Below are 70,997 nucleotides of genomic sequence, written 5' to 3' on the forward strand. Positions count from 1 at the left end.
TGGCTTCCATCTCCACCTTGCCACATACAATAGCAACTTTCCTAGTTCTGACACCACTGTGCCCCTCCCAACTGAACTACTTACTAGTTGGGTGACTGGGTTCAAATCACTTTACACTTACAAAATGAACAACTCAATTCAACTCAATTCCATCAATCCAACACATGTTAGGCAGCCTCCTATGTTTCATCACCTTACCAGGGGGTGGGGATGGGGAGTCTTCTGTGGAGAAGGTCCTAAAGTATGTCATTCTTTTTTTAATTTGTAAACAATAAAGCTGTGCATTTCTTGTGTGGCCACAATGTCGATGGCCCATGATGTGTTATGAAATGTGGGAATGAAGGGAATCTCCCAGAATGGGAGGTGGGGCTCATGGTATTATAAGAACATGGATGGGAAGGACCCTGGGGGCCCCATGCCCTCATTTTATAGATGAGGAGCAGAGGTCCAATGGCATAAAGTGACTGGCCCAAGGTCACCCAACTAGGTTGTATCTGAGGCCAGATTTGAACCCAGGACTTCCTGGGTTCTCTATTCACTGAGTCATGTAGATACCCTTCAGGTTTGGTGATCCTTGGGAGCAGGGTCTGACAGCCTTAGTCTTCTAGCAGTATAGATCCGATTCTCTCCTCCTGAGCATCATCTTCCGTAAGTGAACACATATTGCCTCTGTTCAAGCCACAGCCCCCCCTCCCTATTTCCCCCTACCTTTCCACTGCAAGCCCTCCCCAAACTGGCTGTCCTCCAGTCTGGGCCCATTCTCCTTTCTTGTCTCTGCCTCCTGGCTCCTGGAGCCAAGAAGCCTTTTCCAGTCCCGAGTATTGTCCTTCTTCGGTGCTCTCTATTTTATCCTGTCTAGGTCTTATTTGAACATCATTCTTTGGCCTGTTGTCTCCCCTATTAGACAAGTTGCTCCTTGAGGGCAGGGGCTTTCTCTTGCCTTTCTTGGCAAACTCAGTGCTTATCTCAGTGCCTGACCCACAGAAGGCATTTAACAAGTGCTTGCTAATGTGAATTGACACCATGTGGCCAACTCCCAAATCCATCCTTTCCTTTGGGAAGTTCCCTTGACTGGAATTCCCTTCTACAGGCTCAGAGCCCCTCCCAGGTCTCCCATCCCCCCATTGCCTAGCCCTTACCACTCTTCTGCCATGGAACTGATACCCACTAGCAATTCTATTTCTTAGACCCTTACCTGCCACCTTAGAATCTCCCCACTCCAATTCACCCCAGCCTCCATCCAGCCACAAAAGAGACTTTCCTAACTCTCAGGTGAGGTCACATCTGGAAGGAAAAACTCTTAATCCAGCTTGGGCTGATCACCCTGGCTTTGGGTGCCTCTTTCCTTGGAACTGTAAGCCCCCCTTCCTCTCTCCTTCCCCCCCTTCCCACTCTGGAACCCTATTTCCTTCTGATCAAATGGGAATAACTAGCATGTGAAATCCAAATGCAGAGGTACAAGTCTTTTTCCTTATGATCTCTTTGGGGTACAAACCAAGCAGTGCTATGGCTGCGTCAAAGTGTAGGTGGTCTTTTAGCACCCTTTGGGCATAGTTTCAAATTTAGGCAGGATTTCTGCAACCAGTCAATCGGAGGGATCAGCAAACTTGGGACTTTTCCTCCTCTGGAGTCTGTGCAGAATCAGTCAAAAGTAACCTGAAGTTGCCCCAGGGTATTTAGCATCTTTATCACCCATTTGCATTGTAGTTTTCTCTCCCTGAGTGGGGAAACAAGGTGAATCATGGGTAAGGCTACACAGATCAAGGTGAATTATGGGAAAGATGACCCCAGTTCCTTGGGAACAACCACCCAAACAAATAACCCCTTCTTTACTAACTAATCAAGAGAAAAGGCATCTCTGAAAGCTTCTCCGAGCCTTTCGATCACTACATCATTCTGTCACAACATCCTTCCATCACCATGGCCACTTCATGACCAGGGTCATTCTACCATCTTCCTTCCTCGCTCAAAAAAGCTTGTTCTCTCACCAGAGAAATGGCTTGAGTTGTCAGTTCTTTGGACAAGACCTTGGCCTCACTGCCCGCACCAAGCTCCTTACTCCATTTTTACATCCAACGGCTCTTCTCTAGGGGAGAAAATGGGTGGGGGGGAGGAAAAAGACCTCCTTGGTCTGAGCCTGGGCTCTCCTACGACTTGAAGTAAGTTATTTGTACCCCAAGACCCCAAATGAGTTTGAATTCCGGCTCACTTACCTCTTGGGTTGACCTAGGAAGTCTCTTCCAAGCTCTGGTACTTGCTTCTCACCACTGTAGCTTAATTGTATAATTATTCATTAAATATCAAAAAGTAGCCAGAGAAAGAGAACGATATGACTCTGAGCCAGATCATGGGCCCTCCTGAGTCCTAGTTTCCAGGAAAAAAAGGAGCTGACTTCCTGTCCCTCCTTCAATTTATGTTCTTTGTGATGTCCCTTTTCCGAGCTTCTCTGATTGGAGGATTCAGACCCCAATCAGGACAAGAGGAGGATGCATAAAGTTTAGAATGGCTGCACAAAGCGGTGGTGTTTCCCAACATGGCAGCGTGTGACTGACTTCATGGCCTCATCTCCAGGTAAAACAAAGAACTTGCCTCCAGGCTGCCTGTCCTTACCAAAGGGAAAGGGGACCGAAAAGGGGTACAAATGGCTGTTAACTTCTCAATCACAAGGCTGGAGCTGGAGATTCTTGTCTATGTACTAATACGGCCATCTTCCTCTGGACATTTTCTAGCTTATCAAAGTTCTGCCTAGACTATGAGAGGTCCACAGGCCTCTCCCCATCAGTTCCTCTGTTTTCACTGGGAGGCTTTTTGGGGGATGTGTGGGGGGACGTTTGGGAGTCCTGAGCTGAGGGCTGTGAGCAGGCAGAGAGCAGAGCACCAAACAGTAAAGTTATCAGTTAAGGTGAGAACTGTCTCTAGGGAGTTTGGTCCTCTCTATGCTTTCAGGCATCTGCTGGGGGTCTGGGAAGGTAGCCTTTGGTTGTAGAGGTGGGGGACTGCTGTAATAATCTTAATGTTTACTCAATAGAAGGAAAAAGCAAGAATAGTCAAAACAGGCAGCAGTTAGGTGGTTTGGTGGATAGAAATGGAGACCTAGAGAGAAGAGGTCCTGGGTTCAAATTTGGTCTCAGACACTTCCTAGTTGTATGACCCTGGGCAAGTCACTTTAACCTCAGTTGTTTAGCCTTTATTGCTTTTCTGTCTTGGGACCTCTACTTAGTATTGGTTATTAAAAAAGAATAATCAGAACCCAACCATCCACCCATAAACCTGAGTCATACTTTGCCATCAGTGAATACGATATAAGTGAGGTGGGAGGAGGCGTCCATTTCTATAATTGGGTCTATTACTGAGGCACCATTGTGGACCAGGACACCAAGTGCCTGATGGCATGTGCTCATAAAGCCAGGATTCCAAGGAAAGAGGCACCCAAAGCCAGAGTGATCAGCCCAAGCTGGATTAAGAGTTTTCCTTCCAGGATGTGACCTCACCTGAGATTTAGGAACATCCTTTTGTGTCTGGATGGAGTCTGGGGTGAATTGGAGTGGGGGAAGCCTGGAGGCAGGCAGACCCACCAGCAGCTTCTGTACTAGTCCAGGTGGGAGGTGATGAGAGATGCACCAGGGAGGAGGCAGTGTCAGAGGAGAGGAAGGGCTGCATTCAAGAGATACTGCAAAGGTGAAATCAGCAGCCCCTCTGTGTCATCTTCACAAGCAGCCTCCAGCCTCTGCAGAAGATCCCAAGGGAAGGGGGTCCCATCACCCCCTGAGGCAGTCCATCTCCCTCCTGGACATTTCTAATTGCTAGCACATTTGTCCTGACACAAAGCCTAAACGTCCCTGTCTGCAGCTTTCCCTCATTGCTACACGTTCTACCAAGCAGGTGAAGTCTGATCCCTTTTCCCCAGGCATGGCGTCTCCCCTGAATCTTCTCCCCGCCCAGTTCATTCAATTGATCATCACGTTGTGATTAAAATTCTCTGGAGACAGTTTCTTAATTTTAGAATTCTTTATGAAATAGCAAAAAGCAGGCCAGAGAAAGAGAGAGAGAAAAGCACGAGCTGTGAGGCTGGCAGCCTCTTCTGCAAGCAGACTGAGCCCGTCCTGTGCCAGGTCCTATGCCCTCCTGGGCACATGTGCCCCTGACTCCAGGAGAAAAAGGTGGCTGACGTCCTGCCACTCCATGCATTTATTTGCTCCCTGATGCCCCTTTCCCAAGGCTTTCTGACCGGAGGGCTCAGCCCCTCAATCAGGACAAGAGGTGACTGCTAGGAGCAACCGTGCATTGTTTATCATCGTCTTCTGGACCTTCTCTAGCTTATCAGAGTTCTTCCTAAACTATGCTATAAGATGGGGGCTGGAATAAGCTTCCTGCTCTAGTATTGGCCCACCCATGGCCTCCCCACCTGTAGCTTCTCCTCCAGGACTCTGTTTCCCCCTGTAGATGTTTGAACAATTCCTGGAAGGTGCCCAGGTATGACCAAAGCAGACTCAGACAAACCGTAGGTGACTACAGTTAGTTGCTTTCTAAAGGGTGATGGAAGAACAAAGGGTCAGAGCTAGGAGGAGCCTTAGAACAGAGAGCATTAGAGCTGGGGAATTCTTGTCCAAGAAAGACCCCGCTGGAGGGAGTGCCCACCACTCCTTATCCTGGACCCACATCCCGAATCAGATTTGTGGCTGAAGGCAGCTTCCTCTGGTTGGGAGGATTAATATTTTCTTATACTTACTGGATCATTAAACCCCCAACTGCAGACCCCCAGAGACAATGTGACTTTAGGGCCCTTGTTGAGGGCCTCTAAGAAAGGGGGAATTGACAAAGAGGCCCTGAACATAGAATGTCATCCATGTCCACGTAACTTACTCCTGTACAGAAAGCAGTGGAAAGTAGAAAAAGCAGCCCAGAGTGCATCCATCCACACACCCATCAGTGCAGGATTCAGTACAACTGATAGGCAGAGAGAGAGGCCAATAGGGAAGCCCTGTGGGGGACAAGAAACCATTTCTAGGACTGCTAATGAGCCATTTTTACATTTCACTGTACTATATTGGTGAAAATTTGCTGGCCAAGTTGACAAACGGGATCAGTTTCTTCTTTCTGGTGGCTGTTCCCCCTCATCTAGGGATTCTCTGCCACTTCAAATCCCTTCTAGATGAACCTGCAACCAATCAAGGAGAGAGTGGGGAGAGGCAGGTCAAGCCTTTTGTGTATCTTCTCAGCAGTCAGTCCTGGGAGTCTTCATCATCACACAGTGCAGACTCTCATTGATGAATCCAGCCTCCCCAGAAGCTGGTCCTGCCATGTTTCCTCAAGGTTGGCAGGAGGCAGGCAGGGAATATATTTTGATCCTCCTATATTCCTCTTAGAACATGGAACACTGGATGTGGGAGAAGCTTCTTGCAGAAGATCTAGTACCACTCCCTTATTGGACAGAGATCCCAGAGAGAGAGGAAAGCACTTGGCCAAGGTCAATACTGATGACTGGCTAGATTTTGTGCCAGCATCAATTTCTCTGTGAACTCAACCTAATCTAATCTTAAGTAAAATCAGTATTATGCCTTTATGACACAAAAGCATCTAGTCTTTTCCCTTATGTCCATCTTTCATCTTATTCCATGCACCAGGCTCTATTTATCTTTACTCCCTAGAAACAACCCTGCAATTTCTCCATTTCACTTCCCCAGGAGCATTCATTGAGCACCACTCTGTGCTAAGCACTGTGCTAGGCACTGGAGCTTACAAGGAGAAAAGAGGCTATTCACTGCCCTTGAGGGGCTTACAGTCCATTGGGATGCTTCTTTCCCTTCCTCTCTCCTTCCCCCCACCCTTCCCACTTGGGAACCCTATTTCCTTCTGATCGAATGAGAATAACTATCATGTGAAATCCAAATGCAGAGGTATATTTGAGGAGCCCCCTTCCCTGTTGGGTTCCTCAGGTTAACTGATGGATGGTCTGGACTGACCTGATGGGTTTGTGCCTGTCTAGAGTGGGGCACTGGATAGAACAGTGAACCTGGAGTTGGGCAGCTCTGAGTTCACATCTTTCTAAGATACTTCCTGGGGGCAGCTGGGTAGCTCAGTGGATTGAGAGCTAGCCCTAGAGACGGGAGGTCCTAGGTTCAAATCTGGCCTCAGACACTTCCCAGCTGTGTGACCCTGGGCAAGTCACTTGACCCCCATTGCCTACCCTTACCACTCTTCTGCCTTGGAGCCAATACACGGTATTGACTCCAAGACGGAAGGTAAGGGTTTAAAAAAAAAAAAAGATACTTCCTACCTCTGTGACCCTGGGCAGGTCACTTCACTTCTATCTGCTTTAGTTTTCCAAAATGTAAAATGGAGATCCTAAAAGCACTTCCCTCCTAGGGTTGTTGTGAGGATCAAATGAGATAATTTATGAAGTGCATATCACAGCGCCTGGCACACAGTAGGTGCATAATAAATGCTGTCTCCCTTCTCCTTCCCTGGGTTATGAAACAATCTCTCCAGACTTCCCCTCTTCTCCAGGGGAAGACTTTTTTTGGGAACACAGGCTTCTTGATTTTGATGTTGAGCAAGTCTTTTTCTTTATCTGATCCTTTATCTTATCATCAGTTTGTTATCTGTAAAATGGGAATGTTCATGCTTTCACCCTCTCAGTCATAAGGGATGGCAGCTGTTGTGGACCTCTCTAATCCTCTGCTTTTCCATCTATAAAATGGGAGAGAAGAAACTCAGGCTTTCTGTTGGTAAGCATGACTACTGAGAATATTCCTTGGTAGAAGGGATATGGGGATTCCAGGATGAGTCTAGAAGCCTGGAAGACCAAAAGGCACTTGTGCCAGGGCTGAGATAATAAGGACAAGGGCTGCTGCTGAGCTGGCATTCTCAGTCTCAGCTAAGTGACAATCATCCCCTCCTCTTTACCTGTTCTTGCCTGGCACTGGGATCAATCAATCTGATGGTTGTAGAGTTTGGTGAGAAACCATGAGAGGTCCCAGGTCCTGGGGAGAGAATGTTTGTAAGGGCCACAGCTCAGCCACTCTTTCTGGGACTTTGGGGTTGCCCCAACCCATTGGTATCTGGAGACTTAAGAGAGGAAGAACTCTGGGCAGCTCAGGGCCACCATTGCCCTTCATGGCTCCCTTCTTTCTTTTCAGAGGAAGGTTCTGAGCAGGGAATGAAGACATCTCTCAGGGCTCATCAGAAGCAGGATGAATGAACACATGAAGCTTCCTTTTGGAGACTTCCAGAGGAATGGGCCCTGGCCAGGGCACCTGCTCACAGGTGAGAGAAATCAAGGACATGGAAGGCTGGAGGGCAGGTCTGGAAAATGGGTCATTCATTGCTAGCAGCCATCCAGGTTCTGTGCAGTCTTTTTAAAAATCCTTATTTCATATCTTAATAAGAACTCTAAGATAGAAGTTCAAGGGCTAGACAAATATGGTGAAGGGACTTGTTGATCCCTCTGCCTCACCTCAGTTGTCAGGGATGAGAGTGAGATAAGGGTCAGTCCTCTGTGGTAGGCTGCTGGGAAGAAGGGGGCATCTGAGCATAGCCCCGATTCCCTGAAACCTCCTCCTAGGGGGGAAGGGGGAAGTTCCTATCAAGGTCTGGGGCACAGGAGAGCTTGTGTATGGTTGCAGTTGAATGTGATGGAGGCTCAAAGGAAGGCGAGGAGCCCTGGGAGCTCCTGAGACAGTATCCTAGAGGACACCCAATGAGAGAAGTATGAAGGATCATAAACCCACAACTGGAAGGAACTTAATCTTGTAGATGGAGAAAGTAAGATCCATAGGGGTGGAATGACATGCATATGGCCACATAAGTATTAAGCATAAGCAGCAGATTTTGAATCCAGTCCTCTGTATTGTAAGAATTAAATTTTAATGGTTGACTAAAATATATGAACATTATAAATAATATGGTAGCTGCCAATTCAAAGTATTATTGCTCAAAGTTGAAATGATCTTTAATAGCTCTTATTTACAAAAGAGGTGGAAAGAGTGAAAGTAGAGAGATACAAATGGGTAGAGAAGACATTAGCCTATCTAACTAAATATTGCTCCGGTGCTGACTCAGCCAGGACTTGTTGACCTTCAACCAGAATTAAGCTCTTTCCAGAAGACAGGAAGGGAAAACCAGCTATCCATTCATCCAAGTTCCCTCCAAGAGGCTAGTCAAGAGATGACTGGAGCTGAAGGTGACTCCTGAGATCAACTTTCTTTCTTGAGCCAATCTTCTTCTTGAAGCTGACTTCCTTCTCGGAGTCGACTTTTTTAGCCCCAGAAATTCAGGGTCTTTTATAGTGGCTTCTTGTCTCTGCCCCTCTTCACAGGGGCCAATCACAGCTTCCAAATTGTCTAGCACTGAACCTACAGAATATCACTTTCTTTTCCTTTTTTTAAAAAAACAAAACTCTTACCTTCCACCTTATAATTAATACTGTGTATTTGTTCCAAGGTAGAAGAGTGGTAAGGTCTAGGCAATTTTGGAGTTAAGTGATTTGCTCAAGGTCACACAGCTAGGAAGTATCTGAGGCTGGATTTGAATCTAGGAATTTCCCTCTCAAGGCTTGACCCTCTATTATAAGAAACTGCTCCTCCTGTTTCCACAGGCTACACTGATCCTTCCTGATCTGACTAACCCAAATTTTTACTATTCTAAATAAACTAACACTATTATCCTAATAATTCTTAACTTTATATCTAAGTTATAAAAATAACAAAGGCTAGCTAGTTGAGTCTAAGCAGGAACCAAGTTAGGACTCTGAGCTTTAGCAGACTCAGAGTCCAAAAGAAAGACCAGTTCTTTCTTTGGTTTTCTCAGAGTGAAAACAATCTATAAAATCAGCAATAGATAGTCACTAGTGTTTCCTAAGTTGCAAAAGGAAAACACTTAGCTCCTTCAGATCTTTCCCCCCTTTCCTTCTACCTCAGACAGGAGAGAGAGAGAAAAGTGTTTCTTCCTCCAAGTTCTCAGAGAGGGAGCATAACTCTGCCAATTGCCAGAGACTAACTCCCACACTCAGAGAGCAACTGTCACAGAAAAAACCCTTAGACTTGAAACTGATACTCAGTTTCAGTTCTGTTTGAAACTCCAATTCTTTCTCAAGCCAGCTTCTCTACTTCTTATCTCTAAACTAATATAACAAGCCTTAATTTCTAAATCATCCTTATAATTTCCACCGAGCCTTCTAGCTATCCAGGAAATCACTTTCTAAATCCAAAAACAGTGTATTCATGTGAATTACTAGTAAAAGAGTTAGGTAGGAATTTGGGAGTTGAGGAAATGGCAGTTGATACAAGCAAAGGCTCAGAGATAAAAAGGAAGAAATGAGGGGAGTCTACCTGAAGCATAGGATGCATGGAAGAGAATCAGTGAGGATAAATTTGGAAAGGTTGTTTTGAGTCAGTACATGGAGGCCTTGAATGTCTGATTAGGGGTTGGGGTTGATTTTAACCTGATGGCAAAAGGTTGCTAAATGGAGATTGTTCCAGCCCATGTCCTAATTCTAACCATGTCCTTCCCTCTCCCTTTCTTACCCTTCACCCTTCTTCCTGACACCCCAGCCTTCCTTCTGTGCTTCCAACTCCAACTGACACCTGCTGAACTAACCATCACTCCAATCCCATCCAGACCAGTAGAAGGGGAAAACATCACCCTCTTCGTCCAGGGCTTTATTGGAGAAGATCTCATGTCCTTCAACTGGTTCCGAGGGAGTACCACAGATCTGGCCCAACAGATCCTCACCTTTGTATCCATGTCTGGCACCCAGTCAATGGGGAAGGCCTACACTGGGAGAGAGAGAGCAGAGGCTGATGGCTCCCTGCATATTTCCAGCTCCCACCTCAATGACTCAGGCATCTATACTATTCGCCAGATCTTCTTTCCAACAGACTCAGGGTCAAATATGGTGTCTACAAATGTCTACTTGCCTGTCTATGGTAGGTGGTCCTGTTCTCTTCCTTTACTCAGGGCCATTCACCCAGCATCTGTCACTATGCCTCTGTCTTATTGGAGGGTTTTCTTTCCTGGGAGGGGGTTTGGGAGAGGGTCCTGGACTCTCTGGATTTGTAATTGATCGAACAGCCACTTAGGAAGACAAATGATGGAGGGTAGGCACAGAGGAACTAATGAGGGATTAGGGGAGAAGCATGATGCCTCAGGTGAGGGTGCTAAGAACTTGTGGGTCCTGAGGGTAAAAAATGGGGGATATGAGCTTTGAGGGCAGCTCATAATGAGTAGGATGGGGAAAGAAAAATCTGGGTTTGAATCTTAGATTTCTTAATCCTAACAGTGAGGTAGTTACCACAGTGGTGAACCTTTTTTGTGTTTGAATGCCCAGAGGACTAATCTGTGAGGCCCTCGATAATCAGAGAGAATTGAGGGAGAAATACTTGCTTTGGGTTACTGGACAGAGGGCTGGAGCATGTAAAAAATGTCCTGAGGTGCTGGGAAGAGGGAGAACAGAGCAGCTCCCTGAATGCCTGCTATACATGTGTGCCATGACTTCACCAATGCTGGTATAGAGAATAGTGGGAAGAGAGAATCTGGGTTCCAATCCTGCCTCTCATACTTATTACTTGTGTGACAGTAGGTAAGTCCCTTCTACTCCGTAGGCTTCAGTTTTTCCATCTGCAAAGAGAGGAATTGGACTAGACTCTCTCTAAAGATTCTCTGAAATTCTGTGTTCTAAGATTTTCTATTTCTAAGGGTAAGACATCCTGTCATCTGTGGTCTAAATTCACTTCCATCCCATGTCTTCTGTGTTCTAAGGGTTCTTCCAGGTCTGACCTTTCATGGCTTACTTTTTAAGTTCCCTTTCAGCTTTGACATTCCATATTCTAAAGGTTTTCCCACTTTTAACTCTCTGTGTTCTCTTTCTAAGTTCTCTTCCAGCATTAACACTCTAAGTTCTAAGGGGCATTCCTTAGTCTGACATTCTATGTTATAATTTTTTCCCCTAGGTTGGACCCCCTCCCCCCATCCTATGTTCTAAGTTCCATTCTAGTTCCAATATTCCATGCTTTAAGGTTTCTGATACCCCATCTTTTTTGTTGTAAGGTTCCTCTGAGTGCTGATGTCCTGTGGTTCTTTGATTATTAATCATTTGTTCTCCTGGATGACCACACGGCTAGTAAAGGTCTAAGGTCAGATTTGAATTCAGGTCTTCCTGACTCTGGGCCCAGAGCTTTATCCATTGGAACACTTAGCTGCCTCCATTGTGGTTGTTGTTCAGTCATTTCTGTCATGTCTATCTCTTTGTGACCCTATTTGGGATCTTCTTAGCAGAGCAGGAAAGGTTTGCCATTTTTTTCCTTGCTCATTTTCCAGATGAGGAAACTGAGGCAAATAGGAGTAAGTGACTTGCCCAGGGTCACAAAACTAGCAAAATGTTGAGGTTGAATTTGAACTCAGGAAGATGAGACTTTCTTAACTTCTGTCTCAGAAGTCAACCCACTGGGCTACGTAGCTGCTTCTAAATACAAGAGAAGGCAGACAAGTAGATGGAAAAGACCTCTTGTAGAAGGTGGACTTGAGTTAAATTTGGAGGGAAACTGAGAATTTTGAAGGAGGGGGAGGACACACAGACAGAAAGAGATGAGGGGTGGGGAGGAGAGAAATACAGAGACAGAGAGACAGAGACAGAGAGACAGAAGAGTCAGATTCAGATGGAGAGACAGAGAGACAGAGACAGAAAGACAGAAAGAGACAGAGAGACAAAGACGGAAACAGATGGAGAGATGGAGAGAGACAACACAGAGAGTCAGACAGAGACGCAGTCACAGAGGGACACACAGAATGTACAGAGAGCCTTAGGGAACCCTGACACCACAGGGGCAGGAGACAGATATTGATCCACCCAAGGAAACTGAGGAGTGACGAGACAGGAAGGAGGAGAACCAAGAAGGAAGAGGATGAAGAATCCCTGGAGAAGAGTGTCCAGGAGGAGGACTCAGGCATGCTGAGGCTTGAGAAAAGAGTGTTGGATCTGGAAGATTGTTGATGCTTTGAAGAGAACCATTTCATTCAAGTGACGAGGTCACAAAGTTATCTTCCTAAAGCTCGCGGCTCATTGTGGCCGTCTGCCTCGACGTCTGGCAGTCTATCCACTGGGCTATCTCGCTGCTCCCTTAGTTCAGTTCCAAAACAGAAGAGTGGCAAGGGCTCCACCATCAAGGTTAAGTGACTTGGCCAGGGTCACGTAGCTAGGAAGTGTCTCAGGCCAGATTTGAATAAATGCTTATTTTCTGATTGACTAATAAAATAGGTGCTTAATAATGATTGGTTGAGGGAAGCTAGATGGTTCCATGGAGAGAGTACCAGGCCTGGAGATGGGAAGTTCTGGGTTCAAATGTGACCTCAGTTCCTAGTGATCCTGGGCAAGTCATATAGCTCTATTTGCATATTCCTTATTACCCTTTTGACTTGGAACCAATACTCAGTATTGATTCTAAGACAGAAGGCAAGATTAAAAAAAACAAAACAACAACTACTGATTGAATTGAATTGGTGAATTGTGAGACTGTATAAATGTTAGTTGGGGACTGCTTTATGGCTCAGTGGATAGAGCACTGGACCTGGACTCAGAATTCAAACTGATATCAGACACTTACTGATTGTGTGACCTTGTTCAAGTCATTTGACCATGATTGAACTTAATCTACTGGAGAAGGAAATTGTAAACCACTCCAGTATTTTTGCCAAAAGAAAAACACCATTTGGCCAGTGCTGGCATGCTATGGGTCCACAGGGTCATGGAGAGCCAGACACAAATGAACAACAACATACCAGGCATTGTCTTTATTTTCACTAATCTCCAACTAAAATTTAGTGTTTCCTTCAATTATGAATGTAGGCGACAAACATTCGTCTAAGAAGGGTCTGTAGGGGTTGCCGGACTGCCAAACATTCCACAACACGTAAAAAGGTTAAGGAACTTTGGTCTAGATTAGTGCTTCACAAGCCTTTGGATCTCAGGTCCTCTTGATTCTCTTGAAAAAAAAAAAAGAGAATCCTGAAGAGCTTTTAATTTTGTAGGTTGTATTTAGGGGTATGTTTGTAAATGTTTAACCACCAGCTCTCTGGAGGAGCAGGTAGGTAACACTGTGGATAGAGATCCAGGCCTGGAGTTGGGAGGACCTGGTGCTTTGTGACCTTGGACGAGTCACTTAATCCAATTGCTTACCCCCTTCCTGCTTTTCTAAGTATCGATTCTAAGATAGAAGGCAGGGGTTAAAAAAACAACCCTAGCCAAGATCCTCTACTAAGTTTAATCTGCATTATTGACATGTCCTCCATCACTTTCTTAAGTCTCAAAATGGACCACAAAACAAATCGAACCCCAATTTGTCGTGTTTGCCTGTTTCTGAGGTGTAGACGATCAGACTGTAAGTGTAACAGTGACTCTTCGTGCCCTCCCCAATGATATCGATGGATCCTCACCCTATCAGGCGTTAAAACCTCTTCGTATGATTATGAAAATAATTTTGACCTTGCGGGACCCCCTGAAAGGGCCTCAGGATCCTCAGAGGTTCCTGGTCCGCAGCTGGAGAACCGCTGGCCCCCCGTGATCCCTTAAGAGCACCCCAGCTCGAAATCCCATGAATCCATTGCCCGTGTCTCTGCATTTCTCCTCTAGAGCAGTTGTTCCCACGGAACGTAACAGCCCAAGACGACAGACCGACGAATACCTGGGCTCAGGGAACCCGTCTTGTAGCCCTCTGAGCAGTGGGGTGACCCTTCGCTGGTTTGTAGACAATGAACTGGTTACAGAGAGTGACAGGCTCCAGCTGTCTGCAGATAGAAGGACGCTGACCATCCCCAGGGTCAGCAGGGATGATTCAGGAATCTACCAGTGTGAGACCCGCAATGAACTCACATTCGGCCCGAGTAGCCCCTTTGTAATCAATGTGACCTGTGAATCCTGGGGGATGAGGGAGGGGGATCCCAGCCAGCCTCCAGAGGTCAGGTGAATTAGGCACCCACCCTACTATGTGACTCCCATAACTGAGCACCTACTATGTGCCCGTACTGTGGTGGGTGCTCGGGATACAAAGACAAAAAAGGACCTGCCCTACCCTTCAGTCTAATGATGGAAACTATTTGTATCCACATAAGCAAATACAGAGTATACAGACACAAAACACAAAGTAATTTAGGTATGGTGGGAGGTAGGCCAGGAAGGGCCTTGGGTAGATGGTAGCATCTGAGCAGAGCTATGAAGGGAGCTAGAGATTCTGGGAACTGGAGGTGAGGATGGAAGGCAATTGTGGGATAGAGCTGGGGAATGGAGTTTTCTGCATGGAGAATAGCAAGCTGGCTACTTTGGAAGGTAGAAGCAGAGATTAGTGATGTGTAATAAACTCTTGAAAAGTAGACCATTGCCAGACAGTGAGGGGTGAGATATTCTCATATCCCAGACCACTCTACTTGGTATAGTCATTGGTTTTTGGAAAATCTCATTTTATGTTCTTTCTTTTCTGGTCTCCTCACCATGCGAAATCTAATTATCCATCTGCCTATTTACCCATCTATGTACCCATCCATCCATGTACTCATCCATCCATCCACTCATCCATTCATCTATCCATACATTCATCCATCCATCCATCCATCCATCCATCCATCCATGTACTCATCCATTCACCCATCCATCCATCCACTTATCTATCCATCCATCCATCATCCATCCATCCATCCATCCATCCATCTATCTACCCACCCATCCATCCATCCAGCTAGCCATCCACTTATCCATCCATCCATCCATCCATCCATCCATCCATCCATCCATCCACTTATCCATCCATCCATCCATCCATCCATCCATCCATCCATCCATCCATCCACTTATCCATCCATCCATCCATCCATCCATTCATCCATCCATCCATCCATCCATCCATCCAGCCAGCCACTTATCCATCCATCCATCCATCCATCCATCCATCCATCCATCCATCCATCCATCCATCCATCCATTCATCCATCCATCCATCTAACCACCCACCCATCCATCCATCCATCCATCCATCCATCCAGCCAGCCAGCCACTTATCCATCCATCCATCCATCCATCCATCCATCCACTTATACATCCATCCATCCATCCACCCACCCATCCATCCATCCATCTGCCCATCTGTGAAGTATTATTATGTGACAGAGGAGAAGAAACATGACATGGTGGATAGAGAACTGGCCTTGGAGCCAGCGAATATCTGAGGCCAAGTCCTAACTTGTGACACACATAAACTGTGTGATTCTGGGGAAATCATTTAGTTTCTTGAGGCTGTCTTTAGGCAAACAATGACCCAAGGGCCAAATCCAGGCCACCATGTTCAAGCTGAGAATGGTAAGGCAAGGGTTGTATAAAACCAGGCAGTTGACTGAATCTGGCCCACAAGTCATGGTTGGCTGATCCCCGTTCTACAATCATAAGATACAGAACTGGCATGGATGCGCTATGGTAGAGGGAGTTTCCTCTTCTAAGGGTTCTCTGTGCCCATGAAGAGTTCTTATTCCTGCCCCCCTGTATCCAGAGCTGTGCTAGTTGCTGAGGATATAAAGAAGAAAAGAGTGATTGTTCCTGTCCTTAAGAAACTTACTTTCTATGTGATGTGGGGCTTAAAGAATAAGTACCGTGACGGGTTAAATTTGGGGGGGGGCAGGAGTTTGATCAAAAGTCAGTAGCTCAGTTTATTAAATGCAAAACACTTAGTTTATTATTATGAAAATACAGAGAGGAAATAGGAAGGAGGAAAGTGAGAGTAATCTTATAATAGCTTGTAACTATACCCAAGAGCTTGATCCTGACTAAATTTATTCTAAAAAACCCTAAATCTATCTGCCTCAGAGGGCAGTACCTTCTGCTAGGCTGCAGCCCTCGCCTATTCTTCTCTACTCTGACTATCTAATAATATATCCACTATCGAACTACCTGTCTACCCAAGTTAGCAATGATCAATAAGGCTGATAAGGCCATAAATTCCATTTCTCTGTGTCCAACTAGAGAGATCCCACAAGTCACACACTCCTCTCCCCAGGAGGCCCGGAGACAAAAGCCCTTTGCAACTGTCTCCCACTGATTAACTTCCATCGGCCATGCCCTTCTAACTGTCACCAACTGCCAGGTGGCACAGCAGGGGATCTCTGACAACCTACTCAGGAGAGGGTCTCTAACTGCCAAGCGGCCTAGCAGGGGGTCTCTGACTGGAAAAAAACTTATTATTCCTTTTCCTCTTAAATATTAAAAGTAGAAATTAATGAAAATTATCTTAACAGCACACACACATACATAAAAGAGTAAATACACAGTAATTTCAAGAAATAAAGAGTTTATAATTGGGAGAAGCTAAAATGTGCTGTGGATAGCCTTGGAAGGAGAGGAAGATAGAAGCAACATTGAGCCCTTGATAGTGGGTAGAAGGGAAGAAGCAGGTCACTGGGGCAGAGTGGAAGGAGCCCAGCTCTTGGCCCCTGTAGACTCTCATGGAAATCTCATCTAACCCCAGCCTTGGGACTCACCTGGAATGTCCCAGTATTTTCTGAGCCTCACGTGACCATTCTCCATTTCTGAGCTCTAAAGATGGGTCTGTCACCGTCTCCTGATTTGTCTTGTGACTTCCTGGCTAGGGTGACTTGGGACAGAGTTGTTCCGGACTCATGAATCCCTGCTTGTGGGCTTTCAGGGTCACCCATTTTCCAAGCTAAAAAATGAACTTTCATGTATTGATTGATTGATTTATCAATTTTATTTATTTATCCATTCATCCATCCATTTATTTATTTATTTGCTCATTTATTTATTTATTCATTCATTTATTGTTTATTTTCAGATATAATTATATATTATTGTATATAATATAGAATATATATTATAGCATTAAATTAGATCAAATATTAAATATTATTAAATTGTAAATATTCATCAATTAATTAATTCTTTATTTACTATTCTATGTGCTAGGGGATTAAAGAACCATAAAGACACAGAATTTTACAATCAGGGAATATTTTCAAAAATAGAACTTAGACTCATAGAATTTAGGAATATAGAATGTTAAAAATTTGATGTACTTCAAGAAGCTAGACGACTAGAGAGCCAGATCTGGAAATGGGCAGTCCTGGGTTCAAATATGACCTCAGACACTTCCCAGTTATGTGACCCTGGGCAAGTCCCTTAACCCCCATTGCCCAGCCCTTACCACTCTTCTGTCTTGGAACTGATACTTAAAATCAATGATAAGACAGAAGTTGAAGGCTAATAAAAACCTGTCATCCTCCTAATTCTAGGAGATTTTTCATGACATGAAGGTAGTAGGACCTCCACCCAGGTATAACATGGGAACAAGTTATAGTCAACTCTGTGTTTCTTCAAGACCTCTAGGGTCTAGAGCAGCTGGGTGGTTCAGTGGTTGGAGAGTCAGACCCAGAGATGGGAGGTCCTGGATTCCAATGTGACCACTTCCCAGCTGTGTGACCCTGGGCAAGTCACTTACCCCCCATTGCCTAGCCCTGATGGCTCTTCTACCTTAGAACCACTACCCAGTACTGATTCTAAGATGGAAGGTCCGAGGGTTTGTTTGTCTGTTTGTTTTTTTAATAAAAAACAAGACTTCTAGGTCACATTATGCACAATAGCTTGGCCTGTTTTGTCAACAATCTCCCGGCAGGCGAGGTTCTCTGCTCTAGCTCTCAGGGAAGACGTCAGTGCTTCCGAGGGGCGGACTTCTGGGGCAGCCTTGCAGCATGTGTAAAAGTTTAGGGTATTAGATCATGAGGACTTTTCAATCCTAGAAGTCAGGTGATGAACCCCTTGAAACCCTTGAATCTTGGGAACGCAGGGCCGTAGAATGTCGCTGTGGGAAGCACTTGCTCCGTGATTGTTCAATGCTTAGAGAGGGGCAAGGACTGGCTGGTGGCCCCCGGCGATCCATCCCTGGAAGGCCCCCCCACAACTAGATGCCCAGTTTTTATGGAAACTTTCCCTTCTCTTATTCAGATGGTCCAGATCCTCCTGTGCTCCGTCCCGAGGGTTCAGACTTTGTCGTGGGTTCCAACCTCACCCTGTCCTGCTTCGCCAGCTCTAATCCGGCAGCTCACTACATTTGGTGGGTCAATGGGACTGCCGGGCCCTCTGGCCAGCAGCTCTTCATCCCAAACATCTCGGGTGGAAAGTCGGAAGTCTATGCTTGCCATGCAACCAATCCCGACTCTGGCCTCCACAGCACAGCAGAAATAGCAGTCAGTATATCAGGCAAGTTGTGGCGTATAAGAAGTGATACCACAAGGATCAGCTAGGTGGGGTCCTGGGTTCCAACCTGGACTCAGAAACTTCCCAGAGGTATGACCCTGGGCAAGTCACTTAACCTCCACTGCCTAGCCTTTACCACTGTCCTACCTTGGGACTAATACACAGTATCGATTCCAAGATGAAGTTGAGGGGTTAAAAAGAAGTTATATCTAAGGAACAAAATATTAAGGTGCTAAGAGGTTCTGGGAGGCATTGGCTTTCAGGATAGTTTGAAATTGGATGTGTGCAAGGTGGGGAGGCTGCCCTTGGTGCCTGTGCTCAGCATGGGGGAGACCCTGAGTTTGGGGAGTGGGTGCCAGGAGACTTTGAGCATTTTATAAACATGGAACTTTTTTGGGGGGTTGTTATTGCTGCTCAGTTGTTTAAGTCACATTTGACTATTTGTGATCTTGGCAAAGGTACTGAAGCAGTCCTCCAGCTCATTTTTATGAGGAAACTGAGACAAACACAGTTAATAAAGTCACACAGTTTATAAGAGTATGAAGCCAGATTTGAACCTAGTAACGTGAGTCATCTTAACTCCAGATCTGGTGCTCTATCCATTGTCAACAGCAGCAACACAGAAATTTTCGTTCATTGATTTTCCCCATTTTTATTTCATTTCCAAATTTTCTCTCCCCCCCTCCAGCCCCTCTCCTTTCCATGGAGAAAGAAAGTAATGTGATACTCATTATGCAGGTGAAGTCATGTAAACATGTAAAACATATTAGTCGGATCACCACAGAAAAGGCAAAGAAAAAAAGGGGAAAAAATCTGCATTGATCTGCATTCAGAGTTCATGGGTTCTCTCTGAAGGCAGATAGCATTTTTCCTCAGAGTTCCTTTGGAATGGTCATGGCTTATTGCATTGATCAGAGTAGGTAAGTTAAAGATAGAATTTTAGAATCAGAGATTCACAGATAGAGAAACTCTAGAGACATAATGTTAGCATTGTGTAAGCTGACATGTTATTAAGATTTTGAGAATGGATTTTTCCTCTGGGGCCCAATCTCCTTAGAGAATCATTATCAGAAGACTATCAGGGGGCATCTGGGTAGCCCAGTGGATTGAGAGCCAGGCCCAGAGATGGGAGTTCCTGGGTTCAAATGTGGCCTCAGACACTTCCCAGCTGGGTGACCCTGGATAAGTCACTTAACCCCCATGGCCTAGCCCTTACTGCTCTTCTGCCTTACAACTAATACTAAGAACTCAATCTAAGACAGAAGATAAGGGTTTAAAAAAAAGAAGACTATCAGACTTATTCTTTTGTAGGGGAGCCACATGCTCCGTTAATGGAGGGGTGAGATGCCCCAGAATAAAATCACAGACTCTTGAAGTTTGGAGGTGAGGAAAAAATTCACTTTTTTCCTTGAACTTTTCTGGGTCTTCCCAGAAATAAATGGAAGCAACAAATAGGCAGGTTTAAGGCCAGAAGAAGGGAAACTTCCCCCAAGTGGGATGGGTGGTCATGAGCTCACCATCCATCACCAGGGGTCTTTAAATAGAGGCAAGGTGAGCATTTGTTGTTAAGGTTGGAAAAGTGATTCCAACTGAGGCACAGGCTGCACTAGATGCTCTCTGAGGTCTTTTCCAGCCCTAAATCTATGATCATCTCTGGTGCCATTGACTTTGAGAGTCAATCATCCCCAAACAGAACAACTGCCTTTTTTTCCTGGGTCCACCAAATTGCTTCCAAGCTAGACTTGGGCTCTTTCTTTTGTTTCAACTCTTTCTCAACTCTTCTGTCCAATCAGTTGACAAGCCACATGGAGGCTATTGCCATAGTCCAACTAATGGGCTGAACTAGGATGGTGACCAAAGTCACTGAGAGGGGGAAGGGGATGATAAAGGAATGGGAGAATCCATAGGACTTGGCAGGTGAGGGAATATGGGAGGGGAAAGGGGGCAATAGTCCAAGTAATGAGAACTTAGGTAGGATGGCAACCACAACAAAAGAGAAAAAGAGAGAGGTAGTAGAGATAATGCAATCCACAGGACTTGGTAGCTGACTAAAGGTGAAAAGGGAGTAGGGGCAAAGAGAGGGAGGAAGAAAAGCCTCGGTGGCCCACAGGTCCTGGATTTAAATCCAATATATTCTACTTCCTGACTTGGTAAAGTCAAGCTAGTTGTTTGGTTAATCTCCTTGGTTTAGGCTAATCTCCTTGGATTTCAGTTTCCTCATTTGTACAATGAAGGCTTCAACCAGATGATCTTGGATTTCCATTATCAATCAATCCATAAGTATTCAATATGTTCCAGGCACTGTGCTAGATCCTGGGGAGTTAAATGCAGTTGGGCCTAACCTTCCTCCCTCCCTTGGTATCCTAAAGGTTCCCTCCAGAAATATCCACTGATATTGAATCCTACTTTTTCATATTCTCACAGAGACACTGACCCAGCCAGGTGTTCTGGTCAATAACTCAGGCCCAGTTGAGAACAAGGACTCAGTCAACCTGACCTGTGTTCCTCCAAAGAGTCTGGTGGCCATCGTCTGGTTCAATGATGGTGAGATCCTCCTCAGTGGTCGCCAGGGGCTAGGCCTGTCTCCAGACAACAGAATCCTTACTCTGGAAGTTGTCACCAGGAACGACAGTGACCTTTACCAGTGTGAAGCCAGGAACCCTGATGTGGCCAGTACCAGAGCCCCAATCACCCTCAAAGTCATCTGTGAGTCACCATGAATATGAAGAGTAATCATCAGAGGGCAGTTGTCCAGACTCTAGAGGCAGAGGGGCAAAGGGGGGCAAAGCTTTGGATTGGGAGTCAGGGTTACTGCCCTGGGACAGTGAGAAGAACACCAATTCTGGAGTTCATAGACCTGTAATGGAGCTGCCTTTGCAGGGATATCTGAGGCCCCTACTAGCTCAAGAGTTAGATTACTCTCTGCAGGACTATTCTGGCTTCTAAGCCTCAGTTTCCTCACCTTCAAAAGAAAGGGGCTGGACTAGATGGTCTCAGATTCCTTCTAGCCCTGGCCATCTGTTACTGTCTGCATGACCCTTCTGGATTCTGAGTCTCAGTTTCTTCAAATGTAAAAGAAGGTCAACTATATGACCTTTGAGGGACTTTGCAGCTTTAAATCTCTAATTTGAAAATCCCACTCTGTCCTCTAGGGATGTTCACATATGTGAACAGATAAGTAAAAGGAAGAGGATCAGGATCTAATTACAGAAAAGGACACCGAGGGGGCATTAAAGGGATTGTAAAAGATGATACCATGCCCAGTTATCTTTTTATGAAATGCACATTGGTCTCTTGAATGAATCAGAAAGGTAACAAGGGAATATGATGAAGGAGAGTAGGAGAAGACTCTGGTTGAACTTTAAAAGTCAGTTCACTGAGTCCAGGAGACAAACTTGAAGAAAAGTATAGCTCTTGGTGGTACATGGGGGCAGAGAGAAGGAAGCTATTTGGAACTATGTTGAGCTGAGAGTGGACGTGAGAGCAGAGGCGACCACTCGTGCTCTCAGCTCCCTAATCTGTTGATTGGATGGGCTGGAAAATGTCTGAAAAGCTTGATAACCTTTTGGAAGTGGAAAATCAATGAGAGTTCCTGATCATAGGAGTGGAAACAAAACTCACGAAAAGGACACAGCAGAGAAATGTCAAAGAACTAGGAAAATGTCTGATGAGGGATGGGAGATCACTTAGCCAGTACTCTAGAAAGAATCTGACTGAACAAATAATTCAAATTCCCAACCAAAAGATAATTGATGGTGATGATGGTGGCAGTGGTGGTGGTGAAGAAAAAGATGGTTAGATGGTAATGATGGTGTCGGTGATGATGGGTACCTTAGGAAGGAGGGAAGGCTGTATGTGACCCACTTTCTCTTGCTTTCTTTCTTTTTTTTTTTAAACCCTTACCTTCCGTCTTGGAGTCAATACTGTGTATTGGCTCCAAGGTAGAAGAGTGGTAAGGGCTAGGCAATTTGGGTCAAGTGACTTGCCCAGGGTCACACAGCTGGGAAGTGTCTGAGGCCAGATTTGAACCTAGGACCTCCCGTCTCTAGGACTGGCTCTTAATCCACTGAGCTACCCAGCTGCCCCCTTTCTCTTGCTTTCTAAGCAGTGAAGTCCAGCAGATATTGTTAAACTCATTTTGAGAGGAAATAAGCACAGAGTAGAAGTGACTTCTTGTTCCTCTCACCCAGTTCAGGTCTCCTAACTGATTACAGTCATCTCTGTTGTTTCTCTCACATAGCCACCAATCCCTGCCTGGCTTCTGAAAGATGTAATTCTTTAGATTCTCCTAGAAATTCTATGTATATCTATCTCCACCCCCTATTTTCTTTTAATAAGTAATCTAAGTTAGAGGTTGGGTTTTCAGAACAGGGCAAAATAGAGAAAATAGTAGGACAGAGAAGTTCAAAACTGGAAGGGAAATCATAGAATTTAGACCTGGAAGGAATGTTAGAACCAAGAATGTCAGATCTGGGAGGGGCCTTTGATCACAGAATGTTAGAACAGAGAATACAAGAACTTGTAGGGCCCTTAGAACAGAGAATGTCAGAGCTTGGAGTGCTCTTAGAACAGAGAATTTCAGAGCTGGGAGGGACTCTAGAACAGTGATGGCAAACCTTTTAGAGATCACATGCTATGCCCCACTCCTGTCCCCCAGAGACCATGTGCCATGCTCTACCTCCCCACAGAGTGCCACAGAGACTACCCCTTTCCTTACCCCACACAGGGGAGGGAGAAAGCACTCGCATTTGACTGCTGGGCAGAGGGATGAGTAAAGTGAAGAAATGTTCTCAGAGCAGGTGAAGAGGGGGAGGGGAATGGCCTCGGTGCTCTGCTCCCATCTAGCTCTACTGCCTGTGAATCACCCACCTAATCCCTCGTGCACTTCTATTGGGCTGCTGGGCAGAGGATCAGATGCTGAGAAAAAATGTTATCAGACATGGTGGAGAAGGGGAAGGGAGTAGCTGTGCCTGAGTCCCTCTACCTTTCTAGTAATGAACTCTTGGGGGAGGGGTTGGCATAGGCTCACAGAGAGTGTTCTGTATGCCATCTTTGGCACATGTGCCATAGGTTTGCCTTCACTATTATATCATCACTGCTCTAGACTATGGAATGCCATAACATAGAGGATCCCTAAATACTATCCAATTTGGCTCCTCATTTTAAAGATTTAGAAACAGAAAAGCCAGAAGCTTTTCATTCTCTGTGCCTAATTGCTATTCCATTTCTTTCTAGATGGTCCAGATATTCCCATTGTTACCCCTCCAAACTCTACCTTTGTGGAGGGTTATGCCCTTACCATCTCCTGCTTCTCTGACTCCAATCCTGCTGCTCAGTACACGTGGGAGATTGATGGGACACCTGAGCCATCAACTCAACATCTCTCCATCCCTGATGTCTCTCTGGATAATTCAGGTGTGTACACCTGTGAGGCCTCCCACATCATCACCCATCAAAGAAGCACAGCACAGGCAAGGATCCAGGTGTCGGGTAAGTGGAATTTGGGGTGGGCTCATTCTGTTTATTAGAAATTCCTTCATCCAGAGACTACCTCCTCCAAATTCCAAAGAACACAGATAATTTCAGCTTTCCCTTGAGGCTAGAGGCTCTACTTGGGGCCTTGTGACTTCTGTGGATTGAGCTTCTTTGACCTGGGATGCAGTAGGCCCTGCAGACAGATATCTGCCCATCCCAGCCAGTGGTTACTCAAGGACAGTGTGGTACAACAGGAAGAGACTCACTAGTGTCATGGTGTCACAAGAACAGAGTTTTAGCACCAGCTCCAGTGTAAAACTAGCTATGTAACTTTTGGCATATCCCTTCACCTTCCTGGGTCCCAGTTTTCTCACTTGTGTATTGGAAAAATAATTTGAGAATCATTTAGTCACTTGACAAACATTTATCAAAAGCCTATTATATGCCAGGTAAGGGCACTGGACCTGGAGTAAGGAAGACTCATCTTCCTGAGTTTAAATCTGGCCTCAAACACTAGCTATGTGACCCTAGTGTAAGGGGCGAAAAGGTGTTATTTTTAAAAGGGTTGGACTTAATTATTTAAGAGTTTGGTTGCCAGGAATTTAATTAATTCCAAAGAGATTTTATTTACAAAATGTAGAAAGAGTGAAGTAAGAAATCAGAGAGAGGATAAGGTAAGATATCTAGCTTGAGCACTAAGTAATTTGCTCCCGGCCCCTCGGGGCAGGGAGAATTAGTTTCATTTGGCCTTGGCAAAGCCGAGGACCTGGGAAGTCTCTTCAGAAAATCCAGCAGTTAAGAGTCAGCTTTTCACTCACCAAGTGTCAGTCCAGTCAGCAGATTCTTCTGCCCCTCTTCACCAGCCTCAACTCAAAAGCATGAAGAACTATCCTCCAACAGAAGTGGAAGTCCAAGTTGAACTCTGCTCCAAGAATTCCCCAACTCTGTGTAGCACTCTCTCTTTTAAAGGCATTTTTTCTTGCATCACTTCCCCTAATTACACATCTACTAATCACAGCTGGCGCTCTGCTCTAGGAGTGCCCAGAAGGCAGTTAGTTGATTCTGATTCATTACCCATTATCAAACATGTGGGTCACAGACCTCCATTTCACAATTAAGTGGGATATTTGCACTTTTTGTGATTGAATCTAAAAATAGACAGGTTTCCATACTTAACTTTTAAGTAGGGTGTTTACACTTATGGGGATTAAAATCTAAAAATACATATGAGTTACAATTTAAATCTTCACAATCAGGGAAGAGCCAAGTATCTTCATTGTTACAATCAGGGGAGAGCCAAATCCAGTCTTCACAATGGCAAGTCATTTTAGCTCTGTTTGTCTCAGTTTCCTTATCTGTAAAATGAGCTAGTCAAACAACTCTAGTATTTTTACAAAGAAAACTCCAAATGGGGCCATAAAATGCTGGACGCACTAAAAAAATTACTGAACAAGAACAACAACATGTCAGGCACTGTGTAAAGGGCATCAGATATAGAGAAAGGCAAGAATGTAGTCCCTGCCTTCAAAGAGCTTACAATCTAATGGGGAAGACAGCCTGCAAAAAACTGTGTGCAAGATATCTATAGTGGAAATATAGAATTTCAAAGTTGGGAGAGACCATCTAGTCTTATTAGAAGCCAGTTAAAGAATCCCCTTTATAAGAAATGGTTCTCTTTTCTGTTCTATTGTTAAAGAATCCATCTCAATATATTATAATCAGTTACACATAGCCAGCCTCAGAAGAATATGACAGTTTCCTGAGAGTGTTGCTAAGGTCTCCGTGAGTTCCTTTTATAACAATCCATGAACTTGAATTAAAAAAAAATGTGGATAACGGCATTTCAATAGAGTTGGTTTCCTTTGTGATCCTATGGATTTTAATTCATCATCAAAGGCATGATTTAGAGTAGTGCATCTGGCTTCACTAGACTGGCTGCCCAGGGATCCAGGACACAGAAAAAGGGAAGAAACCCTGACTCATTGGCATTCCCTGGGACCATGAATTTAGCAAACCTATCAAAAGTGAGATGAAGTTAATCTGGCAATCTACCCTTTGCATTACATATGGATGCCATGGGACACACAGAAATGTTTGAATTCTGATCATCCCTGCCCTGCCCCAAGGAGCTGACAGCTTACTTGGGGAAATAAAACAGGGAACCACAAAAAGGTCCCTGTATCCCATGTGTTTCTCTACCCCACTTCCCAAAGGCTTTCTATGACTGGGTGAAAAAAGGCTCAGCCAGTCTGAGGGCCTGATGGGTGGGGCTAGTTATCAGGGACAGTCTTCTTGGCAGAGGTGGGGAGCTGAGTGCTGAGCCTTGAAGGATAAAGCTATGCAGAAGTGATGAGGAGGGCATTTTAGGCCATGCAGGGCAAGGAAAGATGGTGGAACTGGAGACAAAAGAACTAGATTCAAATTTTGACTGCAACCTACTTTCTGAGTGTTTTGGCACTAGCGGTTTAGCTTCTCTGAACCTTGGTTTCCTCAGCTATAAAATGAAAGGGTTGGACTAGATGGCCTCTAAGGTTCCTTCTAGCTACCTGAGTAGGGGTTTGGGGTAGGATAGAGGAAGAGAAGAAGAGACACTCGCAAGCTGAACCTGAGGGGCAATGAGAGGTGTTTGGAACTGAACTCTGGAAGTCCTGAATGCCAGCCTGAAGAATCAGATGATATTGTATCCTGACAAAGGAGGGATCCATGATAGGCCCCTAAAGAGGAGATGGATGAGGTCTGATCTTGTCTATAGGGAGAATCATTTGGCAGGCTTGGAAGAGGCTGGAGGGTGAAAGCCTGAAGATGAGGCAGAAGTCAGAGTCCAGAATCAGGGAAGGTCTTTTTCCCTGGAAGATTACTGTAAGGATGATTGGAGTTGATAATCAGCTGACAGTGTGAGAGACCAGATTCTCCTGTACCCTGCAGGTATATTGTAAGATTTTCAGTCTGTGCCAGCTGAGAGGCCAATTACCTTGTCTCCTATAAAGAACCTACAGTCATATAGAGACTGCTCTTATTGCCACAGGGACCAAACATTTAGTATATGAAGGGAGCAATTTAGTTTTATTAGAGTCCATAGTCCTTTGTAGTTAAGTTTGGAGAGAAACTGATTCTGCCTCTTGAAATCAATTGGAAGCAGAGAGGCAGCCTACCATGGTCAAGAGAGCATTGGACCTGGAGTCAGACAGACTTGAGTTCACATACTGCCTCAGAGATTTACTAGCTTTGAGACCTTGGGAAAATCAACCCCTCTGAACCTTAGGGAACTCCTTAAAATTATAAGATATAGAAAGATTGTAATCTGTGCCTATGTACAGAGCTCCAAATCACAGATCCGTGGTATATTGACAAAGAACCAGAGAATGTCAAGAGTAGAAAAGTCTTCAGATGTCCAACCCATGATCTTCAGAGATGAAACCAAGGCCCTGAGAGGTCATATGAGAGACAATGTCATGTAACAGATAGCCAATATTCCTCAAGCACAAGCCTAACCATGTCACACCATTTCTCAAGAAACATTTAACCTTCTCACATCTCAGTTTCCCCATTTGTAAAAACAGGCAGGTGAACTCAATGGTCTCTAAGGTCCCCTCTTCCTCTAAATCTATCATCCTATGAAATGAGTTTAAACAGAATGTATATAAGCATGTTTTTTTCCTCACCCTTTTTTTTGGAGGGGTATAGGAGTGGTTTGCACTAATAGCTGGAGGAGATCAGGAAAGGCCTTAAATAGAAGATGATGCTTGAGCCACAGCCTCTAGTTCAGGCCTTCTACCTTGAAGACTGATTTTCAAAGGGTCAATCCAGCCTTAGCCATTACATCTAAAAAATAGAGCCGTCCAGTGGCTAAGGAAGAGATCAGGGACAGGCCCATTCTCTAGAACATGGTTGGGTTGGTCCTTCTCTGTACTATGTGGACATGGGGTTGATGGGTTGTCAGCCACTTGTAAGCATGGGGTGGTATGGAATTGGGGGGACAGTGTCAGACCTTTGATTGCATTGGTGGAAAGATCATTCGCTATGATAGTTTGACACCCACCCTATGTCTGTGCCTTAGCAGTATAGAATGCTGAGAGAATGAGTTACTTGCACAGGGTCCCAGAAACAGTATGGGCCAGAGGCAAGACTCCAGTTCAGGTCATCCTCACTTCCTTACTCATGCTCTATCCACTGTGCCAAGAATGGCATGAAACGAATCCCTATGATTGACCAAAAGTGTTTTTGTGATTAGATCTTTGACAGAACAGTGGTTGTTGATTGACTGAAATCACTACAGTTTTATCTCTTATGATTTTGGGGAAGACATGGTCTTCTGAAGGCCTCATCTGCTCAAGGAAATCCTACTATGTGGTTCCTACAGTTCTCCAATGTGACAGTCTGTTTCTTCATATCTTTCCTAACTCTGATGTTCCATGTCCTAAGGGATCTCCCAACTCTGAAATTTGGTGTCTTAACTGGCTTCCCAGCTCTGATATCCTAGCTAGGGGCAGCTAGGTGGCATGGAGGACAGGATGCTGAGTCCGGAGTTAGAAAGACCTGAGTTCAAATCTGGCCCCAGACATTTACTAGCTGTGTGACCCTGGGCAAGTCACTTAACCTCTGTCTTCTTCAGTTCCCTCAGATGTAACATGGGGATAATAATAGTACCAGGATTATAGTGAAGATTAAATGAGATAATATTTGTAAAGAGTTAAGCATATTGGCACACAGTAGGCACTATATAAATATTAACTATTCTTCTTTTCTGTTCTAAGGCCCTTGCCAGCTCTGATATTTTCTATTCTGAGGGATGATCAGTGAAAAGGATAGTCTATCACAGTCCAGACTTGATCTTTGCCTCTTCCTTCTCTTCTACAGAAGCTTTCAATCAAGGCACCAACCAAGCTCTCTATGGAAAGTCCATCCCCAGTGGGGCCACTGCAGGAATTACAATTGGCATCCTGGTAGGGGTGGTTTTGACAGGAGCATTTGGGTACTTTGTTGGTGTCATGAAGTCCCAGGTATGACTGGCTTACCTGAACAGGTATTCTGTCCATCGTGGCAGTGTGGGTGGTGGTGGTGATGATGGTGGGCGAATATATTGGAGAGGTAATATCAGTAGTGACAGAAGTCAAGGACATGGTCCTGAAGGACTGAAAAAGAGTGCTGGGGACTGTGGATGTAGACTGGGCCCTGTGGCAGGAGACTCAGAGATCACAGTTATAGACTGTCAGAGCTGGATGGCATTTAGGGAGAATGAGCCAAAGGGAAACTGAGGCCTGGGGGGGAAATGAGTTACCTAAGGCTTGGCAGTGTACCATGCCCCAATAATGCTTGCTTCCAAGGGTACCTCGAGGTCCAGAGGAGTGCATTGGCACTGAGGGCTAGAATCAGAATAATGACCACCTCACAATTAGTCCAGTAGGTCAGACAAAGCTTAGAAGATTGGCAAGAACATACAGGGTCCTCCAGCTCCGCCATAACCTATTCTTTTTTTTTTTAACCTTTACCTTCTGTCTTGGAGTCAATACTGTGTATTGGTTCCAAGGCAGAAGAGTGGTAAGGGCTAGGCAATGGGGGTCAAGAGACTTGCCCAGGGTCACACAGCTAGGAAGTGTCTGAGGCTAGATTTGAACCCAGGACCTCCTGTCTCTAGGCCTGGCTCTCAATCCACTGAGCTACGCAGCTGCCCCCTGCCATAACCTATTCTAAGACCTTTCTAGCTCCGACAAACTTTGTCCTTAGCCTTTCCTCTGTTTCTGAGGGAGGGTGTAATGAGGTGAACAACTGGCAGCTCCACCATAGCCATGCTGGTTTTAGTTGCTGATTGGATGTCCAGAGGGAGATGCCCAGGGGGCTCTTGGGGAGAAGGCACCAGAGCTCTGGGCAAGAATCAGGGAAGGCTTTATGGATCTGAGAGTCACAGAATCAGACCACTAGAGAGTTAGAAGAGACTCAGAAGCTATTTAGCTTAATGTGTACATGAAAAGAACACCCACTGTAATATAGTGGTTATGCAGAGATGATTATGAACCCCAAAGTTGTGATGGGAGGCTCACCACCTCCTAAGGCTATTCCTGTTCCTTTTGGATAACCCCAATTATTCGGCCGTGTTTCCTTCTCAAAGCCAGCGAATGGCTCGGTAGTCTGGGGAGTCAGAGAGCAAGGTTCATGGACCTAGGGAATTAAAGATGGGGGCAGTGGGCCCAGGAACACAGGCGAGGAGAGATTAGGGAGCAAAGAGGCCTGGCATCCACAGGGAGGAAGATGCTGGCCCTTCTGCCCTCTGTCTTGCTCAGAAGCCATCCTGGTGTGGACACCATACTTCAGAAAGGAAATTGACCAGCTTGAGAATGTCTAGATTGGGCGACCAAGATGAGGAGGGACTTCATGAGCGGGCCATGGGAGGATCAGCTGAAGATCAGGGCTGGTTGGTCTGGGAAGGAAGGATTCAAGGTGGAGGGAGCCCATGTGTGGGAGCTGTATTAAGTACCTGAAGAATTGTTATGGAGAAGAGAGATTTGTTTGTTCTTGCCTGGCCTTAGAGCACAGAATCAGGAGTCACACAGGGGAGTTACAGGGAGGCAGATTGGAGCTCTGTTGGAGGAGGGACTCCATCGTGATCAGAACCATCTGCAAATGAAATAGATTGTAAGCTCCCCAAGGGCAGGAACGGTCGCCTATTTGTCTCTATCATCGGGATACAGGAATGCTTTGGGAGAGGGAGCTCCCCTTTGTGGCAAAGGCAGACAGACCTGGGGAAGTGGGACTTTCTGCACCAGGAAGGAGGAATGTCTCCTTCGGCATTCGTCCCACTTACCTGACTTTCCTTTTCTCTCTCCCGCCTCAGGTCAGTAATGCTGTGGAAGTCATCGCAGCAAGGTAAGGATGTCCATTCCTCAACTCTAGAGGCCCAGGACTTGGGAGAAGGCCACAGGGATACAGTGGTGGGCTTCTTAGGCCTCCTCCTTCATAGAATGGCTTCATAGAGATTAACTTCCCTAGAATCAGTACTAAGTATTGTTTTCAAGGCAGAAGAATGGTAAGAGCGAGCGATGAGGGTTAAGTGACTTGCCCAGAGTCACACAGCTAGGAAGTTTCTGAGCTCAGATTTGAACCCAGGACCTCCCATCTCTAGGCCACTGAGCCACCCAGCTGCCCCCTGTACACCCATTTTTAAAGATGGAGTGATGAGGAAAGTAATTCTCCCTTTTTTGGGTCTAGACCAATGTTCCAATACACATGGAGAACTCTCACTATGGACATTCTCTTCATAAAGCAGATAGAAACTCATCTGTAGCAATAGCCATAGAGTTATCTAGGGCACTGAACATTTAAGTCACTTGACCGGAGTCACCAGTCTAGTAGTCATAATAAGAATAAGGAATATTTATAAAATGGGTTATGCTTTGCAAAGCACTTCCCATAGAGGATCTCCTTGGATCCTTATAAGAACCCTGGGAGAGAAGTGTTATTATCATTCCCATTTTACAGATGGAATCTGAAGAGGTCAGAGATGGGACTTGAACCCACATCTTTTCTTTTTTTTTTTTAATTCAAAGATATTTTATTTTCCCAATAACATGCAATAATAATTTTCAACATGTTTTCAAAAATTATAAGATCCAACCTGTCTCTCTCTCTCCCTCCCTTCCCAGTCCCCAACTCAGATGGCAAGCAATTTGATCAGGACCACACATACATTATCATGTAAAGCCCACTTCCATATTGGCACACTCATGGAAAACCAAAACTCATCTGAATCCACGCAACTGAACAGGTATTTCCCTGGAGGAGGAGAGCATTCCCCAGCATGCGTGCTTCAGGGTTGTCCCAGATGTTTGCCTTTCTGAGAGGAGCCAAGGTGTCACCATTGATCTTTGTACAATATTGCTGTTACTGTGTACCATGGTCTCCCGGTTCTGCTTATTTCACTCTGCATCAGTTTCTGCAGATCTTTTCATTTTTTTTCTGAAATCCTCCTGCTTATCATTTCTTATAGCATAACAGTCTTCCCTCACCAACACATACCACAATTTGCTTGTCCATTCCCCGATTGATGGACATCCCCTCTGTTTCCAATTCTTTGCATCAATAAAAAGAGCTGCCTTAAATATTTTTGTACAAGTAGGTCCTTTCCCCTTTATTATCTCTTTGGGATACAGACCCAGGAGTGGCATTACAGGATCAAAGGAACCCATATCTTTGTCTTTTTTTTTAAACCCTTATCTTCCATTTTGTAATCAATACTATGCATTGGTTCCTAGGCAATGGGGGTTATGTGACTTGCTCAGAGTCACAAAGCTGGGAAGTGTCTGAGGCCAGATTTGAACCCAGGACCTCCCATTTCTAGGCCTGGCTCTCAATCCACTGAGCCACCCAGTTGCCTCTGGAACCCACATCTTCTTGAGACACTAAGGCTAATGCTCTATTCATGACACTATTCTGCATCTCAGAAAATGAGACTCAGGGAATTGACTTTGCCAGCCTGCTAGGTGGAGCCATAGTGCATAGAGCACTGAATCTGGAGTCAAGAAGACTTCCTTTCCCAAGTTCACAGACTCACAGCCTCAGACCCTAGTTGTATGGCCCTGGGAAAGTCTCTTCACCCTGTTGCCTCAGTTTCCTCATCTGTAAGATGAACTGGGGAAGGAAATGGCCAACCCCTCCAGGATCTTTGCCAAGAAAACCTCAATTGGGGTCACAAAGAATTTGACATTACTGAAAAATGACTGAACAGCAACTATGATGGCCTGGGTAGAGAAAGAAGGGGGCCTGATGTTTAGCTCCATTTGTGCCTCTGACTGTATGTATGACCTTGAGCAAGTCCCTCTCTATGTCTCTGTCTCCCCATCTCTCTTTCTATCTCCATTCTCTCCATCTCATTTTCATCTGTCTCTCCATCTCTCTGATAGAGTTTCATAGTATTGTAGCTCTTGAGCTGAAAGGAACCTTAGAAGCCATCTAGCCTGACATTATTTTACAAATGAGGAAACTGAGACTGGTCACACAGGAAATATGTCAATGGTGGGATTTGAACCTAGGACCTGTGACTCCATGTTTAATGGATAAATCCAGTGGTCCTTTCCTATGTAAAGTGGGAAAATGAAGTGGTTGGGCTGCATGTCCCCTAACATTCCTTCTGCCTTTTATGTTCATTCATTTCAATTCCTGGGTTTATTTTTATTTATTTTTGGAAATTTTTATTTAATGAATTAATTTAGAATATTTTTCCATGGTTCCATGATTCATGTTCTTTCCCTCCTGTAGCCAACGAGTAATTCCACTGCTTTTTATGTGTGTCATTGATCAAGATCTCTTTCCATATTATTGATAATTGTCCCAGGGTGATCGCTTAGAGGCTACACCCCCAATCATATCCCCATCGACCCATGTGATCGAGCAGGCGTTTTTCTTCTGGGTTTCCGCTCCCGCAGTTCTTTCTCTGGATGTGGAAAATGTTCTTCTCAGTCCCTCAGAATTGTCCTGGATCATTGCCTTGCTGCTACATTTCCTGGGGTTTTGAGAATTCTGTTGCTTATTGGAAGTGGAGGTGGTGGGAAGGGAGGGAGGGAGGGGGGAATCCAGACAGCCAAGGGACTCCAAAGTCCAGCAAGGCCTTAAAGGACTGATGGGCGGATCAGCTGCTGGTGATGTAGCATCTCCTGGTGGCAACTTCAGGTAATGAGCTCTCTGCCTCCTCCACATGTAGGATGGGAGGGAAAAGTGAGAAACAGCAGCAGAGAGGGAGATTGGGTGACCTCTTGCTCACATATCTGGGCCCCTCCTGGGGGACCACAGACTCATCTTCTGTCATGTTATCATGGCAATGTGGTGCTCCCCTACATGGAGCTGTCTGAGCCTGGAGTCAGGAAGAGCGGAGTTCAAATCACGAGAGACTCTTGGACACATCTCTTCACCTTTCTGCCTCAGCTCCCTTACCTGTAAAATGGAGATCATACGTACATAGACCTCTCTCCCAGATTATTGTGAAGATAAAAGAAAATGATCTTTTAAAAGCCCTTTGTAAGCCTTAGAGTGTTATAGAAGTACTAAATATGACTATCGTCATTGTTATTATTATTCCTCCTGTTACTACTACTACCCTGGGCTTGGAATCCAGAGGGCCAGGTATAATTCCCCAATAGGCTGCTGACTCTGTGGAGTACTTTGGCCAGATCACTCCCTTTCTGGGGGCTACGGTCCTCGCTCTGGAAATGGAGGCCATTGGGCCAACAGGTCTACCTTGGTCTCCAAGTCGGTGCTCTTTGGAGTGCCCTTCCCAGGCTGTTCCCGTAATAACGATCACTCCTAATAACCACTAGCCTTTCTCTCGCTCCGTCGATGGCCGGGCACGTGGTCAGTACTCCACAGATGTGATCTCATTTGATCCTCCCAGCCTCCCAGGTACAGATGAGGAAACTGGCTTTCTAGCCATGCCCACCCCAGCTTTATTTTCATTTCTTTTCTTTTAGAGAGAGAGTGGCCCCCACTGCCCTGTGACTGCCACAGCTGGGTCGCTGGCCATTGCCCTTTGTCTGAAGCCAGAGAAGAGCCAAGCCCTTGGATTCAAGAAGCGGAGAACGGATGGGTCCAGTTTTTCTAGCCTCCCTGTGACCCTCCAGAGCTATTTCAGTTCACCTCTGGGTGGGCCTCCTTTGTGTCTTCAGTAACATTAATAAAGAAAAGATTAAAAAAAGAATGGGCTTGGGGATCCCCAAGGTTTCTTCCAACTCTACCACTTATGACCTAGCATAAGGTCTTGTCTTACGTGGACCATCTTGAACCCACGTCTTCCCCTACTTCTCAATTCTGCGTTTCAAGATTCCTTCCGGCTCATTCCTCAACCTTTCCTCCACCGACACCTCTGCCCCGCAGCTGACGTTCTCTGATTGGGAATAGAAGGTAGGCCATTTGAACGCAGGGATTTCTGCCTTTTTAGGCAAGATGGGGAAGTAGGGGAACAAGATGGAGTTTGTGAAGGACCCCTGCCCATGTGGAGACGAGTTACAGCACAACATTTTTACCTCTGTGGCCATTGGGACCAGTTCAGATCCATTTGGGAATCCTTCTGGACAGAGTGGAATGCAAACAGCCACTGCCATTGGAGGCCAGTACCTCAGTTTCCTCATCTATAAAATGAGCTGGAGATGGAAATGGCCAACCACTGCAGGGTCTTTGCCCCCAAACCCCCTAAATAAGGTCACAAAAAGTCAGGAAGGAGTAAACAATCTAACGTTAAGAGAGTTGCCTGGGGACACTGAGTGGTTCCATGATTTACCAATAAGAGCACATCCGGTCCATGCCAATGGTGGGTTTTGAACCCAGCTCTTCCTGACCCAAAGACTGGAATGACTTTAATGACTCAAAGATTGTAAAGACTGTAATTCCATTACATGAAGTTGCCTTTCTCTAAGAGGGTATTAATCTTAAATGTGTTTATATATACATGAATACATTATACATTCATACTTACATATGGACCCATACTGAATAATTCTGCAGCAAGATTCCTGAAGGAAATGACTATTCAAGGAGAAATTTTGTTGTTTCAGCAGTGTCCAAGTCCTTGTGATCCTCTTTGGGATTTTCTTGAAAAGGATACCAGAATAGCTTGCCATTTCCATCTCCAGCTCATTTTACAGATGAAGAAACTGAGGCAAACAGGGTGAAGTGACTTGCCCAGGGTCACCCAGCTAGTTTTCCATTTCCTTCTCCAGCTCATTTTATAGATGAGGAAACTGAGGCAAACAGGGTGAAGTGACTTGCCCAGGATCACCCAGTTAGCTTACCATTTCCTTCTCTAGCTCATTTTACAGATGAAGGAACTGAGGCAACCAGGGTGAAGTGACTTTCCCAGGATCACCCAGCTAGCTTGCTATTTCCTTCTCCAGCTCATTTTATAGATGAGGAAACTGAGGCAAACAGGGTGAAGTGACTTTCCCAGGGTCACCCAGCTAGTTTGCCATTTCCTTTTCCAGCTCATTTTATGGATGAGGAAACTGAGGTAAACACAGTTAGGTGACTTTTTCAAATGTCATATAGCTAGGAAGAGAATCAACTTGGATTTGATCTCATGAAGATGAGTCTTCTGGACTCCAAACTCAGCACTCTATCTACTACTACTAGTAGTTCCACCTCACTGAAATAGATAGAACCCTACATCGCAACCTAAACCAATGAATCTATAAGAAACCAATGTATATTAATAAGACTTTCAAAGGAACAACAAGGGACACTAGCAGATGATGTCTAGAGGAGACAATACACACTGTGTATATAAAAATGATCAGGCTTTTTTATAATAGGAGAAAACAAAATAAAGAGAGCCTCATGATATCCACTAGAATGGCCAAAATAGTCCCCCCAAATAAGAAAGATCCCCCTTTTGTTGCTGGCAAAGAAGGAAAAGAGGCAGTCTGAAACATGGTTAGGAGAGCCTCAGCCTCTCTAAAATAAAGTGTGATTTTCTGGTTTTCATGATCTCCCCCCTCTCTCCTCCCCACCTCCAGAATGGCAGGAGGGAAGTCTCTTTCCACATCTGCCCCTTGGAGCCAATTAAGCTCATTGCATCTATGTGGAGATTTGTTGCTTCTGAGTATTAATTTAGGTCCTTGTGAATCTGTTTTTCCTGCTTCTGTTTTCTGTGTTCTACACACACTTAGATGATGATTCTTTGGCTAAATCACATTTCTCCTTCCTTTCTGGGGGCAAGAGGGGTGATCCTATGATTTCAGTAGGGTAGGAAATTCCCTGCACATAAACTCTCTCCACTGATGTAAATGGACTCGCTTACATTCTTGACTTGGCTCTCTGCAATATCGAGTGACACATTGCCCAGGCGGGATCTATCAGAGACAGGACGGAATTCAGATTCAGGGTTAGTGGGGAATCTAGGATGCCTTCCTTTCTTCTTACCACACAACTGTGTTCCGTTACATCTACATAAAAATGGCACCCCAGGATGTGGTAGCTTGATATCTGGCCTCAAATCCGGAAAGACGTGGCTTCAGATACTGTCTCTTGATGCCCATTAGACAAGAGATTCATGGGCAAATCACTGAACTCCAGTGCTCCCTGCGCCTCTCTAAAACTCGCATTACAGAGACGGTGCTAACCTGCACTGGTGAAGGGAGCTTCCTCACCTGGGAGTTCTGAGAGCAACAACCACCTGCTCAAAAGAATCTCGACGTTGGAGGCGTTAATGTGGCAGAGTCTATTTTATTTCATCCTCCCGAGAATGGGTACTCAAAAACCAGTGTTACAACTAGCAAGCAAGCACCTAGAATGGGGGCGCCCAGACTCTTTTTATCCCAGTCCCTCCCCTCGTTCACCATTGGCCAATTACTAAGAGTTACAATCTAGTCCCCAGGACTGCAATTAACAATGCCTCATTACTCTAATTATTCACGAGTTGTAACCAATCAAAGCAAAAGTAACTTTACCTGTTAGCCTCTTAAAGGAAGAACCCATCTTTGTGTTCCTCATCAAATCCTGCTGACATGGATGTGGGGAAATGAGGCTTAAGCTGGGAATATGAAACAACTCAGTTTTTTTTTTTTACTCCATTATACCTGCTTCTGAGAAGAGTCCACCATCTTGTCAGGACCTGTTCCTTACAAGTCCCCTATTACAACTGAATTGGGGTCCAGTCTCTGCCCCTCTCCCCAATATTTGCAAAAAGTCTTGACTTATATTAGGCTTTGGTTTCCCCAACACTAGCTTTATAATGTTGGGTGCCAGGTGACCTCGTCCTTTAGAGATGATTTCCCACCTTCATACCTTGCCCTAGGCTAGTGATGGCAAACCTTTTAGAGACAGAGTGCCATGCCCCAACCCCCACCAAGTGGGAGGGAGAAAATGCTCTCATTGGGCTGCTGGGCAGAGGGGCAGGGAATATGAGAAAATGTCATCAGGTGTGATGGAGAGGGGGAGGGGAGCAGCTCTGCCTGAGGCCCTCTGCCTTTCTAATAACGAACTCTGGAGAGGGAGGTGGAGGTGGAGGGCAGTCACATGCCCACAGAGAGTACTCTGCATGCCATCTTTGGCACTTGTGCCATAGGTTCGCCATTACCACCCCAGGCAGTTTCCCTTTCCTGGAAAACCTCCTTCTCCTCACCTGGAAGTCATCCTGGATTCCTCACTATCTCTCACCCTTAGAGCCAATCTGTTGTCCAGGTGAAACAACAGATTTCACCTTTACAACATCTCTCAAATCCACCTCCTTCTCTCTTGCGAAACTGCCCCCATTCTGGTACAGACCCATATCCCCTCACAGCAGAACTGGTACAGTAATAGCCTACTAAGGGCTCCATCTGCCTCAAGTCTCTCCCCACTCCAGTACAACCTTCATTCAGCCACTAAAGTGATTTTCCTGAAGCAGAGGTCTGACCAAGCCATCTCCTTGTTTAATAAACTCCAATTTCTCCCTGTTAACCCAAGGATCAAATATAAAATCCTGTCTTCTAAAGCTCTTTACAACCTTTCCTTTTTGCATCTTCACCACATTTTCCTTCTTATGTTCTCCATTTTTTTAAACCTTTACCTTCTTAGAATCTATACTAAGTATCAGTTCCAAGGCATAAGAGCAGTAAAGGAATAGGGAATTGAGGTTAAGTGACATCATACAGCTAGGAAGTATCTGAGGCTAGATTTGAACCCATACTTCCTTTCTTTGTCCATGGCTTTCTATCCACTAAGTCAGATAGCTGCCCTTCTCCTCTATTTTCTTATTCTCACACAACATATTCTATGATCCAGTGACGCTGTTCTCCTTGATGTTTCTCACACAGGACTCCCCATCTCTAGATTCTGGGCATTTGCTCTGATCATTTCTCATACTCTCCCTCTCTCTTTCTCTCTCTCTCTCTTCTTCTTTCTTTCTTTCTTTCTTCTTTCTTTCTTTCTTTCTTTCTTCTTTTCTTTCTTTCTTTCTTTCTTTCTTTCTTTCTTCTCTTCTTCTTCTTTCTCTTCTTTCTTTCTTTCTTTCTTCCTCTTCCTTCCTTTCTTCTTCCTTCTTTCTTTCTTCTTCTTTCTTTCTTTCTTTCTTTCTTTCTTCTTTCTTTCTTTCTTTCTTTCTTTCTTTCTTTCTTTCTTTTTTCTTTCTTTCTTTCTTTCTTTCTTTCTTTCTTTCTTTTTCTTTCTTTCTTTCTTTCTTTCTTTCTTTCTTCTTCTTCTTCTTCTTCCTTTCTTCTTCTTCTTTCTTCCTTCCTTTCTTTCTTCTTTCTTTCTTTCTTTCTTTCCTTTCTTTCCTTTCTTTCTTTCTTTCTTTTCTTTCTTTCTTCTTTCTTCTTTCTTTCTTTCTTTCTTTCTTTCTTTTCTTTCTTTCTTCTTTCTTTCTTTCTTTCTTTCTTTCTTTCTTTCTTCTTTCTTTCTTTCTTTCTTCTTCCTTTCTTTCTTTCTTTCTTTCTTCTTCCTTCCTTCCTTCCTTCCTTCTTCTTCTTCTTTTCTTTCTTCTTTTCTTTCTTTCTTTCTTTCTTTCTTTCTTTCTTTCTTTCTTTCTTTCTTCTTTCTTTCTTTCTTTCTTTCTTTCTTTCTTTCTTTCTTCTTTCTTTCTTTCTTTCTTTCTTTCTTTCTTTCTTTCTTTCTTTCTCTTTCTTCTTCTTTCTTTCTTTCTTTCTTTCTTTCTTTCTTTCTTTTCTTTCTTTCTTTCTTTTTTCCTTTCTTTCTTTCTTTCTTTCTTTCTTCTTTCCTTTCTTTCTTCCTTTCTTTCTTCCTTTCTTTCTTCCTTTCTTTCTTCCTTTCTTTCTTCCTTCTTCCTTCCTTTCTTCTTCTTTCTTTCTTTCTTTCTTTCTTCCTTTCTTTCTTTCTTTCTTTCTTTCTTTCTTTCTTTCTTTCTTTCTTTCTTTTCTTCTTTCTTCTTTCTTTCTTTCTTTCTCTTTTCTTTCTTTCTTCTTTCTTTCTTTCTTTCTTTCTTTCTTTCTTTCTTTCTTTCTTTCTTTCTTTCTTTCTTTCTTTCTTTCTTTTCTTTTCTTTCTTTCTTCTTTCTTCTTTCTTTCTTTCTTTCTTTCTTTCTTTCTTTCTTTCTTTCTTTCCTTTCTTTCTTTCCTGTTACCTTCCATCTTGGAATAAATACTGTGTATTGGTTCCAAGGCAGAAGAGTGGTAAGGGCTAGGCACTGGGGGTTAAGTGACTTGCCCAGGGTCACACAGCTGGAAAGTGTCTGAGGACAGATTTGAACCCAGGAACTCCCATCTCTAGGCCTGGCTCTCAATCCAATGAGCTACCCAACTCTCCCCTCCCTCTCCATTTCTACCTCCTGGCTTCCTTAGATTTCTTCAAGTCCCAGTTTAAATTCTGTCTTTTAAATGAAGTCTTTCTTGACCCCCTCACCCTTGTTCTAGTGCCTTCTTTCTGTTAAATATCTCCATTTCCCCCTATTTATAACTTGTTTGTACATAATTGTTTCTAAATTATCCCTCCCATCAGACTGTGAGCTCCTTGAGAGCAGGGACCATCTTTTGCATTTTCTTTGTAGTCCTAGTACTTTTTAATGCCTGGTACATAGTAGACACTTAATAGTAGTAGTCTCTCAGTAACTGAGGATGACAATTGTTTTTGTGCACTTTCATCTGTGATGTAGATGAGTGTGCACAAAGACACTTGTGCGTGAAGGAGATTTAAGTGGAAAAGTCGATGCACAGACACAGTCCCACTCTCTCAGCGTTGGAAGCCTGGGTCCAGTGGCACAAAAAGTCGTCACACCTGGAGACTTCCTCAGCTGCATTGGATGGCCATGTTGTCTTTTGTGCTCCAACACGCCCTGAGCACTCCACAGTGCTTTGCTGCGTCGCCCTCTCAGCCGTTGAACTTTCTTATTGGTTTCTTCCTTCTGTTCAGCTGAAGCAGTCTTCACATGCTGGGTGAGCAAAGCCCTGGTTCACCAGGGGTCGATGACCCGATGGCTACCCTAACAAGGTTTAGCCGGCCTGTCGAAGCCATTGCCTGGGGTGTGGCCGCTGCCGCATGCTAGCAGCTACTGGGAGCCACAAGTGAGAGCTGGGTGTCAGATGAGGGTCAGAGTCTGGAGAGCTGCCCTAAGAGGGCACAACAAGCCCTCCATACCAGAGATACTACCCCTTCCTGAGCACCCCATACACCCCAGACATTTAATAAATGCTTGCTGATTGACAAACTACTAGAAATTAGTTAAAACAATGAATAATTTTAGCAAAGTTAAGACAAACTCGCATAAATCATCAGATTTGAACCCAAGATCTCTAATTTTCTAGGCCTGGCTGTCTATCGACTGAGCCACTCAGTTGCCCTACTGCTTTATGTTTTTAATAAGAACTCAGGAAAAATTATAGAATAAGAAATTGAATCTTATTTTAAGATTTTCTGTCAATGGGAACTTGTGTCTGCGCTTAGTGTTTCTTTTATATATGGAAATAAATACTTGCCCTATCCTTTATGCATAGCGTTCAATGAACATATGTCCATTCTCCTCTTTTGAGAACTCTGGACAGGAGTTAAAACCTGGACTTTAAGTAAATGTTCCCTAGGTGTTAGGGTGGGGATCAAAGAAAGTTGAAGGGTAGAGGAAAGGAAGCCTAACCTTTTCAGTAAGTCAGGCTTCCCTAGGACTGAACTTGGTCTAGAATGCATTGGTAGGTCTAGATCAGATGGACTTCTAAGTGGAAAGGGATTGCGTATAGTATCCCAGACACTTCAGCCCAGTAGAAGTTTCTGATCATAAGAGAGCAATTCTGTAGTTTTGTAGGGGAAATCCAGGAGAGGGAAGATTGCTGGGTGCTTCCATTTAGGACCATAAGCTCTTGTTAGTACAGGGTTTTGCTATCTAGTGCCTCAAAGCAAAGAGGGAATGGTTCATTTGAGGGGAATCCCAGGGGCACAAAACCATTTGTTTTTCTCCAGGAGGAAGTAACATCCAGGTGGCTGGATTACTTGGGGGGTGATTATATCCTAATCAACCAGCATTTGTCTATAATCTGTTGTGAATCACATTCCCAATTTAAGGGATCAGAGAGTACCAGGAACCTGAAGAGAAACTGAATGACCAAGTGATTCTGAGTAATATGATCACTCCAGTCAACCATTATGAAGAAAGATGCTATCCACCTCCAGAGAAAGAAATGATATATAGAAATATGTATTGTGGTTCCACATCTATCTATCTATCTATCTATCTATCTATCTATCTATCTATCTATCTATCTATCTATCTGTCTGTCTGTCTGTCTGTCTAGCTATCTATCTGCCTGCCTGCCTGTCTGTCTGTCTATCTATCTATCCTTATATCTGTCTGACTGTCTATCTCAAATGTTGATCTTCTCTAATGTGAGGGTGGGGGATAGAAGGAGGATGACAATTTGGAACTCAAAATGTAATAACAAATATGACCCCCCCCCATCAAATCCAAATCACCCTCCTTCTCATTTCAGGGTCTTTCCATGCCCTCCACTGAGCCACAAGACTAAGGGAAGTGTCAGAGCTAGGAGGACTGGTATTTGGAAGAGTGGAGAGGAGATTAACCTATGAGACACTTGAGGATATCAGAGAAGGCTGAGCCAAGTCCATAGAAATTTTCAGTGGAGGCTATGGAATCTGAACTTGGACTTCTGGGTCATGGAGAGCCATTGAATGTTCCTTAAATCGAAGAGGACGAGATCATGGTCAGATGTTGGCTTTAGGAAGCTATAAGGGAGCAGCTTCAGGGTCCCTGAAATGGCAATGGGTGAGGGCAAAGGAAGCATCAGCATAGGGAGCAGAGAGACTCAATGAGGACCAACAGAGATATCTTCAGGAAGCATCATGATTTGTCCTGGAAGAGAAGGGTACTAGAGGCATCATGCCCATGGGGATTTGTGTATGGACTCTGAAAAGAGAAAGGACTTCAAGAAGCACTGAGGGTTTTGAACTACTCTTTGCCACACTTATACCCAGGGGTATCCGGGAGTCAGCTTGAATTGGCTTTGGAGAAGTAATTATTAAAATTTTAGCATGAGCATTTATACCTGAAAAACCGGTGAATGCTCTAAATCAGGACTTGCTTTATTATTTCATTGATTGTTTAGACTTCAGAACACAATGAAGAAAGTGTTCATGATACAGATTAAACTTCAGAGTCTACTGTGAATAAATTTTTTCAAAGTTGGTTGCTAAAAGTTGCTCATACTTTACCTGTACGCTCCTGCTTGTATCCCTCAATGTATGTCTCATTACCATCGTAGGCTGAGTTTGTGCCCATTATTCTCATATATTTTGTTTGCATCTGTGGGTACATGAGCACAATTTCTTTGGTTATATACCATCTTAGAACAAGCCTTTGCTAAAAGCTAAGGATAATGTGGCCAATTTGCTAAAAGCCGATTGTTAATGGTAATCATACCAGTAAGAGATCTAGTAGTTTAGTGTTAGTAGCATAGAACCGGAGAGAGTCAATCTTCTGAAGATCTAATGGGTAAGTGGGAGTGCCAGTGAATGGGGGGGGGGAGTGGCCCCAGAGGAGGCATTACATGTACCACAGATGACAAATCTCCCTTCCTTCCTCTCATGTCGGCAGACACCATTCAGGTTGAAATGTCATGAAGGGGCTGAGATGGGCAGACGGAGGGCACGCCCACTATAAATCCATTAAAGAGTTCTCACATTATTTATCATTGTTAGGGGAAGTAAATTATTAACATATCTACTTGGCCCATGACCCAAACTTCTACTTTTCCATCTCAGGGGAAGTTCAGAAGGGAATTCAGTTGGTTTCACCTCTCCAAAACTCTCTACTTCTCCCTGCCCTGGGGTAAGTAAATCCAATGGGATTTGAGAAAGGAAGGCAATGGGAAGAACTTGGTGACTCCAAGGGAGGAAACCACAAGGATTCCAGAAACAAGACCAGAACCAAAGTCCAAGACCATAAAACTCTTAAAGAAGGGAAAGAAATGAACCTAGAGGAAGAGACGAGAAGCTATTTTAGTCCCTCAGAGAAAGAGAAAGAATAAAAGTTGGGAGGTACTTCCTGGTGCATTGGGACAGGGAACTCATTAGGGCTGGTGTTGGGACCAGCCTCCCCATCTTTGTCCATCATTAAACAGATACTCCAAGAGATCCAGGTGGGCCAGAACCTGGTGTTAGAACTCATGGATATTCCCCACAGAGGCTTCAGCTCCTGGAAAAGGTTTCTTCTCACAGGTGAGAGACTGAGCTTGGGAAAATGAGAGTTGGGGGCATCATCGGTCTTAATGAGAAGGAAAGGTCTTGGGTGATGAAGAAAGAAAGAATTAGATTTTGTCTCTTGGTGAATGGTCCTACTATAAGAAAGTTGACTTGGGGGAGAAGTGGAAATGATTGTTTGAAGGGCAAAAGAAAGAGCCCCAATCTGGATCCTACTCCTGACTCTGACATTAAGACAAATAAATGTGTAGCTCTGAGTCAGTTAGGTTCTTCTTTGGGCCCATTTTATTATTATTATTATTTTATTATAATTTAATATCATTATTACTTTATTATTTACTTTGTTATACTATAGTTTCCAAATTCTAAATTATATAATAATTTACTTTATTAGTTTTCAATCATAATATAAATATCACATGCTTTTAATTTAAAGTAATATTTTAATTAATTTATTTAAAATGAAACAATTTAAATTAAATTACTTAAGGAATTTCCACCTCTAAAATTCTGACATTATGATAAAAGATTTCAAGATTCTTTGAATTTAATGTTTAGGATTTTGATTCCATGATTCTATCTACAACATTCCATGATTCTGATCCTGTATCCAGCAAAAGATGAAATGACTGAGGAAACAAAGATTCAATCTTCTGAGTGTATCGATATATCATGCAATGGCTGCCAACTGCCTAACAAATTGAGACCAAGTTGCTTCCTCAGTTTAGGTACCAACCCTGATACGGGAGGAGACAGACTTTTTATACACTAAAAACAATGAAAAATAAGGCTAATTAATTAAAAGTAAATAACACAACATTAGATAATCTGATTTCTAATTGGAGGAGAGATTAGGGACTTTCCAAGTCAGGAGGGTGAAGTGAGAGGGTGACCAGGTTTAATTCCCTAAATTCAGGAAAGAGCCCTCCCCAAGAATCTGTAAATAACCAGGAGATGGAAACAATAATGGATGGATAGATTTTCAGATAACTCATAAAGGTTGCTTGAGATGTACACTCATGAGAAAACTCCTTCCTTACATCATTCTTAGAATCTGACTGTTTCTGGTCAATATAACCCAGGTTCTTGGTTAAGGGGCTCTAAAGAACAGTTGTGGATGGGCGGTCCAACTTCCCAGTGCTGTAGGGTTGGGTTCAAAAAATACGATCAGTTTTTCTCCTAATTCTAATTCCTAATTTCTCCTATGGTTCTGAGAAGAGAGATTTTATGTTCCCAAAGAAACCAAGGAAGCCTCAACATAAAGACCAGGAAACCAAAGGCCAAAGCAATATAATCATTATCACGGATACTAACACACGCCAAGTTGACTTGTTTCCCAGGAGCACATTCCCAACATTTAATCAGCATATTTGGAGTCCCAGATGTCTCGTGGAATTGTCTGATCCCCAGATATCTTCTCTTGGGCATTCTGGACTTGGTTTCAGTCTCTGGACAGCTCTGAAGGGGGTTTTCTTTCTCTGGTTCCAAATCACTTGTACAGGTTCCTGATTATAATCTGCCAAAATCTGTTAGTAACAAGGCAACACAATTTAGCATAAATAATCCCTTAAATTTGGTTTTCCAAACTTAAAAGTTTTGAGAATTTCACTTTTTTATAAACCACTTGCTTGTTCCTACCTTTCCCTAAACTTTATATTTGATATAAAAGTCCTTGAAAAAAATTATGAAGATTTGACTGTAAAATTAACTCTTCTGTCTTTGAAAATGAAGAGAGAAATACTTAAAAATGGGAAATTCCGCCTCTGTTCGAACATATTCTGGAGTTTGTACCTCTTCCTGGGTGAAGGACAGGATGTAGATATGGCAATGGGTGTGTGGAGGCCATGATTAACCTTCCTTCCTGGGGCCCAAGCTTGGGTCTTTCTAGATGGAGGAATGTTTTCAATTCTCTTCCTTTCTCTGAACCAGTCAGGAGAGTCAATCCCGGATATGTAAACTAAATCAAAGGGCCCAGATTACCCTTTTTGTTATTCCGGGTTCTTGAATTGCTTGTTTTTTTCATTTTCCTTTACTCCAAGAGTAGGTCTTGTTGATTGTAGATTTCTTCTCCCAACAGGGCTAAATAGTTCAAATGTTTTTATCCCCCTTTTTATAGAGAGAAAGACTAAGACTGGATAAAGAGTGGCCAAGAAGGGATGGAAATGTGTACACACTACTGCGTAAATGGCTTTTAAGAGCAGGTGTAGCCTAAAGTGTCTTCATTCTGTTGTGATGCTGAACTCTCCCCTCCCTTTTCAATTTGGTTCTCAGAGGATGAGCCACCAGTCCATATGCTGGCAGAACTTGGGCTCCAGTAGCAGATCCTCTGGGATCCATCATTCTCTCTGGGCCCCCTGATGCAGCCCCCAGGAAGGGCAGGATGTGCAGCTGGTTCATTACCAGACGCCTCCTGAGTCCAGGGGATGAGGAAGAATTCCAGAAATGCTGGCTGGATCCCAAGATCAGTCCTTCAGAGCTTCTCCTCACCTTCACTCCTGCTGGGTTCTCTCCTTTCTCTCCAAGAATGTGATGTTGGACAAACTCGTTCCTCTCTCTGTCTCTCCCTGTCTCTCTCTCTGTCTCTCTCTCTCTGTCTCCCTCTCTGTCTGTCTCTCTCTCTTTCTCTGTCTGTCTGTCTGTCTGTCTCTCTCAGTTTCTCCCATTATAAAACAAGGGGCTTGTAAGAAATGGTCTTTGCATTTTTTCCAGAGACCAAAATTCTGTGTTCTGTGCTTGAAGATATCGCCTAGCAACAGCATCCAATATTCTGCTCCCTATTGATTCTGTTTGTGCTTAGAATCAGAGATGCTTGGACCACCAGAGCCAGCATGGGGAGTGGCTTTAGAATGGAAAGTCAGAACTGGGAAGAATCTTGGAATGTGGAATGGCATAGTTGGGAGGTGTTGACTTGGTCCACCAAGTCCACAAAACCCACCCACACTAGGGTCCCCAAATACCTCTAAAGTCCAACGTTCACCCCCATTGCCTAGCCCTTACCACTCCTCTGCCTTGGAACCAATACACAGCATTGATTCTAAGATGGAAGGTAAGGCTTAAAAAAAATAAAGTTCATCGTTCAAACTAAAACAGGTGTGCCTGGTAAGGGGCAACTCAAAGGGCAGGGGTAAACTGAGGCATCCAAATTTCACTTCTACAGAGGGATTTTAGAAAACAGAATGTGAAGGGTCTTAGAAGTGGTAATCTTTGTGTGTGTGTGTGTGTGTGTGTGTACTTTTTCTTGCTAATGATTTCTTTTTTTTAATTTAAAATTAAAATTTTATTTTAAAAATATTTTTCCTGTTTCCATGATTCATTTTCTTTCTCTCCCTCTTCCCTCTCCCTTCCAGAGCTAATCTCATCCTTGGAAGGGGCCCTAGGACATGGAACTTGAGAGCTGGAATCCATTTTATTTTTACTTTTCATTTATTTATTCATTTGTTTGTTTGTTCATTCCTTTGTCTATATACTTATTAATTAATTAGATTATTTTTTTAATGAACCCTTACCTTCCCATCTTGGAGTCAATATTATGTATTGCTTCCAAGGCAGAAGAGTGGTAAAGGCTAGGCAATGGGGGTTAAGTGACTTGCCCAGGGTCACACGACTGGGAAGTGTCTGAGGCCAGATTTGAACCCAGGACATCCTGTCTCTAGGCCTGGCTCTCCATCCGCTGAGCATCCCAGCTGCCCCCTGGAATCTATTTTAAAACAGAGATGTCAGAGTTGAGAGGAGCCTTAGAAGCCGTCTATTTCCCCTCCCACTCCCATCCCCCATCATTTTGTAGTTCAGCAAAATGAGAGTCAATCTAGGAAAAGGACTTGCAGAAGACTGGGATTATGGGAGAATCTCACAGGTACATAGCTAGAGCTAGACAATCTCTTAGAGGTTACCCCCTCCCTTATTTTATAGTTAAGGATCATCGGAGTCCAGAGAAGTGACGAGACTTGTTCGAAGTTACTCAGGAAGCAAATAGCAGAACAGGGATTCGTACTCAGAACCTGAGACTTCAAAGCTATCATTCAGACCCAAGTGGCTGAGCCTGGAGTACGCACATGCAAAATCTCACATAGGCACTCCCTCACAGAGTATCTCCAAAAGGCCACCTCCTCCTCCGCTCCTTTTGGCTGCCCTAGGCACGGTTTTCTGTCTCCAAGGAAGCGGCCAAGGTGGGTGGATGCCCAGACCTCTCCCTGCTCAATGAGTCTCACTGGTGTCCTGGTCTCGTTCCCCTCTCCCAGCCTCTCTCTTTGCCTCGTGGAGCTTTCAAGGGGCCGCGCAGCTCTCCATCGTCTCCCAGCCATCCATTGCTGTTGTGAGTGAGACCGTCCTTCTCTCCCTCCATGGGCTCCAGGAGGGAAGGTATTCGACCCTGACCTGGTATCGAGGGCTGGATTTTATACACGCCATCATGTCCTACGATGCCGACACGGGGGTCCACAACGAGGGCTCCGCGTTTACGGGCCGGGAGAGCCTGCCAGCCAACGGCTCCCTCATCATCAATGAAGTATACTTGAACGACTCTGGGCACTACAGCATCCTCGTGAAGAGCAGAGAGGGCCCGCTGATGTCCGCGAACGGAAGTTTCCAAGTGTTTGGTGAGAGCCGCTCGCTTTGGAGCTGGGGAACTTGGGGGGGGGGCGCCCTTCTTCCTTCACACATATTTCTATCCCTGCTGGCTTTCCTCCGAGGACGATCCGACATTTCCAACACCCTAGTTCCGCCTCAATGAATACAATCCTCCCCTAGAGGGTTTGCACGATTCTAATTGGCCTGAGGACCCAGGAGCAAATTAAACTGCAAACAGAGCAGATTCAAATACAAGGGCCACTTTTAGGGGATTTGTTCTTTGCACCCATAAGAACCCATTTCTTTAAATAATATTCTTGGGAGTAAGTGATCCATTCTAAAGTCACTGGCAGAAGAATTGAGTATTGTCGGGAGTAAAAAAGATAGTTGATGACAAAGTAAAACTATATAGGAATAAAAAACCCTCTATTTAAAAAGAGATGGTGGGGGGCATCTGGGTGGCTCAGTGGATGGAGAGCCAGGCATAGAGATGGGAGGTCCTGGGTTCAAGTGTGACCTCAGGCACTTCCCCGATGTGTGACCCTGGGCAAGTCACTTGAACCCCATTGCCCAGCGCTTACTGCCCTTCTGCCTTGGAGCCAATACACAGTATTGATTCCAAGAGGGAAGGGAAGGGCTTAAAAAAAAAAGAGAGAGATGGTTGGTCCACTATTTTCAGAATTTCCAATCTCTATAAGAAGATATTGAAACATTTTCAGTGGTTATTTAAAAAAAATTATGAATATCTACCAGGAATTATTTGCAGATGCTATGCATGATCTTAGCCATCACCGTCACACACACTCTCTCTGTCTCTGTCTCTCTCTCTGTCTCTGTCTCTGTCTCTCTCTGTCTCTATCTCTCTGTCTGTCTCTATCTCTCTGTCTCTGTCTCTCTGTCTCTCTCACACACACATACACACACACACAAAATATTGTGTGGAAGGGATCTCATCCCCTCCCTCTCCTGAGTAGCTGACAGGTTCACCAACATTCTTCAAGTACCAGAATTACACCCGTGAATGTCAATAAAAGAAAGGGGGCAGAGCCCACCTGAGCATCTTTTGGCATGGATGTGGGGCTGGAGCAGACAGGTGAGAAAGACAGGAAGATTATTTATTGCAGGTTAGGACATGTGGTCAGGATTTAGAGTAAGGAAGAGATTTTAAATCTATGCTTATCTACCTTTTCTATTAATAAGCTTTATGAAAAATAATAACTGGTCAATATATTAATTTTAATTATAACAATATGTATATTATATACACACACATACTTCAGTACAGAAAGAAGACACAAGACAAAGAAATTTCTGTTCATCAGAACCACCCATGTATGTTATTCTTGTTTGTTTTTCTTAAAATATTTTTTCACATCATTTTAAAATTATTTCATGGACTCCAAGTTATGAACATGGATGTTTACTTATTTTTATAATGGAGTCCATGAAATAATTTAAAAATATTTTGAAAACTACACTTTGATAGAATTGGTTTCTTTTACAATCCTATGTATTTCATTTTGTGCATTTAAAAACATGACTCCAAGAAGGAATCGATAGGCTTCAACAGTCTGCCCAAGGGGTCTATTGATGTAAAAAGATGAAGAACCCCTCATTGGAGTCCATATTGATTTTTCCAATGTTCTCTAAAGTTGGTCTCCCTTTATAAATTAACATTTTGTTGTTGCTTAGTCCTTTCAATGATGTCTAATTCTTTGTGACCCATGTGAGGTTTTCTTGGCACAGATACTAGAGTGGTTTGCCATTTTCTTCTCCAGCTCATTTGACAGATGGGGAAATGGAGGCAAACAGGGAAAAGGGACTTGTCCAGGGTAATACAGCTAATAAGTAGCTGAGACCAAAGATACTGGAGTGGTCTGCCATTTTCTTCTTCAGCTCATTTGACAGATGAGGAAGCTGAGGCCAACAGGGTTTAGTGGCTTGCCTAGAATGATACAGCTATTAAGAGTTTGAAGCCAGATTTGAACTCAGGAAGATGAGTCCTCTTGACTCTAGGCCCAGTACTCTATCCACTGCACCATCTTGCTGCCTACATTGGTAATTATTTCTTTCAAAATTAAAAATTGATTTCTCTTCTGACCTGTTTTTGCATTTTTGGCTGTTGGTCGAGGTAATTTCCTGAAGTCCCTTAGAATTCATTTCCTTGCTCTCCATTGAGCAGAATGTGCTTTTCATTTCTTAGAAATATTTATCCCTTTGCTCTAAGACCTTGTCTAGGTCCTTGGTTGAGTTCCTTCCCATTCCCTCTTCTTTATTCTTTTCCTTGACCCTATTTAAGTAAATTTGGACTGGCAGCTCCTGTTCTTGGGGACAAGTGGCACAAGGCTCTCTCGACTCAACGTTTTGGGAGGTGAGAGTAAGGCGAGCCCCAGGGAAGAGCCCTTGGTACAAGGGGAAAAGCACTATGGGAGCTTCCAATTTTAGGCAATCTTCTGGTTTACCCTGTGCTTACTTAGTCCAATGATTTCCAGTAGTGAAAGGTATGGAAATGCCTTTTGCTTTCAGTGCCTGGGAGCAAAGGCCTAGCTGCCTCACTCTCACTCACAGGATTATAGATAAAAACCTAGAAGGGACTTTAGCACTCCTTGTGTCCAACCCCAACATTTTACAGAGGAAGAGATAAGATCCAGTGCTCTGAAGATTTTCCCATGCTTACCCAGGATTTGAACCCACCTTCACCGGGGCTGATTTTCATTTTCTTTGTTTGTTTGTTTGGCTAGCATTGGTTACTTATTTCATTTTAATGTTTATTCAGTATGTGGAGTAACTATGCTACAATTAGATATTATACATAATAAATTAGTAAGTGAATGAAACAAAATTGAAAATAATTGCCATATCATTTTAGGAGAATAGCAATGAATATCATGATTATTTATTCATTGCCCTCTCAGCAGTCCTCAATAAGCATGTATTTATTATTGACTTATTTTTAAACCTATATCTCCCATCTTTTTTTTTTATTTGAAACATTATTTTATTTGGTCATTTCCAAACATTATTCACTGGAAACAAAGATCATTTTCTTTTCCCCACACCCCCCCCACCACCTTTCCCTCTCCCATAGCCTGCGCACAATTCCACTGGTTATCACATGTGTTCTTGACTCAAACCCATTTCCATGTTGTTGGTATTTGCATTAGAGTGTTCATTTAGAGTCTCTCCTCAGTCATATCCCCTCAACCCCTGTAGTCAGGCAGTTGCTTTTCCTCAGTGTTTTTACTCCCACAGTTTATCCTCTGCTTGTGGATAGTGTTTTTTAGATCCCTGCAGATTGTTCAGGGACATTACATTGACACTAATGGAGGAGTCCATTACCTTCGATTGTACCACAGTGTATCAGTCTCTGTGTACAATGTTCTCCTGGTTCTGCTCCTCTCGCTCTGCATCATTTCCTGGAGGTTGTTCCAGTCTCCAAGGAATTCCTCCACTTTATTATTCCTTTTAGCACAATAGTATTCCATCACCAACATATACCACAATTTGCTCAGCCACTCCCCAATTGATGGGCATCCCCTCGTTTTCCAGGTTTTGGCCACCACAAAGAGTGCAGCTATGAATATTCTTGTACAAGTCTTTGTGTCCATTATCTCTTTGGGGTACAGACCCAGCAGTGCTATGGCTGGATCAAAGGGCAGACAGTCTTTTATCGCCCTTTGGGCATAGTTCCAAATTACCCTCCAGAATGGTTGGATCAGTTCACAACTCCACCAGCAATGAATTAATGTCCCTACTTTGCCACATCCCCTCCAGCATTCATTACTTTCCTTTGCTATCATATTAACCAATCTGCTAGGTGTGAGGTGATACCTCAGAGTTGTTTTGATTTGTATCTCTCTGATTATAAGAGATGTAGAGCACTTTTTCATGTGCTTATTAATAGTTTTGATTTATTTATCTGAGAACTGCCTATCCATGTCCCTTGCCCACTTATCAATTGGAGAATGGCTTGATTTTTTGTACAATTGATTTAGCTATTTATAAATTTGAGTAATTAAACCTTTGTCAGAGGTTTCTACAAAGATTTTTTCCCAATTTGTTGTTTCCCTTCTGATTTTGGTTACATTGGTTTTGTTTGTACAAAAACTTTTTAATTTGATGTAATCCAGATTATTTATTTTGCATTTTGTAACTCTTTCTAATTCTTGCTTGGTTTTGAAGTCTTTCCCCTCCCAAAGGTCTGACATGTATGCTATTCTGTGTTTGCCTAATTTTCTTATAGTTTCCTTCTTTATGTTCAAGTCATTCACCCATTTTGAATTTATCTTGGTGTAGGGTGTGAGGTGTTGATCTAAACCTAATCTTTCCCACACTGTCCTCCAATTTTCCCAGCAGTTTTTATGAAATAGTGGATTTTTGTCCCAAAAGCTGGGATCTTTGGGTTTGTCATATACTGTCTTGCTGAGGTCGCTTGCCCCCAGTCTATTCCACTGATCCTCCTTTCTGTCTCTTAGCCAGTACCAAATTGTTTTGATGACTGCTGCTTTATAATATAGTCTGAGATCTGGGACTGCAAGACCCCCTTCCTTTTTTTTTTCATTATTTCCCTGGATATCCTTGATCTTTTGTTCTTCCAAATGAACTTTGTTATGTTTTTTTCTAAATCAGTAAAAATTTTTTTTGGAAGTTCCATGGGTATGGCACTAAATAGATAGATGAGTTTGGGTAGGATGGTCATTTTTATTATATTGGCTCATCCTACCCATGAACAGTTAATGTTCTTCCAATTGCTCAAGTCTAGTTTTAGTTGTGTGGAAAGTGTTTTGTAGTTGTGTTCATATAGTTCCTGTGTTTGTCTCGGGAGATAGATTCCTAAGTATTTTATTTTGTCTAAGGTAATTCTGAATGGGATTTCTCTTTCTAGTTCTTGCTGCTGAGCTGTGTTGGAATTATATAGAAATGCTGATGACTTATGTGGGTTTATTTTGTATCCTGCAACTTTGCTAAAGTTGTTGATTATTTCGATTAGCTTTTTGGTTGAATCTCTAGGATTCTTTAAGTAGACCATCATGTCATCTGCAAAGAGCGATAATTTGGTCTCCTCCTTGCCGATTTTAATGCCTTCAATTTCTTTTTCTTCTCTAATTGCTACTGCTAGTGTTTCTAATACAATGTCAAATAGTAGAGGTGATAATGGGCATCCTTGTTTCACTCCTGATCTTAATGGGAATGGATTTAGTTTATCCCCATTGCAGATGATATTAGTTGATGGTTTTAGATATATACTGTTTATTATTTTTAGGAACGACCCTTCTTTTCCTATGCTTTCTAGTGTTTTTAGTAGGAATGGGTGTTGTATTTTATCAAAGCCTTTTTCTGCATCTATTGAGATAATCATGTGGTTCTTGTTGGTTTGCTTGTTGATGTGGTCAATGATGTGGATTGTTTTCCTAATATTGAACCAGCCCTGCATCCCTCGTATAAATCCTACTTGATCATGGTGGATGACTCTTCTGATCACTTGCTGGAGTCTTTTTGCTAGTATCCTATTTAAGATTTTTGCATCTATATTCATTAGGGAGATTGGTCTATAGTTTTCTTTCTCTGTTTTTGGCCTGCCTGGCTTTGGAATTAATACCATGTTTGTGTCATAAAAGGAGTTTGGTAGAACTCCCTCTTTGCTTATTATGTCAAATAGTTTGTATAGTATTGGAGTTAGCTGTTCTTTGAATGTTTGATAGAATTCACTGGTGAATCCATCAGGCCCTGGGGATTTTTTCTTAGGAAGTTCTTTGATGGCCTGTTGGATTTCTTTTTCTGATATGGGATTACTTAAGAACTCTATTTCTTCTTCTGTTAGTCTAGGCAATTTATATTTTTGTAAATATTCATCCATATCACCTAGGTTGGTATATTTATTGCCATATAGTTGGGAAAAGTAGTTTTTAATGATTGCCTTAATTTCCTCTTCATTGGAGGTGAGATCCCCCTTTTCATCCTTGATGCTGTTAATTTGCCTTTCTTCTTTCCTTTTTTTAATTAGATTGACCAGTACTTTGTCTATTTTGTCTGTTTTTTCAAAGTACCAGCTTCTAGTCTTGTTTATTAGTGCAATAGTTCTATCACTTTTGATTTTATTAATTTCTCCCTTAATTTTTAGGATCTCTAGTTTAGTTTTCTCCTGGGGGTTTTTAATTTGTTTGTTCTCAAGTTTTTTGATTTGCATTTCCAATTCCTTTATCTCTGTCCTCCCTAATTTGTTAATATATGCACTCAGGGATATGAATTTTCCTCTAAGTACTGCCTTGGCTGCATCCCATAAGGTTTGAAAGGATGTCTCGCTGTTGTCATTTTCTTCAATGGAATTATTAATTGTTTCTATGATTTCTTCTCTAACTATTCGATTTTGGAGTATCATATTATTTAATTTCCAATTAATTTTTGATTTGGCTCTCCATGTACCCTTGCCGATCAATATTTTTATTGCCTTATGATCTGAAAAGGCTGCATTTATTATTTCTGCTTTTCTGCATTTGAGTGCCATTTTTCTGTGACCTAGTGTATGATCTATTTTTGTGAATGTGCCATGTGGTGCTGAAAAGAAGGTGCATTCCTTTTTGTCCCTATTTATTTTTCTCCATATGTCTATTAACTCTAATTTTTCTAAGATTTCATTCACCTCTTTTACCTCTTTCTTGTTTATTTTTTGGTTTGATTTATCTAAATTTGATAGTGGTTTGTTCAAGTCTTCCACTAATATAGTTTTACTGTCTATTTCCTCCTTCAATTCTCCTAGTTTTTCTATTAAAAATTTGGATGCTATACCATTTGGTGCATACATGTTGATTAGTGATATTTCCTCATTGTCTATACTCCCTTTTAGCAGAATATATTTACCTTCCCTATCCCTTTTGATCAGGTCTATTTTTGCTTTGGCTTTGTCAGATATCATGATTGCAACTCCTGCCTTCTTTCTATCAGTTGAGGCCCAAAAGGGCTTACTCCAATCTTTAATTCTAACCTTGTGAGTGTCAACCCGCCTCATATGTGTTTCTTGAAGACAACAAATGGTAGGGTTTTGGGTTCTAATCCAATCTGCTATTTGTCTACGTTTTATGGGTGAGTTCATCCCATTCACGTTCAAAGTTATGATTGTCATTTGTGGATTCGCTGGCATTTTGATATCTTCCCCTAATTCTGACCTTTCTTCTTTAGCTATCTCCTTTTGAACCAGTGATTTACTTTAGGTCAGTCCCCCTAGTCCCCTCCCTTGAGATGCTTCCCTTTCTAGCCCCTCCATTTTTATGCTCCCTTCCCCTCCCCCCTCTCCTTCCCTCCCTTTTTATACTCTCCCCCCCCCCCACTCCTTCATTTTCCTTTCTTTCTTACCCTGTTGGATAAGATAGAATTCTGGATCCCTCTGGATCTAGATGTTCTTCCCTCTCAGATTTGATTTCACTGAGAGTAAGGTTTAAGTAATTCCACTTCACGCTCTCTTCCTCTCCTTCTCATATGAGAGTTCTTCCCCTCCCCTTCCCATGTGTATCTTTGTATGGGAAAGATTATTCTGTTAAGTCCCCCCCCCATGTCTTGAAGTAAATCTTAGTGTTATCGATGGTTCCCCCCTCCCTTTTCCTTTCTTTGCCCCCACTTTCCCCAAATCTTCTTAATGCCCCAATCTTTCCCTATGCATGTTTCTTCTAACTACTCTTATGATGATACAATTTATGAGAGTTACACAAAACATTTTCCCCACATATTAATATATATAATTTGATGTAAATGTAGTCCTTATAGAAGAGAGTTTGACTTAAAGAAAAAGATAAGATTTATCTCATTTTTCCTTTCTTTCATATTTACCTTTTCATGTTTCTCTTGCTTTCTGTGCTTGGATATCAAATTTTCCACTAAGTTCTGGTCTTTTCTTAGCAAATGCTTGGAAATCTTCTATTTTGTTGAATGCCCATACTTTCCCCAGGAAGTATATAGTCAGTTTTGCTGGGTAGTTGATTCTTGGTTGGAGACCCAGCTCTCTTGCCTTTCTAAATATCGTGTTCCATGCTTTGTGGTCTCTTAGTGTGTTAGCCGCTAGGTCGTGTGTGATCCTTATGGGAGCCCCCTTATATCTGAAGCTCCTCTTCTTGGCTTCTTATAGGATTTTCTCCTTTTCTTGGAAACTCTTGAATTTGGCAATTACATTCCTAGGGGTTGTCTTTTGGGGATTTAGTATAGAGGGTGTTCTATGAGCCCTTTCTATTTCTATTTTGCCCCCTTGCTCCAGAACGTGGGGGCAATTTTCTTTTATAATCTCCTGTAGAATAATATTGAGTTTATTGTTCATCTCTGGTTTTTCTGGGAGACCGATAATTCAGAGGTTGTCTCTTCTCCCTCTGTTTTCCAAATCTGTGACCTTCTCAGTGAGATATTTTATGTTTTCTTCTAATTCATTAATTTTTTGGGTTTGCTTTATTGATTCTTGCTGTTTTATGATCTCACTTTCTTTGAGTTGCTTAATTCTGGTCGTTAGGGACTGGTTTTGCTTTTCAGCTTTGTCTGCCCTTCTATTGGATGCTTTGAGCTCCTTTTCCAATTGAGCAGTCTTATCTGTCAGACTGCTGATCTCTTTCTCCCATTTTTCTTTCCAGGTTTCCATCTTTTGGATAAGTTCCAGTTTGAGATCTTCCAGAGCTTGTTGATAGTTTCTATTTTGGGAGGCATGTTCTGATTTTTTTTGGATTTCCTCCTCATTCTCTTCTTTTCCTTGGGTACTTCCACCATAAAAGTTTTCAATAGTCACCTTTTCCCCTTTTTCCTGGAGGCTTGATTTTGGGCCATGTGAGCCATCCCTTTGGTGGTTTTATTCCCCTTTCCTTTTTGGTCTGGGGTCTGGGTGATATGGACGGGTTTTCTGTGAATTTAGGTTGCCTCAGACTAGTTCTTCCCAGCCTCCGAGGCTTCTTAGAGTGCTGGGCCCCTGATCACAGCCAATGTGCCCAGGTGTTCAGCTCCGCCCAGATAATCAGCGCATGGTCCACCCCTGGTGTTTAGCTCCGCCCAGATGCTCAGCGCAACCACCCTGAGTAAGGCTCCGTAGCCGGTGCTCAGCGCCGGGGTTCTCTCGTGAAACTTCTCTGAGATGTTGTTTCCTGGCAGTCCCCAGATCCCAAGGACCCTGGAGTCCCCCCCTCCCCAGACAGAGACATTCCCCACTCACTCGGTGTCCCAGTGAGAGCTCCGGTAGCTCGCTCTGGTTTGGTGGGGGAGGTGTGGGGGATGAAGGGCAGCTCAGTTCATGTTTCTGTGCAAGCTTTTCTTCCTTCTTATTATAGTGTGGAAATGTTCAAACCCCACGTACCTTCGCCTCTGTGGGGTACTGGGGAGTACTGGGGAGTCCTGTTCTGCCAAAGGTGATTTTTATGCTCCTTTGATGTAGTCTATTTCGTTTGGTGCCAGGGAGAGGAAGCGTGTGGCGTCTAGATTGCAGCCATGATTACCTGCCCTATATCTCCAATCTTAGAATTAATACTAAGTGTTGGTTCCAAGGCGGAAGAGAAGTCGGGGGTAAGCAGGTCAGGCTAAGTGACTTGACCAAAGTCACACAGCTGAGGCCACTCTCTATATACTGAGCCCCCTAGCTGCCCTTCGAGAAGAATTTATTAAGAGTTTATTATATGAGGGGGCAGCTAGGGGGACTCAGTGGATTGAGTGCCAGGCCTAGAGATGAGAGGTCCTGGGTTCAAATCTGACCTCAGACACTTCTTAGCTGTGTGACTTTGGTCAAGTCACTTAGCCTGACCTGCTTATCCCCTACTACAAGTCACTTTGCCCCCATTGCTTAGTCCTTATTGCTCTTCTGCCTTGGAAACAATTCACAGTATTGATTCTAGGATAGAAAATATGGGTTAATTAAAAAAAAAAAGAATTTATTGTACGCCAGGCGCTAGTCTAAGCCCTAGGAATTAAAAAAGAAGCAAAAGGCACATAAGGCCCTTGGAGAATTTATAATTCTGAAAGCACTTAAAGGATCTTTGCAGCAAACAGGATAAAGAGGAAATAAGAAACAGAAGAAGGCACTAGAACTAGAACTAGAAGATGGATTGGGAGGCACTTCATGGAGGAGAAGGAGGGAAATTAGCTGGAATTTGAAGTCAGAGAGGTCAGGAGTCATAGTGGAGGAGGAAGAGTATTCCAGACACGGGGGACAGAAAGAGAGGATGCCAAGAGACCATCGTTGCTGGACTGAAGAGTACCTGTTAGGGGATGAGGTGTAAGAAGACCAGGAAAGTGGAACAATAGGTTGTGGAAGCCGTTGAAGGCTCAGAAGACTATCTGGAGAAGATGGGAAGGAACTAGAGTTCATTTGGTTTGGGGATGACATGGTTGGATCATGAATGGAGGATGGGTTGGAATGAAGAGGGTCTGCACTAGAGATGGGGCACTAGCACTTCCAAATGTCCAAGAAACAACTGGGATTTGGAACTAAAGGTCAGCAATGAAGTTAGGGCTGAGTCAATAGATTTGACAATCATCTACATGGAGATAACTGAATCCACGAGACTTTAGGAGATCACCAAGGGAAAAGGTACAGAGGGAGAAGAGGTGAGCAGCCAGGAGAGCAGCAATCCTGGGGAATATTCTTGGTCAGCAGTCAGGACCTGGATGAGGATCTAGCAAAGAACATCAAGGAGGAGGAGGAGGAGGAAGAGGACAAGGAGGAGAAGGAGAAAAAGGAGGACAAGGAGGAGGACAAGGAGGAGGAGGAGGACAAGAAGCAGGAGGAGGAGAAGAAGGAGAAGGAGGAGGAGGAGAAGGAGGAAGAGGAGGATGAGGAGGAGGAGAAAAAGGAGAAGGAGGAGGAGAAGGAGAAGGAGGAGGACGAGAGAATAGAGTCTCAGAAATGGAGAAAAGAGAGAATCAAGGAAAAGAAGGCGATGGATAGCAAAGGCTTCAGAGAGCTCCAAGAGAATGATTAGAAAAAGGCCTTTGGGTTTTGTGATTGAGAGATCATTGGAGCTTTTAGGTTAACCCTCTTATTGTGTGTAGGAAGAATTTGGGGCTGAAGAGGAGGAATGATATAGTCAGTGTCAACTAGGTAGTAAGTGGCAAAGCTGGACTTCAAACTCACATCCTGCGACCCCAGATGGAGGGCTTTTCTTATTACGAGATGATGTACTTTATCATTTAAGAAGCAGTGTGGTCAGGGAGGCCCAAGGAGGCCGATATTAATGGGGCCTCTTATTGCTATTTCACAGCTGGAGAAGTGGAGGTTCAGATAGTCAATCAGTCAGTCAATGAGAATTTATTTGGTAAGCTACTCCTATGGACCAGGAACTTTCCTAGGCCCTTGGGAGTGGTTATGAAGCTACCCAGCTCTTCTCGTGTGTGCCGTTGGGCAGGTCACTTATCTACTCTGGCCTCAGTTTCCTCTTCTGTAAAATGATGGAGTTGACCCAGATGCCCTCTGAGGTCCTTCCCATATCTTAGATTTAGGCTTGCAAATCCTTCCAAGAGGTGTCTTCCAAGTCCCAGATAAAATTCAAGCTTCTATAGGAAGCCTTTCCCAACACCCCTTCATTCTAGTGTCTTCCCTCTGTCATTTATCCCATACAAATCAGGTTTCTCCATAGCTGTTAGAGGTCTGTCTTCCCTATGAGACTGAGAGCTCTGCGAAGGGAGGGACTTTCTTTTAGTTCTCTGTGCTTGGCACACAGTAGGAACTTAATAATTTTTTTCAATTTGAAAAATTGCATTTAATGGATTAATTTAGAACATTTTCCCACGGTTCCATGATTCATGCTCTTTTCCTCGCCTCCTCCCGCCCTCCCTCCAGTAGCCAACGAGCCATTCCACTGGGTTTTCCATGGGTCATTGATCAAGACCCATTTCCATAGTATTAATTTAGTAAATGTTTACTGAGTGTCTGGCCATGTGGATTGCATGTGTGCCTTCTCCTCCGGCACCTCGTCTCAGCCTCTCTCCCTCTCTTGTTCCAGTGAAGCCATCGAAGCCCGACATCCTCAGGGAGGGTGGAGACGTCATTGAATTCCAGTCCTCGGTGAAGTTCTCGTGTGTCTCCCAGGATGTGGGTGTCAACATCCAGTGGTTCCTGAACAACACAGATCTGCCACCCAGTCCGCTACTGTCTCTGTCTCCGGATAACAAGACCCTCACCTTTCACAATGTCACCAGGAGGGACAGAGGCTATTACCAGTGTGAAGCCTGGAATCTGGTGGGCGCCCAGAGCAGTGAGAGCATCTTCCTGTTGGTCTACTGTGAGTGCCTCCCCTTCCCTCCTGGGACCCTGGCCTGGACCTCATCCCCTTCCATAGTGGTCTGAGCTGAGTAGGTAGTGAGGTGCCCATCATAAGGCTGGCATGTTAGGTGGGCAATGGCAGGGCTGCGATGGCTTAGATTGCTGAGTCTCAGAGCTGAATTGGACCTGAGGGGGAATGGGGCAAGGCCATGGGCTTTAAAGATGATCTGTTACAGCACTCTCATTAAAACCAACCAACCAACCAACCAACCAACCAACCAACCATGATCTTCTGTCTTAGGATCTAAGTATTGGTTCCAAGGCAGAAGAGTGGGAAGGGTTAGGCACAGGGCTTGCCCAGGGTCGAGATGCTAGGAAGTGTCTGAGACCAGATTTGAACTCAGGAAAATGAGTGTTCCTGACTTCAAGCCTGGTGCTCTATCCCATGACCCACCTAGCTGCCCCCCTACAAAATAAGAGTCTACTTGATGACCTCTGAGGTTCCTTCAAATTTTAAATCTATGACGCTCTTCAAAAATGCTTATGTGTACAGATCTCTCTCAATAGCATGGAAGGAAGCTCCTTGAGGCCAGGAGCCATTTGAGTTTGTCTTCGTATCTGTCCCATGTCAGCCCCTAACACAGTGCCTGGCACTTAATTGGTGCTTTATAGAAGTTTAACGGATTTTCGGAAGCTCTTACTTTCCCAGGTTTGCTATATATTTCTTCCTTCATACATCCCAAGATGACCCTGCTGTTCCCCAAACTTGGCCTTCAGTGTCTGTCTCTGTCTTGTCGGAGTTTTCTCCCCTGCCTGGAATGCTCTCCCTTCTGCCACTTAGAATCCTTCCCACCTCCACTCCCCCAAATGCTGGCGTACTATCGTACCCCTAAAATTCTGCAAGAAGACTTCTTCTGACTTCATTCATGTTAGTGCCTTTCTTCAGAATTATCTCCCGTTTGCCCTGCAAATATCTTCGGTGCATCCAGGTAGTGCAGCAGCTAAAAGTGCTGAGCCTGGAGGCAGGAATACTCACCTTCCTGAGTTCAAATCTAGCTGCAGACACTTCATAGCTGTATGACCAGGGACAACTCACTTATTCCTGTTGATCTCAGTCTCCTAATCTGAAAAAAAATGAGATGGAGAAAGAAATGGCCAATCACTCCAGGATGTTTGTCAAGAAAACCCCAAACAGAGATCACAAAGAGTCAGACACAACTGGTTTACCTCAGTTTCCTCCTCTGTAAAATGAGCCAGAGAAGGAAATGGCCAATCACTCCAGGATGTTTGTCAAGAAAACCCCAAATGGGGTCATGAAGAGTTGGACATGACTGGCACTGAAAAACAACTGAACATGGCTTTAGTCCAGTTATGTAACCCCCATTGCTTAGCCCTTACCACTCTTCTACCTTGGAACCAATATGCAACATTGACTCTAAGACAGAAAGTAAGGGGTTAAAAAAAGAAAAGAAGTGGGGGCAGCTGGGTAGCTCAGTGAATTGAGAGCCAGTCCTAGAGACAGGAGGTCCTAGGTTCAAATCTTGCCTCAGACACTTCCCAGCTGTGTGACCCTGGGCAAGTCACTTGACCCCCATTGCCTAACCCTTACCACTCTTCTGCCTTGGAGTCAATACACAGTATTGACTCCAAGAGGGAAGGTGAGGGTTTAAAAAAAAGAAAAGAAAAGAAAAGAAGAATGGCGGAACAACAACATCAATACCAGCTAGTTGTTTGTGTGTCCCCTTCTGCCCTCACCCCGCCCATTAGACTGTGGATTGTTCTCTTTGTGTTTTTCCTTGTAGACTGTCTCTCTTTCTATCCCCAGCACTTAGCCCAGCATCTAGAACATGGTAGGTGCTTAATAAATCAGTGTTGACTTGACGTAGATTAGATTAGAGTGGGAAGGACTTTAGGGATCAGAGAGTCCAACGATCACATTTTGTGACCTTGAATAAGTCTCCAAATCTCTGTGGGCCTCAGTTTCCTTTTCTCTCAAAGGTGAAGACTCAGGGGACTCTAACCATTCCTCCCACTCTAGACCTATGATGGATGGGAGTGATGGGAGGAAAGAGGCAGGGAGGTAGATTTTTCCTGGAGGTGAAGAAAAACTTCTTAAGAATAAAAGGGTAAAAGGTTGACTCTCTCGTGTTTAAAGTTCTGCCAATGATTGTTGCTTGGATGAACCTTGCTTTGTAATTCCTTCCATGGGAATGTTCTAAGTAACACACAACCTTGGGGATCAATTGCTATTTTATGGAAAAAGAAACTGGGGCCCAAAGTCCATGAGCATGAGATGGTCAAGCCTGGGTTGCCTGGTTCCACATCCAGTGGTTTGATTAAAGGAGCACATTCGTTCTGGCGTCAATGGATCCAAGTTTGAATCCTGCCCTTGTCTGGGTATTTGGAATGAGGGAGATGATAAGCCTCCTGGGATTCTGGGACAGGAATCCCATGCCCTTTGGCATAGGAAACAGCAGATAGTGGACTCAGCTGGGCAAGGTCCCTGTGGGGAGGAAGAAGGTATCTGGACCTGAGCAGGCTCAAAGTAATGGGAAAGAACTATATCCATTTAGCCAAGCAAGCTGAGATGCCAACTGTCCTCTGCTCTGGAAAGTTATCATGGACCAAAGTGTGTGACTGAGGCCAGTAAGGGACAAGCATAATAATAATAATAATAATAATAATAATAATAATAATAATAGCAGTAGTAATAGTAATAAGCTACCTCAATTCATTTTAACAAATTAAATTCTGTTTATTTCTATTAATTCAAATAATTTAAATTTCATTTCATTTCATTTCAATTCAATTCAGTTAATATCAGTCTTCTTTGGTATTCTTTTAATCAGTTAGTTCAATTCAGTTAGATGTATTTCAATTCTCTGATTCCATTCCGTTATTTTCAATGAGAGTCAATTTAATTTCATTTCAAGCTAGTGCAACTCATTTCAGTTCTCTTTACCTAAATAATTCAATTCAATCAGTTCGGTTCAGCTAAATACATTTCGATTTTATTTATTAAATGGTTTTCAATTCAATTCATATCAATATTCAATTCCTTTCTATTTGATAAATTGCTGTTTAATTCGATTTGACATTTCAGCATTGATCAATGAGCATTTACTATCAGTGATGGTGAACCTTTTAGAGACTGCATGCTGTGCCCCACCCAAGTGCCAGGTGCCCCCTGTCCCTCCCTACTGCACACATGGGAGGGAGAAAGCATTCCCATTGGGCTGCTGGGTGGATGGGTGGGTGAAGTGAGGAATGTCCTCAGTGAGTGTAGAAAGGTGGAAGGAGTGGCCCAAATGCTCTTCTCCCCTCCAGCTCTGCCCTCTATGAGCCACTTACCTTACTTACCCCCTATGAGCTCCCATTGGGTTGTTGAGCAGAGGGGCAGGTGATGTGAAAAAAACATCATCAAACATAGTGGAGAGGGGGAGGGGAGAAGCTCTGCCCGAGTCCCTCTGCCTTTCTAGTAACATAATTTGGGAGTGATGTGGGTGGTGCATGTGCCCACAGAGAGCACTTTGCATGTCATTTTTGGTACATGTGCCATAGGTTCGCCATCAGTGTTCTAGGCAGTGTGCTAAGAGCTGGGCGCACCAAGAATGAGTCAATAACCCCTGCTCTCAAAGAGCACATATACTAAGGAAGAAAGGAAACAGGCTTTTCTTAAGCTCCTTTTCTTTGCTAGGACAGCTAGGTGGCATCATAATGCATAGAGTACCATGGCCTGGAGTCAGGAAAACTCATCTGATTTCAAATCTTGTTTATCTCAGTTTCCTCATCTGTCAAATGAGCTGGAGAAGGAAATGGTAAACCACTACAGTATCTGTGCCAAGAAAACCTCAAATGAAATCACGAAGAATCAGTTAATTCCATTTCACTTATTTTATTTAAATTGAATTCATATTGATTTTTTTCATTCATTTCATTATTAAATAATTTCAATCCTGATCTATTAAATTCCAATCTATTCTATGTGGTTTAACCAGCATCTGTTAAGCACTTACTACATTCAGACTCTTCACTGGGGGCAAGGATGCAAAGGGAGTTATGACACAAATCCTGTACTTGGGGAGTTTGCAGTCAAATGTGAGGAAAGAGATGTATATACACACATACGCAGACATAAATCAGGTGAGAGTGGGAGAACTGTAGAGACAAAAGAAGGGGTCCCAAAGGGTTGTGAGCACTAGGAAGGGGGAAGGAATCCTGTCCTTTATGGTGGGGGACTGAGAAGAGAAGATTTTCTTGATTCTGAGCTCAGTGCTCTTCCCTATGCCATCTATGTGTCTGTCTAGCAGACAGTTGGAAATGGGGGCTCTCCCAGAGGGAGAACCTGGAACCTCAAAGGCATTGTCTCCTCTCTTTCTAGAATGAGGGACCAAGCCCTGCCTCAGGGCCAAGCATATAGATTTCAATGGCTCCACAAAGCTGTGAAGGGACAAGGTCACCATGGCGTTTCATGAAGAGGAAGATAGAAGAGGGTCAAGGCTGGACAAGGCCTTGAACAATGACCACATTGGAAGGGCCTAGCAAGATAAGGAGGAGCCCTGACATTCTGTTGTTGTTGTTGTTGTTTTTGTAGATGGGCCAGACCAAGTCATGATTACGTCGCAGGATGGAACTGTTTGGGGCAACATCATTGCAGTTAAAACCAACTCCAACGTCACATTGCAGTGTCTGACTGAGTCAAATCCTGACCCCAGCTATACCTGGCTTTTCAATGAATCTTCCTGGTTGGGTTCTGAGACCAATTATTTCATCTCCAGTGCCTCTAGGACTGATGAAGGAAATTACACGTGTTCAGTGAAAAACAGAATGACTTTAAGGTCCAGTTCAGCATCTGTCACTGTCAAGGTGGTTGGTGAGTCCTACAGGATGTTGCCAGACCCAGGTTCCTGCTTTTCTTAGAAGTGGTGCCACATAAGTGGAGGCTCCTTAGAACAGGGAAGGTCAGAGCTAAGAGGATTCTGGAATAGAAAAGTCAGAGCTAGGAGGGTCCTTAGAACAGGGAAGGTCAGAACTAAGAGGATTCTGAAATAGAAAAGTCAGAGCTAGGAGACTCCTTAGAACAGGGAAGGTCAGAACTAAGAGGATTCTGGAATAGAAAGAGCTAGGAGGGTCCTTAGAACAGGGAAAGTCAGAGCTAAGAGGATTCTGGAATAGAAAGTCAGAGCTAGGAGGGTCCTTAGAAAAGGGAAGGTCAGAGCTAAGAGGATTCTGGAATAGAAAGTCAGAGCTAGGAGGGTCCTTAGAACAGGGAAGGTCAGAGCTAAGAGGATTCTGGAATAGAAAGAGCTAGGAGGGTCCTTAGAACAGGGAAAGTCAGAGCTAAGAGGATTCTGAAATAGAAAAGTCAGAGCTAGGAGGGTCCTTAGAACAGGGAAGGTCAGAGCTAAGAGGATTCTGGAATAGAAAGAGCTAGGAGGGTCCTTAGAACAGGGAAAGTCAGAGCTAAGAGGATTCTGGAATAGAAAGTCAGAGCTAGGAGGGTCCTTAGAAAAGGGAAGGTCAGAACTAAGAGGATTCTGGAATAGAAAGTCAGAGCTAGGAGGGTCCTTAGAACAGGGAAGGTCAGAGCTAAGAGGATTCTGGAATAGAAAGTCAGAGCTAGGAGGGTCCTTAGAAAAGGGAAGGTCAGAACTAAGAGGATTCTGGAATAGAAAGTCAGAGCTAGGAGGGTCCTTAGAACAGGGAAGGTCAGAGCTAATAGGATTCTGGAATAGAAAGAGCTAGGAGGGTCCTTAGAACAGGGAAAGTCAGAGCTAAGAGGATTCTGGAATAGAAAGTCAGAGCTAGGAGGGTCCTTAGAAAAGGGAAGGTCAGAACTAAGAGGATTCTGAAATAGAAAAGTCAGAGCTAGGAGGGTCCTTAGAACAGGGAAAGTCAGAGCTAAGAGGATTCTGAAATAGAAAAGTCAGAGCTAGGAGGGTCCTTAGAACAGGGAAGGTCAGAACTAAGAGGATTCTGGAATAGAAAGAGGTAGGAGGATCCTTAGAACAGGGAAAGTCAGAGCTAAGAGGATTCTGGAATAGAAAGTCAGAGCTAGGAGGGTCCTTAGAAAAGGGAAGGTCAGAGCTAAGAGGATTCTGGAATAGAAGGTCAGAGCTAGGAGGGTCCTTAGAACAGGGAAGGTCAGAGATAAGAGGATTCTGGAATAGAAAGTCAGAGCTAAGAGGGTCCTTAGAACAGGGAAAGTCAGAGCTAAGAGGATTCTGGAATAGAAAGTCAGAGCTAGGAGGGTCCTTAGAACAGGGAAGGTCAGAGATAAGAGGATTCTGGAATAGAAAGTCAGAGCTAAGAGGGTCCTTAGAACAGGGAAAGTCAGAGCTAAGAGGATTCTGGAATAGAAAGTCAGAACTAGGAGGGTCCTTAGAACAGGGAAGGTCAGAGTGAGAAGAGTCCTTAGAAAAGGGAATATCAGAGCTAGGAGGGTCCTTGGAATAGAAGGAGTGGAATGGGAGAACAAGGAATGTTAGAGCTGGGAGGGACCTTAGGTTAGGGGATGTCAGAGCTGGGAACCAATCTAGAACAGAGAATGTCAGAAGTGGGAAAGGCTTTAGGACAGGGAATGTCAGAGGTGGGAGGGTCCCCAGGATCATGGAATGTCAGAGCTTAGAACCCATGTTCTAAGGTGAGATCAGAGGTCATCATCTCATTTTAAAGATCAGGAGAATGGATCCAGAAGAGAAAGGAGACTCTCCAAGCTACTAGTGAAACCAGGACCTGAACTCATGCCTCCTGACTCCCAGTCTTGGACTCTTTGCTCTTAATCCCAGATCTTTGCTTGCTTGGAGACATTTCACCCAGTTACCTCCAGTAGGAAATTCCTGGTTTCCTTTCCCTGGGTCAATCAGAGAGGTAGAAAATGAGTCTTGTTTGGGTGGTGATAGGGAGAAGGGGCTAAACCAAGTGAACGTGTCAGGCACAGACCCTTGAGCTTGGATTCCAAGGACCAGAGGTGGAAGCCTGGCTCTACTCTTCATTATCTATATGACCTTGATATGTCACTTCATGGCTCCAGATCATAGTTTCCTCCTCTATGGAAGGAGAGGAGCTGGATCAGATGATCTTGAAGGCCCCCGAGGCAAGGCCCCAGGGAGAAAACCTGGAACCTCAGAGGCATTGTCTCTTCTCTTTCTAGAGCAGGTGACCAAGCCACAGCTTTTGGTCAGTAACAAATCTGTTGTGGAGGACGAGGGTGCGGTAAACTTTACCTGTGTAACTCCAGATACTGAGATCGAGGTCCAGTGGTTTTTGGACAAGCAGAAGCTCTGGCCGAGTGACCAGCTGGTGCTGTCTCAGGGGAACCGAACACTGACCATAGCCCAGGCTCGGAGGGAGGATGCTGGGGAATATCAATGCACCACTCGGAATTTGATCAGCTCCTCCAACAGTGACCCAATAACTTTGACTGTGTACTGTAAGTGATCCTGTCCCATACTTTTATTTATTACTGATGTCTCAAAAATGGATATCTTTGGGGGACAGTTGGGTGGCTCAGTGGATTGAAAGCCAGGCCCAGAGACTGGGGGTCCTAGGTTCAAATCTGGCCTCAGACACTTCCCAGCTGTGTGACCCTGGGCAAGTCACTTAACCCCCATTGCCTAGCCCTGACCACTCTTCTGCCTTGGAGTCAGTATTGATTCCAAGATGGAAGATGAGGGTTAAAAAAAAAAGAAGAGATCCTAGATTTTGAGCTGCAAGAGAATAATTTAGAGTTTATCTTGTCCAACGCCTTTTTGTAGATAAGGAATTTGAGGCCCAAAGACTCCAAGAGACCTAACACCACACAGATAGAATAACAATAATAGTTAGAACTTAGAGAGCATTTTAAGGTTTGCAAAACACTTTACATATGCTCTTCAGCTGAATATCACTGCAACCCTAGGAGTTCTCTCATCCCTGTTTTATAATTGTTAAAGCCCCTGAGGGGAGGCAGGACTGGGACCCGAGTTCCCCTGATAAGGATGAAAGAAAATAATAGAGGAATAACACAAGTGGAAATTATAGGGACCTTACCTGTAAGTAAGGACAAGGGAAAAGATAAGAATCAAAAATATAACAGGCACAGTGTGGAGTCGGAAGGGTTTTGCCCACTGATGGCGGACAAATATGGTTTGTTGCAGGCAGCTAAGGATTTTTAAAGATACAGATCACAAAGAATAAAAGCATTCCTTTGAGATGGATCCCTGGGAAAGGGCTGAGACAGTCCTTGGGAAAGTGCAATAAGGATGGTAGATATGACACCTGGTGCAGGATAAGGATTCCAGGAATTAGGGTGAGAGAATATTTCCAAGAAATGCAGATAAGCACTTGGGGTAAGATTATGACTCAAACACCATCCAAGATTCATGGAACGGTCAGCAACAGTATGTCTTTGCCAGCAATAGACATGTATGAGAGGCCTAAAGAAGGGGAAGGAGAGGGCACTTGGGCTCACTCTCAGGCAGACTTTGAGTTACCACCTCTTGACTGAGGGCACTCAGATCTTTATCTAGACGAGCTCTGAGTTATCAACCTTTGACAATAGTTAAGGAAATCGAGGCTCAGGGAGATCAAATGATTTAACCAGGGTAAGTGAGACAGAATTTGAACTCAGGTGTTGCCTGACTCCAAGTGCAATGCTCTCCTTAGTGTATCTAGGTTTCATTCCCATTTCCTGCCTCCCACCTCTAATAGATTAGACCAGACACCACAGAATCATAAAAGTGAGAGTTGGAAAGAACCTTGGAGATCATCTTGTCCTATCGCCTAATTTTAACTGAGGAAAATGAGGCCTGAAAAGAAGGGACTTGTCCAGGAGTACATCCAAGACTTGAATTCTGGGTTTTCTAACTCCAAATCTGGCATTCTGCCTCCTGGGCTGCCCCAACTGCTCCTGCAGCCTTTTATTCCTGCTTCCCTCCTGTACTTGCAGATGGACCTGACTCTGTCAATATCACAGTTGGGTCAAACATAGTCAACAGCATCGAGGTCAAGCTTGACTTAATGGTGATGTTATATTGTGAGGCACATTCTTGGCCGTCAGCCCAGTATCACTGGTCCTTCAATGGCTCCAACTCAATTGAGAAGGATGGTTTCGTGCTCACTCTATGGCCCATAACCTGGGGCCATCAGGGAACTTACACATGCAAGGCATGGAACGACTGGACTCAACTGTCCCGCTCAGCCACAGTCACCATCAAGGTGGTTGGTGAGTCCCTGGACTTGTAGCTCTCTTTCTACCTTCCTTGGGTCTTGGGGAAATAAAGATCTCGGGTACCTTCTCTTCCTGCTCATGGATTGGGAATGTGGAGATGGGAGGGGATCTTTACAGGAAGCTGTAAGTCAGAAGTCATGACAAATTGGGGAAATTGCCCCAGACTCCTGTGCTTTGGGGGGGTTACTGTGCTACTGCCAACTTCATGGGCACAACACGTGATCTAACCAATCAGAATCCCTTCCTTGCTCCCTAAAGGAAGGAGGGGTACTCCATTCTCAAGAGATGATTCTGTGCCCACATGCTTTGGGAAAAGGTCTCACATGTATCTCAGAATATCTCTGGGTCCATCAGACCCCCCAAATATATCCTTGGGTGCTCACCTCAGGAGATGACTTTTGCTCTCCTGCCCTGCCTCCATCCCCACAGGCTTGCCAGATCACCCTTGGGATGTCCCTGACTCCTTCCCCAACATGTACTTGGGCTTCTCCCACCTGTTGGGGATGGGCTGAGCCCGCAACACCCTGAAGGGATGCTTCTGAATCCCCATTGAATCCCCATCTGAATCTTTTCCCCTGCATATTCCAGATTCCTCACTGTCTGCTGGGGAAATTGCTGGTATTGTGATTGGAGTTCTGGCTTTTGTTGCCTTTATCACAGGACTGATATATTTCCTGGTCATCAGGAAAAGGTACAGGTACCTTCTGGAACGGGAGGAAGGCCTCATTGGTTAGTCAGCCAGAATCTCCTGTGCTCTCTTCCAAGGCAGGGAGGGTCAGTGAAAAAGGGCTGGATGTAGCATCTGAGGTCCTGGATTCAAATTTTTCCTCTGGGTGACTGGGAAAATCCTTTACTCACCCTGTGCCTGATTTGCTTTCTCTGTAAAAGTAGGGGCCTGCATTATATGGCCTCAAAGTTTCCTTCTTGCTCTAAAGAGATGATCCCAAGACGCCAACAATGTCTGAGGTTCACGTCTCAGTCCTTTGGCCCCAGGAGTTTTGGGAGAGACTGTGAATGATGACAGCTTCTGCTGCTCTTGTTCTTTGGGGTCCTCTAAGACTTTTCTACATCCCAATGGATAGTGTGCACTCTGAGGGAGGCGGTATAGATTTATTCTCTTCCATTTTATGGGGGAAGCTCAGAGATGGGGAAGTCACCCAGCCAGGATCCCAAAGCAGGCT

At 43.9% G+C, this 70,997-nt stretch overlaps 2 protein-coding genes across 9 annotated transcripts in view; both read left to right on the forward strand.

Annotated features, from left to right (window-relative positions):
* Positions 1-2,471: 2,471 nt before the first annotated feature.
* On the forward strand, positions 2,472-34,397 carry LOC103098218 (pregnancy-specific beta-1-glycoprotein 7-like). 8 transcript variants are annotated; one of them, XR_008911644.1, is made up of 10 exons: positions 2,472-2,571; positions 7,140-7,266; positions 9,552-9,926; positions 17,990-18,244; positions 20,666-20,947; positions 23,477-23,731; positions 28,574-28,716; positions 30,546-30,577; positions 31,354-31,475; positions 34,171-34,302. XR_008911644.1 is itself a non-coding variant. In XM_056796376.1 (9 exons), the coding sequence occupies exons 2-9, from the start codon at positions 7,194-7,196 to the stop codon at positions 34,196-34,198; spliced, it is 1,443 nt and encodes a 480-aa protein (XP_056652354.1). In that variant the 5' UTR covers positions 2,472-2,571; positions 7,140-7,193; the 3' UTR covers positions 34,199-34,397. The 8 variants fall into 8 exon arrangements, 5 of the variants coding, with proteins under 5 accessions (XP_056652354.1, XP_056652358.1, XP_056652359.1 ...); XR_008911645.1 differs by lacking the exon at positions 2,472-2,571 and adding an exon at positions 6,637-6,728; XR_008911646.1 differs by lacking the exon at positions 17,990-18,244.
* Positions 34,398-48,101: 13,704 nt separating this feature from the next.
* Positions 48,102-70,997, forward strand: part of LOC130459013 (carcinoembryonic antigen-related cell adhesion molecule 20-like) — a 28,793-nt gene continuing 5,897 nt past the window's right edge. Inside the window, exons 1-6 of the mRNA XM_056826218.1 lie at positions 48,102-48,420; positions 60,346-60,624; positions 65,200-65,478; positions 67,759-68,037; positions 69,535-69,810; positions 70,405-70,507. Coding sequence (XP_056682196.1) covers positions 48,234-48,420; positions 60,346-60,624; positions 65,200-65,478; positions 67,759-68,037; positions 69,535-69,810; positions 70,405-70,507 — 1,403 coding nt within the window. The 5' untranslated portion in view covers positions 48,102-48,233. The remainder of the gene's footprint in view (positions 48,421-60,345; positions 60,625-65,199; positions 65,479-67,758; positions 68,038-69,534; positions 69,811-70,404; positions 70,508-70,997) is intronic.

This window comes from Monodelphis domestica, chromosome 4 (assembly GCF_027887165.1).
Source record: "Monodelphis domestica isolate mMonDom1 chromosome 4, mMonDom1.pri, whole genome shotgun sequence".
NCBI lineage: Eukaryota > Metazoa > Chordata > Mammalia > Didelphimorphia > Didelphidae > Monodelphis > Monodelphis domestica.

Bases quoted from the DNA above. Each gene is read 5' to 3' on its own strand.
- LOC103098218 (XM_056796376.1), top strand. From the start codon at position 7,194: ATGAATGAACACATGAAGCTTCCTTTTGGAGACTTCCAGAGGAATGGG. The intron at 18,245-20,665 runs GCAAGTTGTGGC...ATATTCTCACAG, and splicing joins AATAGCAGTCAGTATATCAG to AGACACTGACCCAGCCAGGT. The intron at 23,732-28,573 runs GTAAGTGGAATT...TCTCTTCTACAG, and splicing joins GGCAAGGATCCAGGTGTCGG to AAGCTTTCAATCAAGGCACC.